Genomic DNA, 72,089 nt, shown 5'->3' with positions numbered 1-72,089 from the left:
TGTTTTAAATCGATGTTTGCCCATGATAAAATTAAGATTTCAGGAGAAAAATTCAAAATTTTGGAAACTACTTCTGTGAGGCTAACAAGTGTTTTAGTATTAGGAACTAAATTGGGAAATGGGAGGCATTATTTTATAACATATATATTATTCATTAGAAAAATGAATAATATTTCAAAATAATAATATTTGCATGAAGTATAAAGGTCTTTCTCCTGTTGATACATTTTATTAAAAACTGTGGTTAGTATCATCACTGACCTCTTCAGACAAGTATTTTAATATGGGCAACTTGTTGATCTCACAGGAGCAGGTTCAGGTTTTCAAAACTTCTAGTTTTTTTTTTCCTCTGAAAGCTTAAATTTTATTATAATATAAAAATACTGTAAGGCTTTCTCCTTGAAGTGACAGTTGCTTCATTTATTATAGAGAAATACCCATATCCAAATAACTTTAATTTTTCTCTCTGCTGTTCTTCAAGTAAAAATAGCGTTCTGTCAATAAGCAGCTAATTCATCTCACAATACAGACAATTGCACAAATGTTTTGCTTCAACATAACCATCTTATCTTGTATGCAGTGAAAGTACTTTGTACATTTTTCTGATTTGATCACACAGGATATTTTAAAGGCATGCATTTATAAATTGGGGCTTAATAAATTTAGTAACTGTTCCAGTTCATCGAGAACATTCTTAAGTTAAAGTGGTCTCTTTTTAACTGCAAGTATATGGCGATGACATATATAATGACTAGTAATACAGTTTACTGTCCCTGCATTCATTTGTGTAAAGGCACCAGCTGTTTACCCATCATCAGTTTTGCACCATCTGTACAAATGTCCACACTGTGAAAAAGGCAAGAAATACATTCCCATTATTATAAAAATAGCTTTGCACTTATGGACTCCTTGAGTCTAAAAGTCACAGGGACCTTCACACTTTCCAAGGTCAATTAACGTTACTTTCAGAACCACTGACTTAGCTAATAATTGAGGAGGAAAATGAGAAAGGAAGCAGCTGAAAAGCTTTCTGTAGTTTTGAAGGAAAAAATATAGGGTTTTCATTCAACATGGAAATGTAAAGAAATGAACAGTTCAGGATATATTTTGGAAATAAAACCCACAGAACTTGTTAGATCTTTCAAGAGGCACGAAGGAGATAAAGAGAGGAGAGGAATCAAAAATAAATCCAAGATGTTACCATCAGTAAATGGATTCCAAAGGCTTTTTTTTGAGATGAAAAACATGAGCAGAGCAGATTGGTGTGAAAAGTTAAAAGCTTAATTATAAGAGTTCCACAGAATTCCTTTCCATAATCTTTAAAATTTGGTCTTTGCACTCATGATCTAAAAAGTCTGGCATCTAATTTAAAACCTAAAACTGAACAAAGACATTTTAGTTCTAGACAGTTTATTCTATCCCATGTATCTTTCCTGTTTGCTTGGTTGTAATGGTGAATAAATAAAACACCCTCTAACTTCCCAAACCCCCCTCCCCAAAAAAGAAAAACTTAATGAAAAAATATGACATATGGGAATAATCTTTAAACAGCCCTCACTGCTGATATCAACTGCAAGTTCAAAGTTGCCCAAACCATGCTCACTTCTGATACCAATTGTCCTGAGGTATGATAATCCACTAGAGAGTCTCACATAACTTACTGAAAGCTGTTATACCCACAGTTATGGTTTCTTAAAGTGAAAAAATAAAGATTAAAATCAACCTAAAGAAGAAATACCTGGGACAGGGCCCAGGAAATTCCAAGCAAGGAATTCTTCTCCTAGTGAAGTCACAGACATTACTAACCTTTTCAGTAATATGTGACAGTATGCATAGAATGTTGTCAACCAAGGAAGTTCATCTGAGTCTTAGTGTCCAAAGTCTTTGCTGAGACTTAGTTATGTAGACATGGTCAACTGTTTATGTAGCTAACCTTAGTCTCTAGGCCAGGAGTATCCAACCTTTTGGCTTCTCTGAGCCATATTGGAAGAAGAAGACTCTTGTGACACACATTAAACACAAATACTAACAAAAGCTGACAAGCAAAAAATAAAATAAAATAAAATAAAATAAAATAAAAAAGAGGGGGATGTCTATGAATAATTTTCTTGACATCTGCCACTATGGATAAGCAGAAACATCATCAGATAATAATCCTAATTATGCAGCAGTCCATTCAGAGGGTCTTTTAAAATCATCAAGCAGAACCCAAGTTTGTGATCACTAATATAGAAAATGTACATAGCTAAGTAATAAAATGTCTTTGGGGTTTTATTTATTAATTTATTATAAAAGTAAAAGTGGGCAACATAAAACTAGTGGGACATTTGACAACATATTTGAGAAACCAATGCATCAATATCTGGTTCAATGTAAGTAGCTTTAATTCTGAGTTCTCAAGGTGCCCATCAGATTATTTTGGTTCTTGATGCACTTCATTCTTAAAAATAGTTGCTCACAAATGTAAATCCTGCCAAAAAGTGATGACATGAATAAGGCATAATTGTGAAGTGAGGGATATTTATCTCTGGGAAGACAGGACCTAGAAAATTTCAGTAAAGAGACATAATCAACTTTTCTTTAAGTTAAATATCAGATTGTGGGTCAATACATTCCATTTGAAAATTGGAAGGCAACAACTCTAAAAATAGAGTTGTAAATGCAACAAAATATTGATTAATTTCCTGGAAATCTTAAAATCTGTTTTCAAATTCTTGTATCAAATAAAAAAGCAAGGAAGCATGTTTTTTGCTGTTCACAGAACTATGTTTAGCCAACATGTCAAAATGTATAAAATTGTTTTCCTTAATTTCAGCTTGCTGTAATTTCAGTTTCACTTGGGTGAAATTTCATAGCATTTTCTATCATATTTGTGTAATATATTTTGAGAATTTTCTGTTTGGGGTACTGTAATTTTAATTCTCACAACAATCTTAGAAGTTAAGTAATAAATTTGTGTTCTCATTTTATAGGTGAGAAAACTAAGGCTCAGAGAGGTTAAGCAATTTGTCAAGAGTCATATTCAGATAGTATGTGTCAGAGCTAATGTACAGATCTTGTACAAGGTATAGTGTGACCCCAGAGAGCCTTTTCCTGACTGCTAAATTATAAATTTCACTAAATATGAGGTATTATTTCTCTGACAATTAAATTCACAAACTTGCCACCATGTGCATACATTGGCAGCACTGTACAAACAACTCTGTACCCTTTTATGACACTAGTATATCAATGTCTCACAGATGTGTTCATATCAACATGTGGCAATGTCTTGCTAGGTGGCATTTATTATCATTGTGTGTTTTTGTGTGTCACTGTGAGAATGTTGGAGCTTGAATTAGAACAACAAACAAACATTAAAATTCTTGTTAAACTTGACAAGAGTGGAAATGGAATCAGGGACATGTTAGTTAATGTTCATGGGGATAATATATGAAGAAAATGGGGCAGTGTAAAAATGAGTTAAATGTTTTTCTGAGAGAAGAGAAATTATCATAGATGAAGAGAGATCAGGGCAGCCAGTAATAACCAGAACTGATGAAAACATCACAAAAATTCAATGAATTGTGTGTCAAACTTATTAGCTGACTATCAACATGGCAGAACAAATAAATAGGAAACTTAACTGAAACTCTTGACATGAGAAAGGTGGGTGCAAAATGTGTCCAAAGGAGCTCACCGATGAATAAAAGCAAAGGAGAGTCAAAGATTGTAAAGGTCTTTTGGAGAGGTAAGACAATGTTTTGGGCTATGTTATCACTGATGATGAAACATTGCATGTATGAAGACAACCCTGAAACCGTGTCAAAGTACACAATGGAAGTCAGCTAATTCTCTGTAACCAAATATGTTCTGTCAGTCCAAATGAGGAGTCAAAATGATGTTGCTAACTTGTTTGATATCAGAGGGATTATTCACTATGAATTTGTACTAATTTGACAAATAGTTCACCATGTTTAGCATTTGGAAGAGCTAAAAGGCTGCATGAAAAAGTTAGACAATAACTGACCGAACTTTTTGCCAACAATTCATGGCTCTTGCATCATGACAATGCACCAGCTCACACAGCACTCTGCAAGAGTTTTTAGCCAGTTAACAAATAACTGTATTGGAACATCCTCCCTACTCACATGCTTTGGCCCAGGAAGACTTTTTTTCTTCATCTGAAGAAAAAGTAAATATTGAATGGAAGACATTTGATGTCAAGAATAAATAACACAACAGTTCTGGTGACCATTCCAGAAAGAGTGCCAAAATTGCTCTGAAGTGTGTACTAGGTACTGGTGTCAGTCAGTGCATAGCTTTCTGAGAATACTTCAGAGGTGACTATAGTGATGTTTTGAAATAATACAGGTATCACTTTTTCTAGGATGAGCTCATGAAGTAGTTGTCAGACCTCATAAGCAGTTCTATTATAATCATTCTTGTTCTTTTCTCTTACACTAAATTTATTCTTATCATTCATTTGGGTAACATTTACTCAAAGATTTCTATTTCAATACTTGACTTTCTTAGTGGTGCTTGTCTCTATTTTATAGCATCATTGTCTTTAACAATTTGCATACCTACGAGAGTGTCTTTCCTGAAAAAATAAAAGGTTGCACACCATTACTCCTTCCTTAAGTACAAAAGCTAAAGTACTCCTGATTCTTATCTTCCTTGCTTAGGATACTCTACCCAACTTCAAATGTGTATTATACTCAATTTGTGGAGACTTCCATAATATATCTGTAGTTATTTCCTATGTCAACAATAGTTTCTCTCCCTAAATAAAAAGCACTTTTTAAACAGTTATTGTCATTTCCCTTTGTCACAATATTTAACCTGCTACATGTCCCTAGCCAAATGTCTGTGGCTTTCATGGAAATCATGAAAGTAATCACAGAATTCTATGAAGGAATTCCATCAACCTTCTCTCTCCCCATAGTTATAGTCAAAGAGAACTAATATTTAACATCACCCTCCAGACACACTATTAAATAATTTTATAATTATGCTCTCCTCCACCTTTTTAAATTAATATAGTTTCCAAAATAAATTCATTTTTTAATATACTTTAAGTGTTCACAGAATTTCTTATTTGTGATTTCAAACATCAGTCATGGTAATTGATTCTATAATTAATGAAGCAGTAAGTAGAAAGAACAGTCTAGCAGTTTGTCTTCACAATAAATTTCCCTCAAAAAGTCTATACAATTGACCATGCATGGTGGCTCATGCCTGTAATCCTAACACTCTTGGAGGCCTAGGCAGGAAGATTGCCAGAGCTCATGAGTTTTAGACCAGCCTAAACTAGAGCAAGGCCCCCATCTCTAAAAATAGTCAGGTACTGTCGTGGGCACTTATAATCCCAGCCGTGCAGGAGGCTGAGGAAAGAGAGTTGCCTAAGCCCAAGAATCTGAAGTTTCTGTGAGCTATGATATCACAGCACTCTACTGGGGCTTACAAAGGTAGATTCTGTCTCAAAAAATTAATAAATAAATAAATAAACAAAACTTTTTTTAAAAGGTCTATAAAATTATTTAAGTGGGAGCCTCCCCTGTCTCCTGCTCAACTGCGTTCTCTTCTTTGCCCATTCTTTGTTTTATTTTTTTCTTTGTCATTAACATTCTGTCACATTTCTCCACATTTCCACATTGTATCTAACTCAAGATTGTATTTATTTACTTCTAATTCTTTCTTGTTTCCAAATGTATCTGAGAAGAGAATGTCACTGTGTTCCAATATGCACCTGGAGTATCTATTAGCATGCAGGTATCCCAATTATGGTGGAACTACTTTGATGCTGTCACTTTACATGTATTTTTTTACCTGTAATTACCATATTTTTTACCTGTGATTACTTTCATGATTATTTTCACCTGCTCTACTTCATTCAGGAAACCAGTCATTATGATCCCTTATCACAGAATCCATTTCTTTGAATAAATGTAACATCTAGTTTAACTGGTTATTCTTCCCCCCCCTTAACAAATGCTCCTTACACATGTAAGTAAAAATTGTATACAATTTATCACATTCCCATAATTTATTATGTCCATTTACAATGTTTTTTAAAAAAAGAAAAAGGTTAAATCGCCTTTTCAAGGTCATTAAGTCAGAGAATGACTGACAGGTCTACCAAATAAGGTGTCTTCTTCATAGAACTTCCTAGTTTCTGGGTTATAATATAATAAATGTTATAGTTTTAAAATGGAATACATTTGTAAAGAAATGAAATTGATAAGATTAGACCTTTATAAGGAATTAACTAAGATGCTGTACTTTGCAAAAAGACTTTTATTTCAACTCTACTTTGATCTTTCCTTCGTGTAGATGTTCTAAAAATAATTTTTGCCCTGAAACTTCTCGATGATATAAAAATAAGTTTATACTGGTGACAAATAAAATGATGCTCTGTTGGTTGCTCAGCACAATCATATCATCATAACAGTGTTGGCACAATTAGTTTTTAGTAAAAGTAAACTTGCAATGAATATTCATGTGATTTTTTATAAATTGCTGAAATATTTCTATAAATTGTGCACTTAATTTATAGAAAAATTCATTCAAAACATATGCATTTAACTTTCAGTACTTCTATTTACATCATCACAGTTAAACTAGAATATTTAAGCTAATCTTCCTTAACAATAAAAATAGAATCACTTACACCAACAGGCAGTTTCTATATCAATTCTGGCAATACCAACTTTGCCTTCATTTAAAAGTAGCAATATTTAAGAGCTATGTCACTATAGAACTTTAACAAAGTGATAAGAATGTCCCGTGAAAACACATTTTTAAAAAAATATTAAACTATTACCTTGAACATCAACTTTTGAAAGAGTTTCAAATACCATGTTAGATACCCTGATAGCTTTCCATGTAAGATATCTTTGGTGCAGTAATTGACACTTCCTTTATTGTCAGTCAGAATATGAAAAGTTATATTAAGGTAACCAGTAACTCTCAAATCTCAGTGATTGAAATCTGAAATGCAGCAGTTCTTATCTAGTACTGTTTGTCTAGCGAGAAACATGATATGGGTCTTAGCTCATCATAGTCGACCCAGGTCCCATATAAATAGAGCCAATCAGTCACAATTGTTCTCAGTATCTGAGAATATTACCTGACCACTGTTCACCTATCTGTCCTCTCTCCCAAGTGCATTCTATTATATTTCAAATTTTATAGGTCTTTTTCTTCATTATTCCAAATTCTTCTTCATACTTCTAATCCAGTACTTTCATCACACCTGATTTGGAATTTGTTGAGTTATTATCTCTGCTTTTGAAAGTTTCCAACTGTTATTGAGAATCGGAGGACATTATATTTCTATCTACATCTGGGAAGATACAGTGAATTCTGAAGTGTGTTAAATTGTCACACAATGGCCAGCCCTAGATGACCCATCACTTCTGCCTGCAGCTCGTTGGCTATAAAAAGTCACATGACTACACCTAACAAGGGTGACCTAGGAAATACAGTCCTGCTTACATCTAGAATGTAGAGATAGACATTCAGTGAATAGCATGCATAGATAGAATGCTAGAACTGTCTATTTGCTTCCTTTTACTTTCTAAGGCAAAAGATACCTCTCAAAAGGAGAGAGTGCAAAAGTCCCATAAAGTTCAGGCCCAAATCTCAAAGTCTATGTTCTCTAATTAATAAGTAGTATTCTCTTCATTGGATCTAGATATATGACTGTCCAAACTTGATTCAGAAATGCATCATGAAACCATATCCTTCTCCCAAGCAAGTCTATAATAATTGAAAAAAAAAGTACAATCAAATAAGCAATCTCATTCATAAATGGGAAAAATTAGGAAAATACACAAATGGTATTGGTCTACAGCAATTCTGAAATCCAAAGAATTAAAACCACTACAAGACCCTATATCTGTTTTTGTCAGTTGGGCTCCAGTTTTCACTCTTGGGAAGTTAGGGTCTTTTGGTCTTTTTGATTTTTGGCTGCTCTTCCTCCAAATATATCTTTTTCTTTATTTAATTTCATTTTATTTTACCACAGGTGAAATTGGCATTAAGGAATATGGCTTACTTAGTAGCTAATCAGTTTTCTCAATCTAAGGTCTGTAGAAATGTGCAGATTCTAGAATTAAATTCCAAATACTAGGTTTTAGTCCATTATCATAGTTTTCTTGGCAGAATAATGCTCTCAAAAAAGTTAGTTTCATTGAAATTATATATTGCTTTGGGTAGTATGGACATTTTAACAATGTTGATTCTTCCCAGCCATGAGCATGGTATGTTTTTCCATTTGTTAACATTTTCAGCTATTTCTTTTCTTAGAGTTTCATAGTTCTCTTTATAGAGATCTTTCACATCCTTTGTTAGATAAATTCCCAAATATTACATCTTCTTTGGCACTACTGTGAATGGGATAGAGTCCTTAACTATTTTTTCAACTTGACTATTGTTGATATATATAAAGGCTACCGATTTATGAATGTTGATTTTGTAACCTGAGACACTGCTGTATTCCTTAATCACTTCTAAGAGTTTTGTAGTAGACTCCCTAGTGTTTTCCAGAAATACAAGCATATTATCTACAAAGAGCAAAAGTTTGATCTCTTCTGACCCTATATGGATACCCTTGATCTCCTTTTCTTCCCTAATTGCAGTGGCTAAAACTTCCACTACAATGTTAAAAAGCAATGGAGACAATGGGCAGCCTTATCTAGTTCCTGATCTGAGTGGAAATGATTCCAATTTAACTCCATTCAATATGATATTGGCTGTGGGTTTGCTGTAGATGGTCTCTATCAGTTTAAGAAATGTCCCTTCTATACCAATTTTCTTAAGTGTTCTGATCATGAAGGGATGCTGGATATTATGAAAAGCTTTTTCTGCATCGATTGAGAGAACCATATGGTCTTTGTTTTTTAACTTGTTTATGTGCTGGATTACATTAACAGATTTACCTATATTGAACCAGCCTTGAGACCCTGATAAAACCGACTTGGTCATGATGTATTATTTGTTTGATGTGTTGCTAGATTCTGTTTGTTAGGATCGTGTTGAATATTTTTGCATCTATATTCATTACTGATATTGGTCTATAATTTTCTTTTCTTGTTGGGTCTTTTCCCTTCAACGCAATCCCTATTAAAGCTCCACTGTCATACTTTAAAGATCTTGAAAAAACAATACTTCATTTTATATGGAATCAGAAAAAAATCTCTAATAGCCAAGACATTACTCAGAAATAAAAACAAAGGAGGAGGAATCACGCTACCAGACCTCAGACTATACAACAAATCGATAGTGATCAAAACAGCATGGTATTGGCACAAAAACAGAGAAGTAGATGTCTGGAACAGAATAGAGAACCAAGAGATGAATCCAGCTACTTACCATTATTTAATCTTTGACAAGCCAATTAAAATAATTCAGTAGGGAAAAGATTCTCTATTTAACTAATGGTGCTGGGTGAACTGGCTGGCAACCTGCAGAAGACTGAAACTGGACCCACACCTCTCACCATTAACTAAGATAGACTCTCACTGGATTAAAGATTTAAACTTAAGACATGAAACTATAAAAATACTAGAGGAGAATGCAGGGAAAACCCTTGAAGAAATCGGTCTGGGTGAGTATTTTATGAGGAGGACCCCCCCCCCCACGCGGGAAATTGAAGCAGCTTCAAAAATACACTACTGGGACTTGATCAAATTAAAAAGCTTCTGCACAGCCAAGAACACAGTAAGTAAAGCAAGCATACAACCCTCAGAATGGGAGAAGATATTTGCAGGTTATGTCTCCGACAAAGGTTTAATAACCAGAATCCACAGAGAACTCAAACGCATTAGCAAGAATAGAACAAGGGATCCCATCGCAGGCTGGGCAAGGGATTTGAAGAGAAACTTCTCTGTAGAACACAGGTGCATGGCCTTCAGACATATGAAAAAATGCTCATCATCTTTAATCATCAGAGAAATGCAAATCAAAACTACTTTCAGATATCATCTAACTCCAGTGAGACTAGCCTATATCACAAAATCCCAAACCAGAGATGTTGGCGTGGATGTGGAGAAAAGGGAACACTTTTGCACTGTTGGTGGGAATGCAAATGAATACATTCCTTTTGGAAAGAGATATGGAGAACACTTAGAGATCTAAAAATAGATCTGCCATTCAATCCTGTAATCCCTCTACTGGGCATATACCCAGAAGACCAAAAATCACATTATAACAAAGATATTTGTACCAGAATGTTTATTGCAGCCCTATTCATAATTGCTAAGTCATGGAAAAAGCCCAAGTGCCCATCGATCCACTAATGATTAATAAATTGTGGTATATACACCATGGAATATTATGCAGCCTTAAAGAAAGATGGAGACTTTACCTCTTTCATGTTTACATGGATGGAGCTGGAACATATTCTTCTTAGTAAAGTATCTCAAGAATGGAAGAAAAAGTACCCAATGTACTCAGCCCTACTATGAAACTAATTTAGGGTTTTCACATGAAATCCATAACCCAGTTACAACCTAACAATAGGGGGAAGTGGGAGAGGGAGGGGAGGGAGGAGGAGGTGGGTAGAAGGAAGGGGATTGGTGGGATTACACCAGCGGTGCATCTTACAAGGGTATATGTGAAACTTGGTAAATGTGGAATGTAAGTGTCTTGGCACAGTAACTGAGAGAATGCCAGGAAGGCTATGTTAACCAGTGTGATGAAAGTGTGTCAAACGGTCTGTGAGGCTAGTGAATGATGCCCTATGATCATATCAATGTACACAGCTATGGTTTAATAAAAAAAAAATAAAAATAAAAATATTACAACTTGAAAAAAAAAGTTAGCTTCAAATATATTTGATTATAGCCAAATCCATGGACCAGGAGCTATACCCCAAATTGATTTTGAATATGCCTTTCTTTTGCTTTAACTACAGGTACACTGTCATGTGAAATGTCAGAGTATTGGAAATAATTAGTGGAGATCTTTTAAACTTGATAACTAATAATCATTGTCATTTGTTCATTGATTCGTTTATTCATAAGCAGGTATTGATTACCCATGTTTCAGGTGTTAGCATTGAAGTAGACACAAAACAGCACCAGGACACAAACCAGCACTTTAATTTTTTCCATCACATTTAATGATAAATGTGTACAAGGCACTTCTGAAGTTTCATACTTAGTAGTAAAGACAATAAGAAGAGGAATTCTCATCACCTCCCTAACATCTGTTCTCCCTTCACTCTTAATAAGAGATTGCATTCTCTACTATAGCAACTACTATATTCTGCATGTGAGATGTAAATTGAAGCCTCTGGATCTCTGGTTTAGCAACAAAATCTAATTCTGCTATGTCATCTCTCCAACAATGTCCTTGTCATTATTCCTGGAGACTTCAGTACCCATGAAGATGATTTGCCTCAAATCCCAGTTTCTTAATGTCTTAGCTCCAAACATCTGCATTTTTTACTTGACCTTATATAGTCATTTACATTCCTGTCTTGATTCATAGCAGGAATTTGTTTCTCAAAATTTCCCCTCACTGACTGTTAAAACATCACTTTACTCCCTCCCAACAGATGACCTGGTGTGCTCTGCTCACTGGGCTTTTGCACCTGTCCTTCCCTCTGTTTTTCTCCAGATACATGCACAGTTGCTTTCTTCTAAGCTCAGACATTACCCCTTAAGAAAAGCATTCCCTCACCATTTAAGGTGAAGTGTCCCATTTCCCTGATTCAATTTCTGTTTTTCTTTTTTCTTTTTTTTTTTTTTCCAGTTTTTGGCTGGGGTCGGGTTTGAACCCACCACCTTGGGTATATGGGGCTGGTGCCCTACTCCTTTGAGCACAGGCACTGCCCTGATTAAATTTCTTAACAAAGTTCTTATTATCTAAAATTACTTATGTTTTATACTTGTCTTCTATAAAGTAAAGAAGTTTTTATTTCTGTCTTACTTTTTTCCATTGAGCTATGCCAAGGTCAGAGAATAGTACCTTCTAAGTAGAAACTAAATAAAAACTTGTCTAACAAATGCATTGTTATGTGGCTTATTTACGTATCCATAGAAAAACTGCCTAGTATATTTTTCAATGAATTAATAATAAAATTATTTGGACAAAAGAGGTTAAGAACAGGGAGGCACTGCTTTTTGACATGTTAGAGCAAAATTTCATAAACATTTGATGATAAAATTCTTAATTATTGTTAACTTTAAAAAAAAACGGAATCATTACTTGAAGTGTACGTATGTATTTACTTAGTGAAAAAAACTTTATCAATGTGGATGTTTTGTTTCTATCACAAAAAAAAAAATCTTTCCATTTGGATTTTCATGCTGAAGATTATAATTTATGAGGCATAGACAAAATTTATTTTGTATAGATGTAAGGACTCTGATCCGTGTGACAGAAAATTGATAGGCAGTTCTGACACATCAACACACCACAGGATGGATTTTCACCAAATGAGGACATGGTAGAATAGAACAGCATGAAATCGGGGCCACATATCACACCTGCAAGTCACTGTGTGGGTTACTGCAGGCACTACAGAGGCAAAGATGAGGCAGAGATCATCTCGAGCAGCTCAGAGCCATGGAGACTCATGACTGCTGGTTGGGAAGGATGGGTTGTGCATATTCTGAAGTTGTAGACAAAGAAAACAAACACTGATTTCAATTAAAAGCTCCAAGTCTAAGAATACAGAAGGAGATTTCCCCAAATGCGGATGCCAACACATATTTAACTCTCCTACATTTGCAATCTATGTAGAGCTCCAGAGCCAAGCAGAAGCAGGGAGTTATGTAATGACGACCAGTATTTGGCATAGAGGAACAAAAGGGAAGGTAACACTAAATTATTATAAGATAGTGTGCTTAAAGTTGCCCAAAAATGCTAATGTCGTGTAAAGCAATGTGACCTCTCCTTATTTAACAAGGTCCCTCTCCTCAAGTCTGCATACACTAGCTTGAGACTTTCCCAAGGGACCAGTGAAGAGGGTACGGGTCCAGGCAGGACTGAGTTGTGATCGAGTGAAATCTGCCTAAGAGCCAAGGGGGAAATGGAATTATTTTTTTTTTTTTAAATGTGAAGTTCAAAAAAAAAAAGAAAGAAACAATGCAATGGCTTTTGAGAAAACAAAGTGATGTTCGAAAAAGCAAAGTTGGAGCTGAAAGATAAGATGTAAGATTCCCTTGGTCAGAGAGACTGTAGAAAAGTGGACTGGAAAGTGCCTGAGTGTCTAGCAACAGAAGGCGAGTTGAGTAAATTCATGACTGCTGTAAAACAGACTTAAATGCAAGTATAAAAATTACATAAAACTATATTGATTTAGAAAGATGTCCTTGATGTATTGTTAATAGAAAAAGCTTTATACTTCTCTCTTACAGGCTGGAGAAAAAATAGAGGGTCATATCCAAGTATTAAAACTGGATAACTCACAGTGGGAATATCTGGAAAATGTTGTCTTTTTTCATGCTTGAATTTTGTATTTTTCTTGAGGCTAAAAATACTTAACATGTAATAAGAAGTAATCACATACCAAGAACTACCAGTTTGGAATAAATCATTCTAGTGATTCCCATGCCTCCTGGCATATGAAAAATATACCCTGAGACACAGCAGATGAGCAGAAGGAATGAAGATAAGGAGTTGTAATGTTTGCTGCATGTGTCAGATATCATCTGATGGAAAATAACATCCATGTGATCAGTCTGCTATAGAAGAAAACAATTTCATTTTGTCGAGTATCCTGGAAAGATTTGCTAGCATAATGACAAAACAAAAAAAGGCATTTTCTTAGGGGTATTCAGTGCAAGTCAACTTTTTAAGTATTGAAACTCAGAACAAATTTGATAATTCATAGTATTGCTTTTGATTCTTCATACTACAAAGTCTAAAAGAAAGAACATTTACTTACTAGATGGTATTATGTATTTCAGGGATTCCCTCAAAATCATATACACACACAATAGGCAGAATTAATATAGACATATTCTTAGAGGATACCTGGAAAAGACATTATTAGCAAGAAAGAGTGTGATAACAAATCAAGTGGCTGAAATTTATAGCCAGGGCTAGCTTCCCGAACACGGGGCTCAGGTAGCTACACAAAGCCAGTGCTTAGAAGTTACCAGCATTTGCCTTAATGGTCTGATACTGTCATCTTTAAATTGTTATTAATTTTTGAACAAGAACTCTTGCATTTTCATTTTTCCCTGCGCTCCGCAAATCATACAGCTGACTCTGCTTTTAGCTATTGTAACTTGTGATCTACATTGTTCTAGGATGACATGAGAAAGGTCACATAAACAAACCCAAAAGATTAATTAATTAAATGTCAAATACACAGACTTTAGAAATAGAGCTAAATGCTTATCTGGGTATTGACTAAAGTAGTTATTATTTCAAAAGATAATGAGAAATGTAGTGGTTAAAAAGTTATACAGAAAGTGTTATTTCTTAAGATTTGTATGCAGCTGGATAGCAAAACAGGACTTATTTCTATTAACTTCCAAGGCATTCTAAAGAATGCTTCAATAATTCCCTAATACAAAAGAAGTCTATTGTGAAAGACTAAAGTTAGCAAAATCAGGAAATAAAGTAGAATTTTTAAAATGGGATCAGTTATTTGAGTAGACTTTGAGTATGTCAGGATTTGCGACCATCCCAAACTGGTATTACAGTCAGCCTTTGGATCTTAGGAGAGTAGTAAGAAGCAACTGAACAATTTTACATGTATTCATTATACGCAGGATTTATCCAGGTATTGGTTCTCTTTATTCAGCATTTTTTTAAAAACCTCTGGAAATGCAGGATGTGGGCTGACTATGGTAGTCTTTAAGGAGAGCATTTTTTTTTTTTTCATTTAAGAGAAAGGTATGAGAAAAGAGATTTTGTTTTGCTAATAAAAACAGAGCCTAGCTTGGTAAATATGATACCCTCTCACAAATCCATAAAGAACTGAAAGTTTATGCAATTTTAAAATACCTCAGGAAATGCTCATGAATATCTTTTAATTCCAAGTCATTTAACTTGCATTTAAACATGCTAGCTTAGCAAAATCATATTGGTAATTTCATTGGTACAAATGAAATAGAATGGAATGGTGTGGGATTTGGGGAAAAGAAAGAAAATTAAAATTATTGCCTTTAGGAAAATATACTTTGCAGCATAAGAAATTTTGTTTAATAAACTTTGTAATAAAAGTTTTAAAAGGTAGATTGCTTCTTCCAAAAAATTGTTCCTGAAGAATTTGGATTCAAGCAGTTATTGGCGAGCCCAGCGTGGCCTTCCTTTTACTTCTTTACTTAGTACCTGACTGAGATCAGGTTTCATAACCTCTCTCAGCTTTACAGTCCTCATCTGCAAACTGGGGCTTTTCTGACAATGTCACTTGAAGATTGAATGTAAAAATACGTGTAAAATGAGGGGCATGCTGTAGATGCACAGTAGATGCTAATTCTCCTCCTTGACCTTTATTTTTATTTATAAAATAATATTATCACATGTGTAAATATTTGCCTGTCAGTTTATTATATGTCTTTTCCATCGGCATGAAAGAGGAAAGAGAACCTCCCTCCTTTCTCTCTGTTCTTCTGAAGATATGTTAAATCTTTTAACTCCTGCAAACTTCCCCCAGGATCTTTTTTTTTTTTTTCTTTTTTGTTTTTCCAGCCTCCAGTTTAGGTCAGCTTTAGAAATTTCAGGTGGCTTTCATGTGAAGGTCCTAAATTATTTTCATAGTAGGGGTGAGTACATTGGATAAATTTTCTTTCATTCTCGAGATACTTTACTGAGTGCATTGAAAGGATCACACCTGTGGTGCATCTTACAAGGGTATATGTGAGGCTTGGTAAATGTGGAATGTAAATGTCTTAGCAAAGTAACTAAGAAAATGCCAGGAGGGCTATGTCAACTAATGTGATGAAAATGTGTCAAATGGTCTATGAACCAAGTGTATGGTACCCCATGATCATATTGATGTACACAGCTATGATTTAATAAAAAAAAAAAGAAAGAAAGAAAGAAATTTCAGGTGGGAAGAAGAAAATAAATCTCATTCCAGTCCTACCTTCAACTGAAACAACTATAAGGCAAACCTATCCCACCATGACTACAATTGCCTACACTGTGGAGCATTAACTATGTTTGACATGCTCTAAAGAGTTCCTGTTTTCCTCTTTCAACCACATCAGAAGTTCCCTTTCTGTTCTCCCTGTTTGATAGGTCATTGCTAGTAGGGAAGGTTATAGTGCCTTACTCTGAGAAAAGGACAATGCTAAGGTCAGGTATCCTAGAAAAATGAACATATTGATTAAGCTGCATTTATATAAATATACAGTTTATTTCATATAACCAAGTAGGTGGTAAGTGAGATGCATCATGAAGATTGAATGAATAAATTGACTCTTCTGAGGGGTTCAGATGGCTGTAGAAAGATGAAAAAATCACACCAAGCTCTATAAATATCCATCTCAATGAAAGTAGACACATGTTCCACACTAGTTAAATCTTCAGAGGGTCCCAATTTTCCACTAAAAGCAGAAATTACCTGTATTATAATATTAGACCAAACATAGTAGTTTCTTACAAAAAAGATTCAGGAAGTCTGAGGGAATAAAGAAAGTGGCAGTGGAGGGCAGCGCCTGTGGCTCAAAGGAGTGGGGCGCTGGCCCCATATGTGGGAGGTGGTGGGTTCAAACCTAGCCCCGGACAAAAACTGCAAAAAAAAAAAAAAAAAGCAGTGGAAAAGAATCACAGTAGTTCTCCTCTTTGAAGCTAAGCATATAAACACTAAGAGATGTATTATAGAACAACACTGTTCATATGAAATTTTAATTTACTCACCAATGGCAAAGAAAAATAATGAATAATATTGTTTTTAAAAATTATTTGAACGGTTTAAGGCAGCCCAGTTCTGATGATAAATAATATACCTGGAAAATGCTATAGTTTGGGGAGATTGTTTTTAATGTCATGCAAATCACTGCCATTGCATTCTGCACCAGAGTTTCCATACTATTTGTATAGCAGAAGGCTTCGTGTCATTTTATATGTGCTTTATATAAGGAAACTTTAGTTCAATTTTGCTTGTGGGGTTAATTTTCATGAGATGCCTGAAAGGAGAATCATTATGAGGAAGCTCCTTTTCTTTTTCAAGGAAGCTACTTCAAGGACCACGGGAAGCTACCTGAGTCCCAACATTTTGACAGCTTTCCACTTTACATCTTAGGCACACACAGTGCCACTGAGAGGCTGGCAGACTCAGGCAATAGCTTCCTCTTAACCATATGGGAATTTAGGAATTGTATGTCTTTCCTGGTCAATGTCTAGCATTTACACAGCTCTTGATAGTTAATCAATGAAAATAAATAGAATTTTAAAAAATTCTATGAGATATAGCCAAAAGTGAAGTTTCTTATAAAGTAATAATAGTGTATCTCTCTGTATAAATACATATATAACATGTAACTAACATATGCTCTACTACACATGTACAAAATACGTACATGCACATTTAAAGAAAACAAAATTTTCTAGGAAGTCAACAGCAACTATTTTAGAATTCAAATGTAATATAAACAAATATGTAACTGATAAAACTATATATATTTTAATGAATGCATGATGTGTGTATAAATTCTCCATTTTAATTATCTCCACCCTATGAAACGATTCAACATGGGTAACATACATATTTAAAGATACCAATCGGTGGAGATGGAACACAGTTATAAGAGGGACTTTACCTAACAAATGCAATTGGTGTAACCTGGTTTTTTGTATCCTCAATGAATCCCCAACAATAAAATAAAGAAAGAAAGAAAGAAAAATGGCAATCAGAAAGGCAGGGAGAAAGTGATTAATTCCACCCTCAAAGGATTTGCACTAATGATTAGAAAAAAATAAACAGAACTTTTATGAAACATGAAATGTACAGTACTATTGAAGGGATTGTCAACAGAAGTTCAAAATTACTGAATCTAAGTAACTATGTCATACTCATTATAAATCATTAGTTCTTCTTTTAAAAATCATTTTAAAGGAATTACTCTTTCATTTAATCTACAAAATTGTTGAAATAAAATCAAAATTAAATCCAATAACTGATGCTGGCCTGCCTAGAAAAAAAGTAATTTATGTTTTCTCTCTCACTGATTTCTCTGGAGTGCCTCCATGGAAGACTAATAGGAATACACCTACAATGAATATTCTGTACTGTCTTATCCTCATGTGTGTATCCAAAAGAGTATGTGGTTATAATAAAAGTTTAAACAGGTAGATTGATTGTATTCAGATGTTATGCATATCACATGGCCCTAACTGCACTCATTCATTAATATACGCTGTGTGTCTTTGCATTTTTATTCAGCGTGTGACATCATGATCAAGACTGGTAATATTCTGTAATATATAAATTTTACTCTATGCTTTAAGATATCTGTTGTGTACTTTGTCTTTAAACCTTTACTTAGCCTTTGAAAAGTAGGGTTAGCTCAATATAAGTTACAATACAGTTTCCAATTCTTTTTCTTTTGCTAAATCTAGATCTCCAAGTGTGGGCCAAGATCCAATTTTAAATCATGTTCAACCGAATGACTAAATTTATGTCATATTCTAATTAAGGATGATGTTTGCAATCTAAAAACATCTAAAATGCAAATTGAAACATTTTACATACTTTTGAAGCCATTTTCATGGTGTATGAGATGCACAATAATCTTTTCTCTCTCTAATTCTGCATCCTTATCTCAAATCTCCAGTCTGTTCCTACCTCATTTCCCATAAAAAGACAGTGAATCAAATGTCTTTGGGTGACTGAGAGCTCACTGAAATATGGGCCCCAGCAGGTCCCTACCAGACTATCTTCTAATTATACCTCTGAGTTCACCTGCAGCTGTAGAAAACCATTTTGAGCATGCTAAGAGCACTCTTCTCTAAATACTGATCCTATCCCTCTCCTTCTCTACATGGGAGAAAATTACAACCCCATGAAAGCTCGCTGGCTCAGGGCAGGTGCAAATGAAGTTCAGGGCAATGATTATTTCAGGCAAAATAATGTGTGTGTCAGGAGAGTTTGGGGGGTAGGGTTAGGAATTGGCGAATAAAAACACAAGTCTCAGCCAAAGTCAACACAAACAAACAAACAAACAAAAAAAAAGAAACCTAGAAAGGAAAACACATCAGGCAAACCACAGAGTTCTTACCAGAGATCTTATAAACCAGAAGGGATTGGGATTCCATCTTCACATAGCCCAGGGCCTGGTTTGTACTAGTTACTTAGAGCAGATGAGTTCATCCTTCTTTTCAAAAAACATTTATAAGATGTCAAGCAGTGCTTTACGTATATTAACTCATTCAATCCTCATGACAATCTTTTGAATACAGTACTATTATTATCAACATGTAACAAAAGAGGAAATTGGAATGAAGCTAAGTGACCTGCAATTCACACAGCAAGCAATTTATGAGCCAAGATAGGGTGAAGATGGAATGTATTCTGTTTATAGCTACATGCTATTGCTTGTCTTGAATTAAATATGAAACAATAACATCTAACCAACATAAAACATGACCTCTTATCATTTTAGCATTTAGTCTGTTCAGTATCTCCATCATTTTCCAAGGAAGGAACTAAAATTCTCTCTCAACTCACATGATATTATTGATAAAAGCATTTGTAATGAAGTATTTTTTAATCACAGCATCCTTAAACATTATAAAACTTGTAAGTTACTTATGTCAATGTCCTACTGCACCAGAAATTTACCTAAAAAGTGTAATATTCCATGAAAAACAAGATGCTCTGGATAGGTATAACAGATTTTTAGAGATTAGCACACTTTTTTGGAAAAAATTCAATGATTATTTATGAAAGGTGCATAGTAAATGATTAATTGTCATTACATTGTTTAGCTATGTAAATAAAACCAAAATGAGACCTTCCTAGTCCTCTAGCTGTTAGTCACAGTATACTTGGTACATTTCAGAGAATAATCCTTCAGTGGTGCTGCAAGCCATGGTTCATACTGCATGCATCCGGCTTTTTGTCGGCAGTGGCTATAATAGGCACATAAACCAAAATTTATGCACTATTTAATCTGTAAATGTTCTGTATCTTTAGCCCTTAGCAATGGAAATAACGCCAGTATCTTTCTCTTATGTAATCCCTCTTTTTCATCAGATCTGAGGAAATTTTAACTATTATGGAATCATAAATTGTTAATGTTATCTTCATTGTTAGACTCATAATAATTTAAATTCAAAAATAAAAAGTTATTTCAAAATAAACCATATCACAGTCACTTGATCAAAAAACATATCCAAGACATATTTAAGTAAAAAAACAAAACTTTCAATGCATTAGCTGAATAAACTTGGGGAACTATTTTAAAAATCAAGGATCTCCCAGCCAAATCTTAACAGCGGGATAAAGATTTTAAAAGTGTTATCTAAATAAAATGAATAAGACAGGTGAAGGGATTTATTTTTATAACCAAACCACGTAATATATGGTAATATTGAACTCTACTTTTCATTGTCCTAAATTTTTAGCCATCTCAAATTTTAGTTACATGACTTACTGTGCACATTATTCTGTTGTAACTCTCAATAAGCAAATGCAATATTTTATTATTTAAATTTTAACTTCCTTTATTTATTCTAACAAATATTCCAGTAAATACGAATTTTACGAAAAAAAATGAAAAGCCAAAAAAAGGGGAGTGGGAACTAAATGAATAGTTCTGATAATCCACAGAGAACAAAAGGGGTAGGGAACCTTTTCTTGTAAGTAGGCCACATTAATTTAGCTGTAATCAAATAAGGCCATATTCAAGAAACTTCGATCAGATATACTTAAAAATGTACTTAATAATTTCAAAAAACGAAAACTGTAAATTTTAAAGTTACATAACCTTTTGATGACTTTGTTGTGTCTGCTCGTCATTGGAAAGCATTTGAATATTGGGTTGCAGCATAGAGGACAGCAGTTTCAGCTGATCCTCTAGAGGAGTAACAGTCATTTGTAACTTTAAGGATCTCTTGATTTGGGTTAGGAGCATTTGGGGGGCATGTTGCCAAAGGGGTGAATATTCTACTGTATTTTTCCACATTGCACTTGGATTTTTGTTAGCATCAATGAATGAATTAATTTATGCTTTCCCACCCACTTTTTTTTTTTTTTTTTTTTTAGGCATTCTCCTTTTGTTGCTCAGTTGCCCAGGCTAGAGTGCTATGGAGTCAGCTTAGCTTAAGGCAAGTTCAAACTTCTGGATTGAAGCAATAGTCCTGCCTCAGCCCCCTAAGTACCTGGGACTACAAGCCCCTGCTCAAACAAAGTCTATAAAATGTCATCTACCAAGAGCTCAATTCTGTCTGCAGTTCTGTAGGTCTCTTAGTGATATAAATATGAGGCTGAAATGCTTATGTGAGTGTGATTTCATGACTCTCAAAGTCAGTGAACCTTTCATTGTATTCTACAAATAACAGAAGTGTATTCTGCAAATGATTCACATCTCACCCTGCTCATCAGTGACTTTTGCTATCTGACGAAAATGTTTATCTAAAATATCCTTTTAAAGAAGTGTTTTGAAAAAAGGTAGGTTTGTTTCTAATGCTTGGATTTGGGGCCACATATCATAGACTTAGTTTTACCTTGTAGAGATTTATTCAAGTCATTTTGATTTGACATGATTATTACACAGAAATGCTGCATTCCTATACAAATCTTCTTTCAATAGTTCACATTGCTGATTATGTTCTTCATAAAACTTAGCTAATTCTTGTGCAGATAAAATTTTGACTGACACCTGTTCCTGTGATAGCCAGCACATTTAGAGTGATATAGCATACCCATTCTGAAAACCTCCTTATTCGATTTTAACATGTTACAAACTGACCATGACATTTTGCATTTGCATGAATATAGTTAACAACACTTATAACTTGTTACAAAGTGTCACTTAAAATAGTAGCTGGAGCACAGAGACTTTGCTGCAAGATACAATGAAAAGAGAAAATGAGAGCCTCTGGATCTGTTAATACTTACCTATGTAATTATTCCTTCATGTTTTCCTGTCTTGGAAAAAGCACTGTCTGTACACACTCACTAAAGGTACCAAATTCAGTCCAACTTCATGATGTTCGTCTTGAAAGTTGTTAAAGATATCTATTCCTCATGTTCGATTTGCAAGAGTGCCCAAAGCAAGTAACTCTTCATAGCAAAGAAAATCTATTGTTATGACTCAAATAAAGTATAAAAATGGTGTCAAGTTAATAATATTGGTTGATGCAACCAAAGCAATTGAATAATAATATATCTTCCTTTGGAAGTATTGCATGAAATTGTTCTGTTAAGCTGAAGGTAATGCATGCTACCAATTAGTTATGGTTCTCCTTGAAAGAGGCAACTGTTTCTACTTGGAAAAGTTATTGCGGTCAAAGCATCCTACAACTTCGATAATGCGTTCTTTCATAATGTCTACATCACTGAATGGCTCCTCTTTTACCTCCATTATTTCCAGGTCTTATTGCTGCTTGAAAGAATCATTTTTGCATGACTTTTTAACTTTTAATTTCTGCAATACAGTTCTTTATGCATCTACCTCTAACTTAAAATATTTGTGGTCCTTATGAGGGTTATAGAGCTGATGAGCACATAATTTCTTTAATGATGATAATGCAGTATCACCAAGCAAGCAAATCATCTTATCTTCAGCAGAAAAAAGTATATAAATATATATAATATTACTAATCCTCATTAAAAAAATCTGTTTTCTTTCTTCAGTGTTATCTCGGTCTTCCTTGACATGATGGGCTAATAAGAAGACAGCATTTAAAAATAATGTTGAGCTGTGCAACTATTTAAAAATTCCACTTCAGACAGAAGCACGGGAAACCACTGTCAATGCTGATAGCAGACTGGCAGACTTGACCCTGTAAACTTTATTTATTTATTTATTTATTTATTTTTTATTGTTGGGGATTCATTGAGGGTACAATAAGCCAGGTTACATTGATTGCAATTGTTAGGCAAAGTCCCTCTTTCAATCATGTCTTGCCCCCACAAAGTGTGACACACACCAAGGCCCCATCCCCCTCCCTCCGTCCCTCTTTCTGCTTTTCCTCCCCACCCCCCGCATAACCTTAATTGTCATTAATTGTCCTCATATCAAAATTGAGTACATAGGATTCATGCTTCTCCATTCTTGTGATGCTTTACTAAAAATAATGTCTTCCACTTCCATCCAGGTTAATACGAAGGATGTAAAGTCTCCATTTTTTTTAATAGCAGATGCTGGCATGGATGTGGAGAGAAGGGAACACTTTTAAACTGCTGGTGGGACCTCGTAAACTTTTGTCAACCAGCCTCCAGAGATAGTGTTGCCGGTCGGGTGGGGCAGTTAGAACTACATCATGAGCATAGCACCTGCCGATCTGTGCTAATTGTGTTGGTCAATTTGAGAGGATTATTTCATTGAAAATTTTTTTTTTTGTATTTTAAATACATTCATTTAAAAATGAAATAAAAATACAAAGTCATGCAAATGAAATAAAAATACAAATAAAAATAAAAAAACAAAATGTATTAATAATAATAAAAAGAAATTGCTCTGTACAATTTGGATTCAGTCAGAAGACCACTTAAGGACCTAGAAGGCCACATATGGCCTTAGGATCTCAGGTTACCCACCCCTAGACTACAAGTACAATTGTGCCAGGTGCGGTGGCTCATGCCTGTAATCCTAGCACTCTGGGAAACAAAGGCAGGTAAATCGCTCAAGCTTAGGAGTTCAAGACCAACCTGAGTAAGAGTAAGACAAAAAAAGGGAGGTAAGAGGATCACTTCAGCCCAAGACATGAAGTTGCTGTGAGCTAGGACAGCACAGCACTCTACTGGGGGTGACAAAGTAAGACTCTGTCTCAAGAAAAAGGCAAACGAGTTTATGTTTCTCATCATACATTCTTTTTTAAAGTGATTTTTCAATTATGTCTCCATCAACCATACCCATCTCTTTAGCATAGAGAAATTAATGAAATAGTGTACTTCAGATTTTAAGTGGAAAGTTTAATAGTGTTACAAATTACCTATAAAATATCCTTCATTTATATAGAAGTTGGGTTTGTTGTAAGAAGACATCCTATTTTTTGAAGGCTTAAAGTAGAAGTAACATTTAAATATATATTTGGTTCAACCATTTTTAAGAATTTGTTCTGAAAGCTGTGGGTTAAAATATTAAGTACTTTTTAATGGTTATATCTTACTTAATTCTATAAATTAAATTAATTTTAAACTGCGCCTTTGTTTTATATTAGACAATTACAGAGATTGGGATGAAAATTCAATTTACTTGCACATTTATTTAGAATTTTCAACACTTTCATGAAGATTTTAGGTTCTTGCTTCTTACTATTTAAGTATCAAGTATGAGGCAATACCATTTTTGGACAAAATATTGGTGGTGAGGATCAGAGAAATAGATTTGAAACGTTTTTGAATTTCAGGAAATAGTTTATAATCTAGTTTGCCATGGATCTGAAGTACATAATGATTAGAAAGGGCCTCCTACTCTGAATATTTTTGTGTAAAAGCTAGGTATGTTAAATGAACACATAGTATTGTATCATGCACAGACATATTCCATTGTCTAAAACATAGGTATATGTTGTGGTGAATAATGTGCATTCTTATTTAAAAGCTTTAGTAAAATCACTGTAGCTTTGGTCATGGTGTATTTCTCAGTTGACAGATGCTGAAAGCATCACAATAAGCATGCTGTGAAATTATGTTGGTACTATAAAACATATTTGTGTTCCAAATACTTGGGAAATACTGCTCTGGAAGGTTTGCCACTGACAGGCAAATTAGTCATCTTTTCCATTTCATAGTACTCATCACTCATTTGTGATTAGAGAATAACTTTAATATATCAGAATGTTAAAAAAAAAAAAACTTTGCACTTGGAATGAGGAGGCAAAGGACATGTAAATTGTGAAGACAAAATAATCTTCTTCTTTCTATAGTTAGACTTTTAAATAGTGATTTGAATTCAAAACATAGACACCAGTCAGACAGACCATAGCAGAAATCTATCTGAACAACAAAATACATGTTAATTCAAAATGACTCTTACCTTCTCCATGACACATTGTCATTGAACCAAGCTCTCAACTATCAGGTTGATCGAATGTTACCCCTATGCTGTTCTCTGGATTTTTCTTGTTATGAGTATATGCACAGTAGGAAGAATGAACTTCCAAAGACATGCAGGCCCCAACCCAGAATTTGTGGATATATTACATGGCAAGGGGAAATTAACATAAAGAATGGTATTAAACTTCGTAGTCAACTGACCTTAAAATAGGGAGTTGAGCATGGGTTATTCAGGTGGGATCAATGCAATCATAAGGGACTTTAAATATCAAAGAGAGACACAAAAGTCATTGCTAAAGTAATGCCATGGAGAAAAACTAAGCAGCCATATCAGGATTTGGGAAGAGGGTATGAGCCAAAGGGCTCAAGCAGCTCCTAAAAACTGGAAAAAGCAAGAAAACAGATTCTCCTTCAGAGCCTCCAGAAAGGAACACAACCGATGTCACTTATTTTAGCCGAGTAGGCACATCTCCTACTTCTGACCCCTAGAATTGTAATAGAATAAATTTGTGTGGCTTTAAGATAGTAAGTTTATAGTGAGTTGTTATGGCACCAATGACATACTTACACAGTGTGCTAAGGTATATACTTTTGATAAATATGTTCATCATCATGAACATGGAATGAAATAATCATAAATGAAGTTAGCTTCTCTCCACATAATTACTGAACATAATATCTTCTGATAGAGCTAAACACAATATAATGAGTACAGATTTTCTGCTTCTCCTCAGGGAGAAAAATTATTTTAGTGAAATTATTTTAAATTTCACTAAATGTTTAGTGAAATAACTTTAATAATAAATAATTTTTAATTATTTAGTGAGATAATTTTTAAAAATTAATTAAAGACACTGTAGAAATGAGGCAGAAATCTGCAACCATGTACGCAGTTGGTGGTGGGCCATCTCAGGAGCACCTGGCCTTGACTTTGTCACCACAATATTGATTCCACACAGAGGTGAGTACAGCAATTCATGAGAGCATGTGAGTCACTGGCAAGCATGAGGAATCTATGGTAATTTAGCACTTTTTGCAGCAGAATAAATCCTTGGGGCTAAGGGTGAAGTTAGAAAGGAAATTGTGAATTATGTTGGAAAGTCAATATAAGTTCTAACTATAATTTTGTTTCTAAAAAAGACCCATATACTAAAATGTACTTGACTTACATTTGCATTTGTCTCTCTTAATCGATTCATGATTAATCTATAGGGATAAAAATAAGAGAAACCTGTATTTTATAAAAAGAGAGATGGCATACAGGGAGATTACCTGGTATCTCTAACAGAGCCAGTCCAGGCCTCAAGAAACAGTCAATCCCAGGGTCTGTCACCCATTTTATCCAGAATCAAATATTGACAGTACACTCCAAGTTAATTAGACTTTAGAAGATGGACTTCTGTAATCAAACTTAAAACTTACAAGGGTACATGTGAAACTTAGTAAATGTAGAATATAATTGTCTTAATACCATAACTAAGAAAATGCCAGGAAGGCTATGTTAACCAGTGTGATGAAAATGTGTCAAACTCTTTATAAAACCAGTGTATGGTGCCCCATGATCACATTAATGTACACAGCTATTATTTAGTATTAATAAAAAAAAGAGAGAGAGAGACTGATAAAAACCAAAATTCTAATTCCTATGTTCAAATTAGGGTTCCCAGGGTCTTTTGTTGAGAGCACATCCTTCTCAATGTAAAGGCAACTGAGGTTGTTCAATGGGCTGAGAATAAGAGCAAAGGATGCAGAAGGTCTTTACCTTAGTCCATTGTGCTGCTGTAACAAAATACCACAGACTGGGTAATTTATAAACTATTAACATTTACTTCTCATAGTTCTGGAGGCACTGAATTCCAAGATCACATCACTGGCGAGTGGTGCCATCTAGGTGTTTTCACATGATGCAAGGAGTGGAAGGGCACAAAGAAGGCCTTAGTTCCTTCCAGCCCTTGTGTAAGGTACCAACGTGTTCATAAGGGCAGAGCCTTGTAACTTAATCACTTCCCAAAGGACTCTGCCTCTTAGTATCACCACAATGGGCATTAAGTTTCAATACATGAGTTTTGAGGGTCATTCTTAGACCTTAGCAGCCTCAAAGAATATTTTATCCATGTCATGAAAACACTTGATGAACTATCCTTGCTCAAAATCTAAATCTAACTTTCCAGTGAGCTGAACACTAATGTCACTTGAAATATTATTTCTCTCAACTTTTTAGCCTAAGCTGAAGGGAAAATGCCAAATTTTAGTATTTAAGTCATTCTTATGGACTTCATCTGAAACATTTAAATATAAAGTTATAAAAAAGACTTAAAATATTAAAAATGCAATTTATTTGCCATATACATATATATTATTTTCAGTTTTATTACTGTCCTGAGGAAAAATTCAAGTCACCTGGAATGTGAAGGTCTTCTTTCTTCATTATTAATCCATGTATAAGCAATAGTTTTAAGTTGAGATGTTTATAAAACTAATCTATCTTTCTCCTGTATACAGATACAGGTACACATTTTGATGACTGGTTTTCTTAATTTTAGTACCAATACTATAAACTAAAATAAAATGTCTCATTTTAGTTCTGTGTCATCTAACATTTTTTAAAAAACAACAAACAAAATCTTTCTTTTACTATGGCTTAAGAAATATAAGTATGAAATTTGTCAGGTTCAAAGAACTGAGGAAATATTATGACCAAAGAAAGTTTTCTCTAAAACTTTTCTCAAAGTTCATCTTTCAGACACTTCCGAAGAGTAATCAGATATCACCACAGAAGGAAACTTGGAGTCATACTTAATTGCTGATAAACGTCAGCCTGTTCAATCAAGACCGCAAAGGAAATGTAAAAACATCAACAAAGCAGCATCCATCTGTGAACCTTTATCAAAAGAATGGTGTGACTGAACGCGTGTATGTGAAGCTGGGAGGGAATATCATCATAAAACATGCAAGGACTCTGCATGAAATGTTTGTAAAATTAAAAGTAACAACCATTATGCAAAAATTTCCAACAGAGATGCCTACAACTACAATATACACCCAGTCATTTTTGGCCCCCTCTGATTTATCCACTCATCTATAGTAAATGTGAACCATGTGTATAGAAAGAAAAATCAACATTTATCAGTGGATATTTTGGATGAAATAATAAATGTACTACAATCATGATTTTAAATCTCTGGATCCTCTGTCATTCCTGTACAAATTCCCATAATATGAAATCATGCGTGTTTTATTTACCCACATCCTCCCTCAAAAAAGCTTTGCTAACAGCCTATTCTTCTAGAACAGAACATGCCAAGATGAGAAAATATGATCTCTGCCCACGAAGTACTTTTATTCTGTAGGGAAGAAAGTCATAGTCACATGTTGAGACAATGTGACGGATTCTAAATTCAAGTTTTTATAGTGTTCTTCCTTTTGGCTCCTCACTTGACTTTGGGCTCTCCTAAATACTCTTGTTCATAAAGAGCCTGGATCTTGTAGGTCTTTCAGCTGTGATCCACATGTATTATGCTTTTATTCTTCTGTAATACCTTGTTGATTTGGTGGTAAGGGGGCCTGTGCTGTGGGGTTGTAACCTTCACAAGGGTTTCCTTGTATTGATAATTTTACTTTGAGTGTTTGAAATTTAAGTTTAGGGATAATTAGGTGAAAGTCAGCTTTATTATGTTCGTAACTTCTCTATAGGTCTAGAATTATCTCCAAATAAAATGTTAATTAAAAAATCAAGTTGAAAACACTAAAACAAACCAAAACAAAACAGAATATTCTGTCTTTCACAGATGAAGCTTAAATCTGTCCTCTTCCCCCTTGAGGGTCTACAAAATACAGTGACTTGCCTCCTAGGAATAGAATATGGAAAGGTCCAAAGGTTTAGGAGAAGGATGTGACAGAAGTGCGGTGCCCATCACATCATACTGGGAGTACAAGCTATCAACATGACTTATTTTTGATGCTAACCTGTATCACCTGGATGAGATGGTAACTTTTCTTACCATCTCAGGGGACTAGAACCCAGGTGAGAGGCAGACTCCTAGAATCCACAGGCAAATGAGAGTCCGGGGGACAAAGGAAAAAGAAACGTGTAGGTTGTAGAGGTCAGCAGAGTCACAGGCAAAGACAGGATGTGGAACCTGAGATACCAGTAAAACGTTTTCTCAGCCAAAAGCTTTTAGCCCCTTGCAGATGAGCGCAGGGAAACTTTGGAGTTAGGGAAATCTTCTAGTTTCCTCTCTGCCACCTGACAGTGAGCCAGTCATTTCATTTTTCTCATCCTTAACTCTCTCAACTGTGCATTGAAGTTCAGCCCCGGCTTTAATTATATGAATTTACAAAGGTAAGTTTTCAATACATTTGGATATGTAATATGAAGTTTCAATATTAACAACTACATAAAGAATTAAAATATTTTATAAGATGAAAAGGAAGTAACAATAGTTTGGGGTATGAAATATGCTTTTCATTCTCATTTTGGGAAATTAATGGATGTGGTAGGAAAAAAATTATCGTAAATGACCAGAGATAGTTATTCCTTTAATTCCTGGAGTATTGATCATACTTGATAAAATAGTACCTGCAAATATCATTGAGAAGCAGAGGACCATGTCAAACTGTACTATGAACGTGCAATTAACAAGATCTAGATTGAAGGGTAAACTACACCCCAATTTTTCTCCAGTTAAATTGTAGGGAAAAGAAAGGAATTGATAGGGAACCTCTTAAAAGAGACTTAAAAGGCATATAATGTTTAAAAGTGTGGAAAGTATAAATATCATGTTAAAAGATACATATCTGTACTACAAAACTAAAAATGGACTTTGGGACAATAGTTATCCATGGAGAGCTGGAGGATTTGTCATTAACCTGGATCACATGGGTAGGGCTACTTGGTGGTTAGCAAAGCGTTGTTATTCACCAGATTACAAAGGAGTTAGCCTTAGTAATCCTATATGGCATACATTTGTTTATCTGGTTTTCAACATTTTTTATTACGTTTTGTAATAAAATCTTCATGTGTTGCTGCACAGTGCTGTGTGCTCCATTTACAAAAGTGAATAAGAAAAATTTTCCTATATTCTGAGATTAGAATAAAGGGGGAAAGAGCACAGGTGATAAAATTATTGCAACATGATCTGGCTATTATTTCAATAAAATTACACTGGGTGCAGTGAAACCCAGTGGATGAAGTGGTCAGTTTTACCTAACCAGGTTATGAACCACTCTAAAAAAAAATAGCGCAATGGTTAAACTTAATACTTAAGTTTTTTGCTGTTTCCAAATGGACAATAAGGTGGAGCAATCTACAAAGAAAGGGCTATTATTTGGTTAAAGTGTACGTTTAAGGTAATTATGATTATCCTGGAAATATAAAATAAAATTATATCTGAAATTCGATTGAACTCCCTATTTAACAAGATAGTTGTTATGGGTGATTCAAAGAGAATCTAAACACATGCCTTGGTCATCAAGAACATTGAGATGAATTCAGAAACAGACCCAAAATTCATAGGGTCATAAGAAAACGCATCCGTAATGGACTAATCTGCCTTTCCATGAACAAGAAGCATGGGCGTGACTATCACGCTCAACAACTTAGAGAACTGTAAAAAACTTCAAAGCCTGTGAAAGGGGAAAAATCACTCAGAAGGGTACACTGGACAGAGCGCTCAGTAATCTTTTCCTCATTTCAAAGCTTTGACTATTTTTCCTGGAATCATAAAGACCAGGTGTTGCAAAGCAGTGTGACCCATAGTAACAAAGGCAAGAATTCTATGTAAGTGGAGTTCAAAGGCTAGAAGAGGTGAGGTGAGCAATGAGTTTGAAAAGATGGGTAGGAGTCATCATGAAGCTAAGTGAGGGCTTTTGTTTTGTTTGTCATTAGGGAATGAGCAGAGAGAGACAAACCTACATGGTTCTGCCAGTTTTTTCTCTTCTTTTTCTGTTGCTTGGGAAGAGTGTTGCATAACAGATGTCAATTAGGTCAGTAGAAGAATGTAGTGAGCTCTGGAGGTTTGCCCTTTCTAAGATGGCAGTTCCTCGACCAGAACACTCCCATGGCTGCACAGAGGCTATTTCTCCTTCCCTTATATTTTGAGGAGACTGAGTGAAGTCTCTTCCCTAGAGACCTTTCATGATGTGTCTCCTATGCCCGTGACAAACAGAATTTTATGTAGAAAAACACAAGTGTGGAAGATCATATGTGCTTTGCTGCTTCTCTGTAAGTTTCCTCACTAAACAATATTTAGTATTTTCATTGTGTGATGTTAAGGATTTGTGGGTCTTTCACCATTGCATTATAGAGTCAAGCATTTTTTTTGTTTGACTTCACTACTATATGATTAGTATTAGTAGTAGTAATAGTTTCATTTTCAAATTAACATAATCAGATTTGTATTTCAGAAAAAAATATCTCTTCTTGACTAAATTACTTAGGGGTATTATAAATTTTTGAAGACCAAGTGTGATGTAGTATTTGCATTGTGATAGATAAAAAAATAACCAAATTTCTAAGACTGAGAGTAGTTTTGGGATAACTGCAGGAAGGGAGACTTGGTTGGTTTTTTGGTATGTTACCTTCTTCTCAAGTTCCCTTACCTCATGCTGTTTTTACAGTTTGCTCTCAAAATAGCTAGTAAAACTCTACACTGATTTTGGCAACTTAATAAATAACAGAGCATGGTGCTTCCTAGATAAAATCAAACATTCATACTTTCAGGCAGAAGTCATTAGGCAATTAGTCCTTTATTTATGTACACATATTGGTTTACTAAATCTACAGACACATTTCTATTTCCCTCCTATTAAATCCCCTTATTTTCCCAACCATTCACATGGTTTTTTTATTTGTTTGTTTGTTTGTTTGTTTGCATTTTTTGGCCAGGGCTGGGTTTGAACCCACCACCTCTGGCATGTGGGGCCGGCACCCTACTCTTTGAGCCAATGGCACCGTCCCAACCATTTACATGTTGAAGAACTTTTGTTAACTGGTAGCTAGGTCCAAAGAACGAAACAGACTTAAGTTATATTTCTTTAGAAAACTATAAGCAAGGTATGTAATGTCTCCTTGTCTTTCTGTGATTTTAGCAACCATTAAAGCACAATGCCTAAATGTAATCATTAAAAAATGATATTCTAATGACATTATTCTATTTTTGTTTGTAGAAAATTTTCATAAAGAAACATTTCCTCTCATCTGGTGTTTTCTTGCCTATGACAGAATTAATAGGAAACGCAGGATAAATTCTTATTTTTCCCCTTTATTAGCAATGTTTTCATAACAATGGATTCACTTCTATTAATAATCTGAAAGTGGACATCTTTTTCTTAGTATAATTATACACCTATAAATAAATTTAATCTGCTCAATTCATTATAATTTTTAAAATTTTTGAAGTTCCAACAGTCTCATTTTGGTTAGTGGAAGACTCACAAATTTGGCTCTTTTCTTTTTTCATTTTTTTTATTAAATCATAACTGTGTACAATAATGCAATCATGAGGTACAATGTGCTGGTTCCATATACAGTCTGAAATATTTTCACCGAACTGGTTAGCATAGCCTTCATGGCATTTTCTTAATTATTGTGTTCAAACCCTTATACTCTACACTTAGTAAACTTCACCTGCACCCTTCCAAGATGCGCCCTAGGTGGACAAATTTGCCTCTTGAATAGTCTTCAATTTAATTCATTAGCCTTTGATACCTTACTTGATGACTAATATGATAATATTTGCTAAGCTCATCTTGTATATTTCCTGTCTGAGCCTGGAATCAGTGATGTTTCTACTAAAACCTAGTTTGCTTGTAGTTAGAAGTGCTGTTTCAAGATCACAATCTAGGTCTCATTGCCACTGCATTAGTCATTCTTGCAAGTCTTTATAGTGAGAGAAGTAGGACATGTGTACAGGTAGGAAATCTAAACCTCTGCTGTAGCTTCTATAAAAGACAAGAAAGAATGATCAATCCAGTAGGCACTTACTAAATATATTGATACATGCATTCAAACTTCAAGACTAAACATTAGTTTCATAATAAGGGTGAGTACAGCATCTTACAAGGGTATATGTGAATCCTAGTAAATGTGGAATGTAAAGGTCTTAGCAAAATAACTAAGAAAATGCTACGAAAGCTATGTTAACTAGTGTGATGAAAATGTGTCAAACGATCTATGAACCAAGTGTATGGTGCCCCATGATCATACTAATGTACACAGCTATGATTTAATAAAAATTAAAAAAAAGACTAAACAGCTTTTAATTAAACTATTCTTTACTGCATACGCCTGTCCCTTACCCCACACTAAAAGTTCTACTTCTACAGGACACAAGGAATGATTAATGAGAATAGCTACTAATTATTCATGCTTGTATTAATTTTAGAATACTAATACTATGACCATCATGATTACTAAAATTAAATAAGCTGAACCTTAAAAAGCTTTTTGAATCCTGCCTCTTATTCTGAATAATAAGCAAACTAGTTTAATATAATAACAGAAATTTATCATAGTCAAACTCCATACAAAGTTATAAGAAAAGAATAAGGAATGTAATTTTTTAAATATACACACATACACACAAAATAAGACTGAACCCAGACTTTAATTTCTTCTAATGACAAAGAAAAGAAGACAATGAATCCAACAAGTAACTGACTATACTAAATTGTAAACCAATGATATGAGTCTGGAAAATAAATTAGAGTTATAACAACTGCTAACGGACTGTGAAAACGAATAGCATTTATAAAAAACCTAATTATCTATTATGAAATCTAAGAAAATTAATGGAAACATTATGAGTGAGTTTCTGAATAATAACAGTAATACAGAATTTATAAGGTAACAGGTTATAATGTTAATATACAAAAATTATGTAGCTACCTGTAAGTTAAAAGATGACCATGATCAGACAGATTAACGGATATAATACTTCTCTTCCTGATATAAACAGGTGGAGAACAGGAAAAATAGCCAAAACAATTGTTTTCGGACACTGAAAATGGGTAGTATAGAACTGTGATCTCTAAGATAAGGGAGACAGATAAAGTGATCCATGCAGCTTCCACAGCTTTCATTAAAGACTGAAGTTCAGGGAAGGAACACAAATTTCATTCAGACACTGAGTTTACAATGGTACTCCTTGATAGAACAAAAAGTACTATTCTGAATTGAGGAAATAGTGATCTGAGTTCAATGACACTGAGAGGGCTTAAATCTACAAGAAAAAGTACCAGAAAAAAATACAAAAACATGATACAAGAATACCTTAAAATCTGGCTGAATACCAAGCAGTTCAGATACAGGATAAAAGGACGTGAGTACCGGTAAAGGATATTGACCAGGGTGTGTAATTTAATTTACAGAGCTCACACAGAGTTGAGGGACTTGCACGTCCTTATCATCCAGACGAGAGAAGCCTCATTGAACAGTTTATGAGTTCATTACAGATTTAAGAATTATCATATGTAAGTAATGAAACTTTAGATTCACTGTACAAAATGTAAATACAAGTCTTTAAAGACAAAGCTAATACACAGATGATTACTTGCCAAGACCAACTTTATCATCATTCAATGAAGACTAAAAAAGCCTAATGTTTAACATCATAAAATTCAAAATACTTGGCATCCAGGAAAAAATGACTGGATATCTGAAGAACCGGGAAAATACGCCATCATCAGGAATATAGTCAGTCAATAAGAGCTAACTCTGAATCACAGAGATGTATTTTTAGAAAAATAATTCAAAACAAGTATTATAAATATGTTCAGATACTTTAATAGAATAGAAAGGAGCACACAATGAGGGAAGAAAGGCAAACTAAAAAACATAACATTTCTGGAGCTGTAATGAAAAATTTACTAGATGAGCTTAATAGCTGTTCAGGCATTGGAGAAGAAAAAATAGTGATCTTTAAGAGATACCGATAGAAAAAAGGCTGCAAAAATGCAATAGTTTCTAAGTGACTAGTGGGACATGGTTAAGGGGTTGAATACACATGTAATTGGAGTCTCTAAAGGTAGGAGAAAGAGACACAACAAAATGGATAACTTATGCCAAAGAGTTTCCAAATGTGATAAAAACTACAAATTTAGATGTCCAAGAAGCTCAACAAATCTTAAGTAGAACAAATATCATTTATATCTCAATTCAATTTTTAAGAAACAGTGTTCTTTTTTTTTTTAAAAAAAAAAAAAGCTACAAAATAGCCAAAAGGAGGGAAAAAAAGACATTAGAGCATAGGAACTAGTATAAAAATTGGCCTTGACTTCTCAATCATGAATGTGAAATTCTATCCTGTGAAAACATTCTGCTACTGAAGATGGGGGCAAAGACATTTTCTTTTTGTTGTATGTTATACAAGGTCAGTCAAGTTTGTGAACTCATCCTGGAAAAAGTGCCACACACCTCATTGCTTGATAACAACTACAGTTATCAGATGAACAAGGGGAGTACTTTGAAGGTGACCATAAAGATAGTCAGCAATGAGGTATGCAGTACATTTTCTAAATTGAGTTCGTGAACTTAAGTTGTTAAGACTTCATACAATGATAGCTTTTATGGCCTTTCCAGTAAAAAAGTTCCAAAGTTGCCCTGAAGTGTGCACTAGGGGCTGGCATCAGCGCTTGGCTTTCCATGGAGAGTACCTTGAAGTTGACCATTGTGATATTTAGCATTGAGGTATGTAGCACTCTTTCTAGGATGAGTTCGTGAACTTAATCATCCGACCCCATGTATTTGAAAATTAAGAGGATAACATATTTTAAGTATTCTTGCCACAAAACATTAATAAATATGTGAGATAATAAATATGTAAAATAGCTCGATTTAGCCATTTCACAATGTATACCAAAAAAAGGATTTTCAGAAAATCCGAAACTGAGCAAATTTTTGGTCAGCAGGTCTTCTCTACAGAAAATGTTAAAGAAAGGTCTTTATACTCAAGGAAAATAATAACAGACGGAAACTCAGACCTACACAAAGCAGTGGAGAGAGCTGGAAAGGAAAGATTTGGGTAATTATAAAAGATGATTACTTGCTGCTTAAAATATTTAAAAGATAATTGTGCCAAAGAGAATGCTCTTTAGCTGAAGTCACTTTTTAATATCCACCTTTTTCTTATACTCCGGCTCCAGCTCCCATCTATCCACATATACAGAGAGTAGATTCATACTTCTCTTTTCAAATTTGTTTAAGAACTTTACATAGTTGTTTACGTGTGCAAACATTTTCACCATTTTTTTTTTCTCCATAGTCCCGCGGATTGTGGAGAGCACACCTTACACACTGTTTCAATAGATCTGATGAACAATGGTTTAGGAAGTTTGTGCGTCTCACTCCTCTGATTATCATAGTTCAATTATAGTTTGGGGACTGGCTAATGCTCCTGTCGCCATGATTTTCCTCTGCCCTCATTTACCTTTACCGCGTTAAAGCTCATGTAACTATAGTAGATACTAATACTAGGAACCATCAGGAGGGAGAGTAATCTACATTATCAGCATCCAGTTCTAGCCATAAAAGGCCATCACATATAGTATTTTTAATAATTTTCAGCCAAGGCGAGGAGGTCAAAATATGTTCAAAGTCAGTTATAGAATCAGGCAGTTCAAATACATACTAAACATTCTTTAATTTCAGATCAGTGAATGTTTTGAGCTCCTACATGGTATCTCTGATAGCTGTTGTCTTGGCAAATCAATAATTCAAAAAGACTTAAAGTAAAATAAATTTTCCTTTGGATTTGTATAACCTGGCTTTTAATTCATACCATTTTAGATTAATTAAAACCTTCCCTACTGTGGAAAGATTAAAGCTCATACTACTGGTGATCAAAGGCTCTGAGAATTCCAGATCTCCCACTGACCTCTCTCTGGGACTTTGCAATAGCCATGCTTCTTGATTTATTTTTCTATAAAATGTGAGTTATTTGCTAGATCAGTATTTCTTATACTTTTAGATTTCATAAAATAGTGAAAGAAGTGTGGGCTAACCCAAGTTGGAGTTGTCAACATTTCTTTTTGAGTAAGTACACAAAATAAATATTCAAACTGCCATCTCTGATTAAAACATTTCATTAAAAAGAACATTTTTAAGAACAAAAGTATCAGGAAGGCAAATTCAAAATAGCAAAGTTTTTATATTAAAGCAAGAAAATATAGATTTAAGCAACAACACTTTCCATATTATTTTATATTCCATTTTATATCTGACTGATAAAAATTTCAAAAAGATCTAAGGTTATTCAATGAACCTGTGGTTGAAAGTTATGAACTAAATTCTTTCTACTATCCCTTTCAACCATAAGAACTCTGATCCATAATCTTACTTTCATACAATATGTCAATCAATTGTGATTAATATTCATAGCATTATGCCAATTAAATGTAATTTGCCTAAGTCATAAGAAAAAATACTTTTTTAAGAACAGGGAAAATATTTCCTAATATTTGGTGTAATAATTCACCACAACACGTTTTACCACACACTTCACACATTAAAAAACCTTTTTAAAAAGTTCCTGTGGGAAATGACAGTGTCATCTCGGACTAGTAAAGCATCATTCTGGTTGCAGAAACTTGAAGGAGAAGTTGCACTGTTGTAATACTAGCCTTTATCTTGGAGAACATGGGGCATTTTGCAAATTTGTAGTATCATTTCCTTAAACACGTCAGTACCAAACCGTATTTCAGTTCCCCAGTTCTACATTTTTGCAGAGGCAGAAGCTTGGCCTATGACTTTTGTTTTGTAAGCATCGCTGGAAGAGTTGAGATAACTTTTTATTCTACCATGTATAACTTTAGAATAGTATGAACAAGTGAATTATAAAAGGATGTAATAAATTAGATATCTCTTCATTTTGGAGAGAGAAGATGGAAACATCACTGGTTTTCCCTTCTCAATTAAACATGTGTGAATCAAGAGAAAAAACTTTTTTCAAGTTAATACATGGTTCAGGAAAAGAAGAGGCAAGCAAAGAAGCCCAAATCAGGTAAGGTTAAAAAATTTGGTGTCGGCTTTGAACTTCTACAAACATGATTGAATTTGACTACTTGTTAACAGTTATTTTTTAAGTATTTGGTTGAAAATATATTTGTTGTACTGCTGCAATTGAAAAAAGTCTTTTTATTTATGAGGAGTACGTAACTGTTATATGTAAAGTGTTCTCATTAAAAGAAAATGTAACAATTATAGTCACTAAAAAGAACTAGCACAATCTTTGTTAAAATGCATGACTTTCACTGAGGAAGAAGAGAAATGTATTTCACATATGCTATCCTAATACTTTGACAAATATATTATTTAAATGGGATTTATGAGTGTACATGTGTGTTTGTGTGTGTGTTGGGGGGTGTTTACCAAGGCCAACCTTGTCTTGTGGTCAGCAGGAGAGATTTTAAGGGTTATCTGACTTGTCCTGAAACTAATGCCTTTTCATCATAGAGCAAAAGAAAAAAGAAATAGGCTAAGTCTTCTTGTGCAGAAACTTGAGTTTCATGAAGAGACCCACTCCGGTAGATCTGGGAAATTCGCCAAAGAAACAAGGTGAATAACTTTTCATTCTTTTAAAGGAGATTTGGCTGATTCTGTCATTGAAGATTTAAGAAAAAGGAAATTAGGAATTTCTGTATTTTATTGGAAAATATGCAGTAATATAAAGAACATTTTAAGAAACTAGAAATATTTCATAAAATTAAACCACCTTGAGAGTTAGAATTAAATAATCATATGAATCCTTGGAAGTACTCTGTTAAAGTTTTATACCTGTCAATTTTAAATGATATATTTTACTCCTCGTAACCTGATAAAATACTCATTAATATAAGAGTTTTCACAACGCAATGTTGTCACAGTGAAGAGCTGTTCATCTCTTTCCTCAGTAGTTTGAAAAAATGCCCAAGATACAGCAGCAAGTGAAGCACAAATAGAAGATATTTTGTAATTTTTATCATTTCTTTAATTCCAAAAGAAACTGAAATTGCTTTAATACTAATTTAATACAAATTCTTCCAAATTTGAATATGACCTATGAAAGATCCAGGAAAACATATTCAACTTTCTACCTTATCAACATCTCTAAAATATTTCTTATATTAAAAATGTCTTGTATTTCTAATCCCTTTGAAACTTCATTAGTCAAACTTCCTGTATCTGTTTAAAAAAAAAAAAAAATTGCAGCATGCTGTGGTTAGTGCTTCAAGGAAATTGCAGTGAAAAAAAAATATTTTTTTTGACTGAAAGTTACTGTCAGTTTAGGTTAATGAATTTAAAAAGATAGTTGACCTGATTTCTTCATGTTTTTTGTGATTTTTAATCTAAAAAATGATTAATTTTTAATCCAAAAATAAAACAATTGACACACTCATAAGAAAATAATGCTATTTTAACATCTCATTCAATAGGCAAAATCCAAAACAAAATCAAACAATGGTTTTGACATTTCTAATGTAATTATAACTTTCATTATATTATAATCAAAGCAGAAACCCTTTAAAATAGATTTAAAAAGAGCAATAATACAACATGTGTTAGAACAGATTAATAAACAGACTTTCTGCATACTGTATTATAAAACATTTTGTTTCTTGAACAGAGTCTCCCCTGAAGAAGCAGTGAAATGGGGTGAATCATTTGACAAACTGCTTTCCCATAGAGGTTAGTGGTATTTTCACCAAATACTTTATCCCTTAACAGAAAACTACACAAACTATGTCTGCAATTATGCAAAACAAGCTGTCATAAAAATCTTGCCTGATCATTACTTTCTAGTAATTTGGATTTTTGATAGACAGAAGTAACTAAACAATAGAATGCTCAACTAATGGCAAACATTTTTAAATATGTCTCATTTTGTTAAGAGGTACTCATTATGGATGAAAGAGTAATTGTTTCTTTATACCCTAGTTAACAGTTTCAAATTTTTAAGTTTTCTGATTTTTTTAATAAGACCCTAGGTTTTATTAAATCCATGATTAACAGAGTAACTACATTATTATTTTAAAATAATTTTAATGCAATTTTTAAGTAACTTTTTTGCTTGGATATCCAGAACGCTCTCATGACAATAATTTTTAAAAATTATAAATTCTTCACTCTGTGACTTTCTGTCAATCTACTATTTTTAAAGCAGAATCTTGTAGAAAAGTTGAAAATTGGTGTATCTGAGATGGAGGGTAAGGACAGGTATTGACTCTGCAACACTACTGTAAAACATGGGTTGGAAGGCTGGCTACCTGGATTGCTACTATTTAGGGTTGATTTATGTAAGGTAGCAGGTCAGTGAACTTCCTCTTTATTCAGTTCATGATTCCTTTCAGATAGCAAAACTGACCAGTTGAACGGTGTAGGGGATGAGGCTGGGCAACCACAGGGTTTATAATTTCTACACTGGACCTGGTGAAGTCTGCTGAAAAATGCAACATTATCATTACCAAACGTTCACATACTTCCTCAAGTCCACAGCTTTATTTGCACTTCGAACTTTTTCTGCACTTTACCTTAGTCTTTGTCTACAAGATTCACACATCCTAGCGCTTTCCCAAAACATTCTAAGGTGAAACTAGCCCCACTGTTCTCCTTACTGTTTATAGCACTGCCAGTGGGTTTCTCATGCTAAGGTCTCTACTGGAAGAAGGGGTTCCTATAAGGAAAGCAGCTGCATATGGAGCATCTGTAATTCGCTCTCAAATACTTCAACGGATATAACAGCAGATTTTCTTGTCTGGCCTCATCTTCTGTTTTCTCTCTCCTCCCTAATTGTTTAAGCTTTCTACAAGGTTTTGATGACCTGTTCATGAGTCCCTGAATTTGCTGACATGAGAATTCTGTTTCCTCAGATTATCCCTGAACACTTTCCCTCTTCTGGTGAAAATAGATGTCTGCTTCTTAATTGTAATACTGACTCATAGAAAGAAAATGTAAGTGAAGAAATCAAGGTTTCAATTTAGACAAGGATGTAATCAATGAGAATGAAGAGTAGTAAGGAGTTTGTGCTGACCAAAATAGAACTTGTCACTTCTTTCTCCTATGTTCCTTAATCCTACTATCCCTCTCTATTTTGGGATCACTCTCTCTATTGTACAGAGTTTTCCTAATTTCCAGTATCCAATAATTTATTAACTACTGTTAAAATTCTTTCCAAGTATATGTCAGAGGTATCCTGCCCTCATTGTCATACTACACTGTCTTGGTCCAGATAGAATATTTTATTTGTTGTTAATTAACAGATTAATTACAACAATCTGTGTAAAACTTTCCTCCATAGTTTGTGTTCCCCAATTTATCTTTAATTTCTTCTTACTTCCAACATTTTTATACATCACCACTCTTTAGTCTCTTCTCCAGGCAGAGCAAGGAAAAAAAGACAAAGAAGTGGAATTCATTTTTATACAATTTAACTATTTATTAGAAAGAACAAGATGTCTTCTGTGGATTCCCAAACCTGGCATGTCACCTTGAAAATATTAAATGCTTATTATTCTTAGTAAAGTATCACAAGAAGGGAGGAGAAAGAATCCAATGTACTCTATACTAACATTAAGTCAGTAGATGATCTAATACATGCCCACATTAGAGCATCATAACAGAAAAACTCAAATCAATTCAAGGTGGGGGATGATGGGGGAGGAAGGGGGAGGAGGGAGGAGGATGGCTGTGCTCCTACTTAATGGGCACAACGTTTGCATTACATGGCACATCGGCACATCCTTTGGGAACAGGACACAAGTATAAGAGGGATTCTACGTAACAAATGCAAACATTGTACTCTCAAGTTAACCTGAAACGATACAAAAGTATAAAATGCTCAAATAATATAACTCAATTTGTTGCTAGGAAAAAGTTAGAGCAGAGGAGATTTGAGATTTGGTTTTCTCCTGCAACATAAATGGCTAGGCAATCTCAGTTAAGCTCCCTAATCACTCTTTCAGCCTCTTCAATGGTAGGTGGAGATGATGTTTTATCTCCAATAGAAATAGATTTCTGGGCAGTGCCTGTGGCTTAGTGGTTAGGGTGCCAGCCCCATATACCGAGGGTGGTGGGTTTGAGCCTGGCCCTGGCCAAACTGCAACAAAAAAATAGCCGGGCATTGTGGCGGGCGCCTGTGGTGCCAGCTGCTCAGGAGGCTGAGGCAGGAGAATTGCCTAAGCCCAGGAGTTGGAGGTTGCTGTGAGCTAACTCTACGGAGGGCATTAAAGTGAGAATCTATCTCTAAAGAAAAAAAAAAAAGAAAGAAATAGATTTCTGTCAGGATTATATGAGATACCAATAAATCTTAGACACTGTACAAATGTCAATGATTACTGGTTTTGTGAAAAATAATAATTACCAAGTTTAATAGTATTTTTCTGTTTCTAGTCTACTCCCAATTGGGTAGCATCAGTTAGTGTGCTAAAATTCTAATTGGTAGTAGATTGGATTTATTTCTTTAACTTAAAAAATTAGTATATAATAATTTCTTTTTTATTAATATTAAATCATAGCTGTGTACATTAATGCGATCATGGGGCACCATACACTGGTTTTATAAACAGTTTGACACATTTTCATCACACTGGTTAACATAGCCTTCCTGGCATTTTCTTAGTTACTGTGTTAAGACATTTATATTCTACATTTACTAAGTTTCACATGCTTAGAGATCTAAAAATAGATCTGCCATTCAATCCTATAATTCCTGTACTAGGTATATACCCAGAAGACCAAAAATCACATTATAACAAAGATATTTGTACCAGAATGTTTATTGCAGCCCAATTCACAATTGCTAAGTCATGGAAAAAGCCCAAGTGCCCATAGATCCACGAATGGATTAATAAATTGTGGTATATGTATGCCATGGAATATTATGCAGCCTTAAAGAAAGATGGAGACTACCTCTTTCATGTTTACATGGATGGAGTTGGTGGGATTACACCTGCAGTGCATAATAATTTCATTAACTCTCATTACCCATTCAAAGTGAAGAAAGGCTGAGCTAATAAATTAGTTCTACAGAAAATCCTCACCCCCAGAATTCATTCTTTAGCAGTAGTCCAGACCAAGTGGGCCAACTTAAATCTGCTGCTGCCTCTTTTCACAGTTTTCTCAGTTGACAGAAAGATTGACGAGCTGTCAACTGTCAGCAATTTAAACCAAGAGGAGATAACATGAATAAAAGACAAGTAGCATGGGTCCATTGGGACATTTTTATCATCTTACATGATCAAAGTGCTAAGTAGATTGTATTGAATTCATAAAAAATTATTTTCTTAATATTAATTTATTCAATTAAAAAACATTGAATATTTGTCATTACAATGTCTATTGTAATATTAAATTATAAATATCTTTTAATCATAAATCTTAAAATGATTACCTAAAAGAAGTCTCTTGGCTTCAGTGGTTAAATTCAGCTCACTTTTATTGACTTGACTCTTGGGAAATACATATACTTATATACAGTACATATATATATATATATATATATATATCTGTTTAAGAGAAATATCCTACACATACAAGCACTCCAAAGACCTTGCTCTATCAAATGTTATACATTTTCCATTTGGTTAAATGTGTAATTTTCTCAAATACCGTATGTCATGTCTGTAAAAAGGAAATGGAAAAAGTATTAAATTTAGTCAAATGAGAAATGAAGTGACAAACCAAACAAAATACCTTGAAATCTGAGGTTTCAGTTTGACAAAAACAGCTGATATTGAAATTATTGTAGAATGATTTTAATCAGCTTTAGGAAGGGAACCACAGAATGATGGCTTCTACCCCGGGTTTTAGAAGATTCATCAAAATTCACTAGTTGGACAGGGAAAAATAAGGACCATCCCAGAAAAGAGCCAACATACGCATGGGGCATTAAATGGTGCTATTTACTTGGGGAAATTTTTTTAAAAGTAATCCTTTCTTGAGAAATATAATTTGAAAAAGAGAGGGTGGCTTAGGTGACAGACTGTGGACTGATGAGCATAAAACAGAACGGTCACCAGTTTTTGCTGTGTTCCACAGAAACCAGAGGAGTCAGGGAGGTGTTTTGATATTCTTTTTTATTCATCTAGTTTATCTCCTTTGTAATTAAAAAAAAAAAAAAAAAACAGAAAATAAAAATCTCAGGAAACCTGAACAAAGGATGGACTTCAGTTAATAAGGATATATCAATATTAGTTCACTAAGGATAACAAATGTACCAACCAATGTAACATGTTAATATTATAGTAGGTGAAATTGAAATTGGAGTGTATTGGAACTCTGAACTATATCTGAAACCTTCTGTAAACCTAAACCTATTCTAAAATAACTTTTTAAAAGATGAACTCAGGGCGGCGCCTGTGGCTCAGTGAGTAGGGCGCTGGTCCCATATGCCGGAGGTGGCGGGTTCAAACCCAGCCCCAGCCAAAAACCATAAAAAAAAAGATGAACTCAAACATGTTATATAGTAAATTTTAATACAATGAAGTTCCCTAATAATTTCACTCTGTTCCTCCTCTGTTTCTAGGCTTTTGTTAGGCTAATTATTTTTTGCCATTCCTATTTTTTGGCAAATTTTTCTGAATTTTCAAAATGAATAACTAAAGTCTATAATTCAAAACTGTACGCATATATATTTACCAGTAATTTCTGAAAGCTATTTAATAAAAACAAAAAGTACTAATAAATCAAAACCAGTATCAGAGTATATCTGTCATAACCATAAATTTAAAAGATAGCCTTCATCTGTTTTTTTCATTGACTGAATTTGTAAAGGTAAATTCTATTAATTTGAACTGATAAAACCAATTAAAGCCAATAAAATATTATATACATACAGTATACACATATATGTGTGTTTATTTGTATACATATATTTACGTGGTTCTATGTAAGGCATTTGAAAGCAAGATGATACTGATGAATAACACATAGTTGAAAATAATTGGCTAGTTTTTTTTTTTTTTTTTTTGTAGAGACAGAGTCTCACTGTACCGCCCTCGGGCAGAGTGCCGTGGCGTCACACGGCTCACAGCAACCTCCAACTCCTGGGCTGAAGCGATTCTCTTGCCTCAGCCTCCCGAGTAGCTGGGACCACAGGCGCCAGCCACAACGCCCGGCCATTTTTTGGTTGCAGTTTGGCCGGGGCTGGGTTTGAACTCGCCACCCTCGGCATATGGGGCCGGCGCCCTACTCACTGAGCCACAGGCGCCGCCCAATTGGCTAGTTTTTAAAATGCTATAGAGTTTGCAAAATATCATATAGATTCTAGAAAGTCCTTCAAACAGGTGAAACATATGCATGCAAGAATTCAACAGGTAATTCAAAAGGTAATTTCTGAGCAGAGAAAAAGGCATGAAAATAGTTAGAGAAATAATAAGTTTTGACATAATCTAAAAAAGCAAGCAGTTTATTTTCACCGAGGTCATGTAATAAACACATTGGAAAATCATGCTGGGGACAAATTCTGCAAGAATTTATGTGTTAGAAAGCTATCTCTGATGGATATAAAGGTTAAATTTTTCTGCATATAATATGAACTACCCATGTGTTTGCTGTAGATATAAAAGCTGATCTCAAGGTAGAGACTATTTTGGAAAGAAAATGGATGAACTTGGTGACTTATTGATTGAAAGTGTATGTACGCTGTAGAGTGAGAAAATAAAGGAAGAGAACAAAGAAAAAGGGTGAATCGATGATCCCTAGATTTTATTTCTATAATAAGAGAAAGATAGCAATGGATAAATGGAGGTGGATAAATAAGACTTAAACAATTTGTAGAAAGGTAACAAGTAGAGTTTAAACATGTTTAGTTGGTGGTAAACCTTATCAGAAGTTTTGCAGGGTTTATAGGTTCATACCTAGAATATAGAAGAGTGACTGATTTATAGATATGTTCTAATCATCTCACAGATTTCATAACTGAGGGTTGAAATGAGAACGTCATTTCTTATGAGGGGAGCCCCTATCAATAAAAAAAACCTTCCCATTACTACATAACTGTTCATTTTCTCTGTGCACCTGGTCATTACAAATTATTACAGCATTTTTAATGTTCTTATTAGTGAGTGAGTGTACTTGGACTTTTTAACTCTCTAAATTATGATTCTACTAAGTATATGTCTGAGGACAGCCACAGTAGGATATGTAAGTCATTGCATTCCTTTGATTTAAAAATATGAACTGAATATACTATGTGAAGTACTTATTAAGAAAGGGCTGCAGGAAATGTGTACTTTGTTTTTTGAGGAAGGAAATGAGTACTTCTTACACTTTCACCTTATGGCTTTTCAAATAACTCTTCCCAATTTTCGGTTACCAATTTACTGCAAGATAAGGGATTCCAGTGTTCTTCTATAAAATTAAATTTCTGACTCGAGTTGACCCATAACAAACACTCAATTCCTTAATCTATCTAAGGAATAAAAATAAATAAAATTCAGTGCAAATTATAATGGATCGGATAAATAAGTCATTATTTCAAAAGAAACCACAACATTCTACGGCAGGCCAGAGTTATAAAGCCAGATATTAAGGAAGAAACAACACAATTTAGTACATAGGCTATTAAACAGTATTTGGGTTTCCAACTTCAGAGTTTCTTGACTTTGTTTCATTTGGTTTCTTGGCATCAGAAAAATACTCCAACAGATGCCAGAGTTTCAATTTAGAAACATGCAATTACAAGCATTTCATATTTGTATGACACATTGAGCCAGCTTCTTCCAGTGTGAATTCTAATCCCAGGTTCTATCAAGCCCTTTTGGCAGCTGCATTCACCACTGCTGCCTCCTAAAGGACTGTTTAGTAAGTTCCTGCCTCTGTGTGAGGGACGGTTCCCTCGTAACCTGACTTAATGCAGCTGCCCAAAGAGAGTAAGAGAAACGGGAAGTAACTAATATGTCGGGATGATCTTGCACAACATAGCATATTTCTTTTTAAAAAGTAATTTACTTAAATTTTATATAAATGAACTCTTCTCTCATTTATCATTCATGCATTCTTTTCTTGAATTAGTATTTGTTTTTCCACTATTATATTCATATTACACCAACAACCCATTCATTTTGGTTAAGGCATCCTGAGCTCTCACAGCACACACAGCAGTTTTCTTGGTATTAGTGCTGTGACTTCATTTTGAAGGTCTGTATCAAGCTCAAGACTAACCATGGTAACGAACGGCTTGTGCATAATATTCCAGAGCACAGCAGCTGGCACAGCATTGACACTCATGCTGTGTGAATTAGTTAAAGGACTACATTTGAAATAATGTTTGTATTATGTTCTGGAAGACTTCTATTTGAATTTCATGCAGGATGATTTTTCTCTTCGGCTTCAAATAGAATTAAGTTCATTCTTGCAATTGCCCTTCCTCAGTCCTTGGTTCATACAGAGCTATCTTGCCCATTAATTTCCATATTTCTCAACAGTAGAAACTTTGCTTTATAGCTGTTCAGTTGTAAAATTTCTAATTTTAAACAAGATGAACCTGGGTTCCATCACCTGTGCTATCTTTTGCCAGCTGTAAGATTTAGGGCGACTTACATTTCTGAATATCAACTTCATCTATAAACATGAGTATAACAAGACTTACTCCACAGGCTTATATAAAAATTAGATTGAATTGTGCCAATAAAAGGCATAGAGCAACGTGCTAAAACCTCAGACACTTAATACTTCTAACTATTGTAAATAATAGTCTTTCAAATATATAACACAGTCCCTGGGTTCATACTGTTTGATAAATATAATTAAGAGATAGGTAAGAAAGTTATTTCTAAGAAATAACAATTTCAGTTGTCTGTTATAGGGACAAGTCCTTTTAGCTGTCAGTACAAAACATTTTATTATAATTGAGATATATTAATAAGAAAAGTAATGACTGTATCCATCTGTAATCATGACAATTATTTAATACATCATTTTAGGAATAATTTGTTAATTAAAAACAAATATATTCCTATTTTTGCATGACATACAGCTAGAACACAGTAAATTGAAATTTAAAAAGTTCATCCCGTAACTGGGGCCAGTACAACTTAATTTTTAAACCAAAAGAAATAGAAACTTCTTTCTAGACTAGATCTGACCTGGAACAGACTGTTCTCTCATTTTAATGTAGCAAGCATTGTATTTTGCCAACTTAGCTTTTTCAATTTAAATAGTAACAGAGGATCAAGTAAGGACAAGCTAAAATTCCTCTTATTGTGAAAAGAGAGAAGGCAGTCCCTATATCATAGACAAAATAATAACACCCAACAGTACAATTTTTAATATCAGCCTAGGGCACATTTCCACATAACTACTTTTTTAAAAATTAGGGTTCCCTAAAAATGTTCTCACCATCACTTTGTTGTCTTGCTTCCAATTGTTTCATAATATCTAGCCAAGACATTTTCTTCAGAAACCTGCTTTATAGCAACTACCAAGCAAAGCATACCGAGATACTGACCCTGCAGTAACAAATAAGAAACTTTAGAATTTCATTAGAAAATTTAAAATTTTATCAGTTCTAAAGATAGTTATTACAGATAAATCAAGAGAATATAATTTTTTAAGAATTTAATCCAGTAAAAATGGATAGTAATTTTGAGGAAAAAGGACAAATCTTTGAAAAATGAAAGAGGAAGGAAGTATGGGTGTTAAGCAGCTGATTTCTTTTACACTAAATATTCATCAAGGGGGAAAGTTCTCAAGAAGAAAATTTTTTTACGGGTCTAGCTAAGGATGGAGATAACTACCTAAACTTTAGCTTAAGCCAGTTCGTGTACTGATGATTGTTTTCATTTTTATTTTGCTTTGAGAGAACTAACATTGCCCCACATTTCAATATTCTACTTCAATGATGATTTGCAGGGGTCCTCAAACTGCGGCCCACGGGCCACATGAAGCCGTGTGATTGTATTTGCTTCCATAAGATATGTGCAGTGTGCATAGGAATTTGTTCATAGTTTTTTTTTAAACTATAATCCAGCCCTCCAACAGTCTGAGGGACAGTGAACTGGCCCCCTGTTTAAAAAGTTTGAGGGCACCTGAATTTTAGGGTTTGAAAGACATGTTGTGTCTTAGTCTCCTTATTTCCTTCCAGGACCATTACAGGAGAAGACAGAGGGGAGAAAGAAGACAAGAAGGAAAGTTAAGTCAGAGACTAGGCAATACAACCATTTTTTAAGTTACATAAATGGAAAAGAAAGACATTTTCAAGCTGCTGTCAATTAGTAGTCAGTTTTCTTTTTTATTGTTGGGGATTCATTGAGGGTACAATAAGCCAGGTTACACTGATTGCAATTGTTAGGTAAAGTCCCTCTTGCAATCATGTCTTGCCCCCATAAAGTGTGACACACACCAAGGCCCCACCCCCCTCCCTCCATCCCTCTTTCTGCTTCCCCCCCCCTCATTAGCCTAAGGCTTCAGTTTCACCCCTAGTCTTGAGGATACTGCAATTTAGTTTTCAGAAAGTAAAGGAAGGTAGTCTTCGACAATAGTAATGGCACAAACTGTTTTTTTTAACAAGCCCAAGTACTGAGATGCAGATGGTAAAAGGAGTTTTGGGAAAGAAAACCAAGAGGGGACACACTACAGGGCAGAAATCTGAGTGGCACTTATGTGCTAATAAGCCCTGGTGCAGCAGCACATCTCACTACCTGCTGTTCACTTTGGCAGTTACTTTGGTAGAGAGAGAATTTTACCTGAAAACCTATAGTATATTGTCAGGTATTTGGGGGACATATACTATGTGTCAAATGCTTCAAAGAACAATTGTCCATTTATATTTCTTTTTTACATTCTGAGAAAAGCACACTGTTCAGTGTGAGAAATAAGCCTTGACAATAATACACTAACCGAGTCAGAGAAATGAGAAGGGTGATTAAATATCCCTCCCATTGATCACTCTTGCTTCTTATCAGCGGTCAGAGTGTGCTGACTCACTTGGGAGCCCCTCAGCACGAAGGCCTTCATCATATACTTGTGTTTGAGAATTATCTTCCGAGCATCTGAAGACAGTAGACAGCTTCTAAAATTTGGGTCAGTCTTGCAATGCCCTCTCTATTGAGCCTAACCTACTAAGGATTACTTAGGCTCCCTAGTTTCTTCACTAACATCTAACTACTGACATCTGGTGGTCAGGGTCGATATACTGAGGAGAAGGAACAGCAGAACCTTTTTAACACCCCAGTAAAAACTGCAATGGAAGAAGCTGTGGTGTAGAAGAAAAATATGTCATCAGGTCATTATGGCAGCAGTCAGATTTAGTCTATATTATAAGGTTTAGAAGTGGCTGTAAGTTGTCGTGTCCTTTTGCGACTACTGTTTTCTTAAACGTTAAGTTCCTAGAAGTCTAATATATTAAAAAGACTCCTAGTAACATGATGCTTCATGACAATGGGGACAAATTCTATATAGAGAAGAAATGAATGGTGACATATAAAGTATACTTTGAGAACTATATCAGTTTCCTTTCGCTGCTGTCACAATTTACCAAAAGTTTAATAATCAAAACAGCATGATTTTATTCTCTTGTAGTTCTGTAAGTCAGAAATCTAGGATGGGTCTCATTAGAATAGAATTTAGGCTTCCCCAGGCTGTTGTCCTTTTTTGGAAGGTCTGAGAAAGAATCCTTTCCTGCTCTTTTGGGTTGTTGGCAAGTTAAACTTTTTGCAGTTTTAAACTAAGGTCTTTGTACTCTTGCTGTCTACAAACTGAGGGCCATTCCCACTGCGGTGGTCAGGAGACAGTTTGTCCCCACCTAATAGCATCCTGAAATTTGATCCCCAGCGTGTTGGTGTAGGGGGATTGGGCCTGGGGGAGGTGTTGAGCTCATGAGTCAAATCCCTCAGTGACTTGGTGACTTTGTCAGTGGTGAGTGAGTTCTTACTGTCTGACTGGGTTGGTCCTCAGAGGGATGGATTAGTTCTTGGACAGTGAGTTTTTACAAAGCCTGGTTGTCTCTTGGGTTTGATTCATTTTTGCATAGCAATTTTCCCCTTTCACTGTTTCCACCACATTTTCATACAGCACAGAAGCCCTCCCTGGAAGATGGGCAGATGCCAGTGCCTGGTGAAGAACTGTGACCCAAATGAACCTCTTTGCTTTATCAATTACCCAGCCTTGGGTATACAAAATAAATGAAGATACCCGCCTTCTAAAATTGACCACATTCCTTGGCTCATGACCTTTTTCTTCCTTCTTCAAAGCCAACAACCAGAATTCAAGTCCTCCTCACTCCTCTGCTTTTCTCTTGTACTTTTTTCTAACATAGGGTCAGCCTGGCCTTGAACTCCTAGGTTATAGTGAACCTCCTGCCTCGTTCTCCTGAGTATCTGGGATAACTGGCTCACACTACCAAATTCAGCGTTCTATTTTTAAGAATTCACGGGATTCAATTGGGTCCACCTTGATAATCTTCTCATCTCAAGGTCCTTAACCATATTCACAATTGCAAAGTTTTTTTTTTTTTTTTTTTTCCATGTAAGGTAGCAAATTCATAGGTTCTGGGGATTAGGAAATGGACAATTTTGGAGATGTTATTTTTCTGCCTACCGCATAGCCTTCCTGAGAGAGATAGCATTCAATTATTTTTGTCTTTTTTTGGAAAGTGAAATTTGGGGCAATTAAACGTATTTGAACATTAGTTTCCTCATCTATGAAAATGAATATAGGAGATATTTCAGGCATCTGAATGAAAATTAAATGAGGTAATGCATATGAACAGCTAGTAACCTTCAAAACCTCTAAACATGCATTAATGCAAAAAAACCCTTTTAGTTAATACCATAATTCTGCAACAGAGCTTCATTCATCCTGCTTCATTCTATATAGAACTTTTTATATTAGAAATAGTCACTGACCATGAAAGCAGTGAGTATAAGAAATGGAAATATAAGTGCAAATGAACTGAGCAGACTAAGAAAGCTGTAAGTTTGTCATTTCACAATTTTCCAGCCATAATGCCAGAATGTTAGCTTCCTCTTTACAAATGCTACATTTAATTTTTTTATGTTATTCAGAATCTTTGCATCTATGATCATGAGAGATATTGGTGTGTGATTTTCTTTCTCTTTTATTTCTTTTCTTTTCTTTTTTTTAATTTTTTTGTGTTGTTGATGGAGAGATATATTTGTCAGGTTTTGATGTTAGAGTTAGTCTAGCCTTATGTGATGAGATAGAAAGTATTTATCCCTTCTCTGTTTTCTAGAAGAAATTGCATAAGAATAACAAAATTGGAACATTTTCTTATGTTTGATGCAGTTCACCAGATAAGTGCCCAAAGGTTTTTTTGTTTGTTTGTTTTGTTTGTTTTGGAAGGAGAGATATTTTATTACGAAACTATTTATTAATTGAATTAGGGATATCAGATTTTCCACTTTTTCAGTGTCAGCTTGGATAGGTTTTATTGTTCTTTTAGTCTATTTGCCCATTTCATATAAATTCTATTTACTGGCATAAAGTCAGGCATAATATTCACATAATTTTTTATAATAGCAGTATAATCCATGGTAACATCTCCGATTTGCTTCCTAATATGAAACAGTCTTGCGAGGGGTTCTGCACTTTGTTTTGACTTTGTTAATCTTCTCTTCATTTTGCTTTCTATTATATAAACTTTTGCTCTTGTTTTTAATTTTTTTTCCTTTCTACTTTTGGTGGGTTTAATTTCCTATTGTTTTTCAGGCTTATTAAAGTGGAAACTTAGAACTTGGTTTTTATATCCTTTTTTTAATACCAGCACACCAGTTCATGGCATGAATTTCCATCTTAACTACTGTTTAAGCGGGTTCTCACAAATTTTGATATGCTATACTTTAACTATGATTTAATTATAGCAATTTTTCAATTTCCTTTGCGATTTCACGTTTGACATATGGACTATTTATAAGTGTCTTATTTTGTTTCCAAATAATTGGACCTTCTTTAGCTATGTTACTAGTGTTGATTTTTTTTTTAATTTTTAGAAATTAGGATTTTTTTTTTTTTATTAAATCATAGCTGTGTACATTAATGCGATCATGGGGCACCATACACTGGTTTTATAGACCGTTTGACACATTTTCATCACACTGGTGAACATAGCATTCCTGGCATTTTCTTAGTTATTGTGTTAAGACATTTACATTCTACATTTACTAAGTTTCACATATACCCTGGTAAGATGCACCGCAGGTGTAATCCCAGCAATCACCCTCCCTCTGCCCTTCTCCCTCCCCTCCCTTTCCCTCTTCCCCCTAGTCTTAGGTTATAACTGGGTTATAGTTTTCATGTGAAAGCCATACATTAGTTTCATAGTAGGGCTGAGTACATTGGATACTTTTTCTTGAGTTCTTGAGATACTTTACTAAGAAGACACCATGGAATATTATGCAGCCTTAAAGAAAGATGGAGACTTTACCTCTTTCATGTTTACATGGATGGAACTGGAACATATTCTTACTAGTGTTGATTTTTAATTTACAGCTCTTGTGGGAGAAATGACACATTTGTAAGATATTCAGCTTTTGAAATTTATTTGGATTCATTTAGTCTAAATAAATGAGTCCTACCATATAGTCTATCTTATATGATCTTCCTTGTGCATTTAAAAGTTATGTTGTGTATAGAGTTATGTAATTGTCAATTAGGTCATTTTAGGTAACAGTGTTGTTTATACTTTATATAGTATCATTGACTTCTGTCTGTTTTTCTATCAATTAATTAATGATCAGAATTTAAATCTACAACTATAATATGAATTGTCCTTTCTGTTCATTAATTTTGCCTCATGTATTTCAAAGCTCTGAATTGTTTATATATATTTAAGGTTGTAATTTACTAGTAATGATTGGCCATTTGATAATTCTGAAATAGAAATACTCCTGATTTTGAAGTCACTTTCTCAGGCCACATGAGAATTTTTGATAAAGACGTTTATTGTTTGTTTTTGGTAAGACAGAGTCTCACTCTGTTGCACAGGCTAGAGTGCTATGGTATTGGCCTAGCTTGCAGCAGCGTCAAACTCCTGGGTTCAAGAGATGTTTTTGCCTCAGCCTTGCATGTAGTTGAGACTACAGGCTCCCCCTACCACTTATGGCTATTTTTTCTATTTTTAGTAGAAACAGGGTCTTGGTCTTGCTCAGGCTGGTCTCTTACTCCTGAGCTCAAGTGATCCTCCTGCTTCAGCCTTCCAGAATACCAGGATTATAGGCATGAGCCCCCACACCCAGCTGGGATTTCTTATTTTTAACCCCTTATCATTTTCAGTCTTTTTCTTAATCTTTCTGACATTTTGTATTTAACATGTCTCTTGTAGCCAATATATAGTGTGGTGTTCATTTTTAATCCAGTTTAATAATCTCTGATTTTTAACCTTAGTGTTCGTTCCATTAAAAGCAACGCGAGCATTGAGATAGATGTTGTTAAACTTGCCATCTTACTATTTATTTTCTATTTGTCCCCCATTTTCTTATTGTTCTTCCTACTTTAGATTAAATAATTTTTATCTGATTATCTTCTAGTATATGCCCCCCTTCTTCTACAGTCTTTAATCTGTTGTCAGGCTCACCAATGAAATTTTCAGTTTTAAATATGTTGCATTTCAGTTATAGAATTTCAACAGGATTTTTTTTATAATTTCTATTTCTTTGTTGAGTTTTTGCAACTACTCACTCACTTTTTTAAAAAACACTTTGTGGTTTTCAAGGTATTTATAACAGCTCTTCTAATGTTTTTGTTATTTCTAACGTTTTGGATAATTTGTGATCAGTTTTTGTTGATGTTTTCTTATCAATGAACAAAATATTGATAATAGATCATAATTTAATAAGACAGTTCATCAAAGTTAGGAATATATTACAGAATTAAGAATATGCTTGAATAACTCATAGTGATATCCGAGAAGGAGAAGTGTATCTCTGGAAGAGTTTGTCAGCTAGTCTGAAGTCGTATAAACTGACATCTACCACAAACTTCAGCCAGGCAAGTTCTCAAAATTTATATTGTCTTCTTGTTAGCATGCCAAGTAGGACTCAAATCTCAGTAGAAGGTTCACATTGGCAAAACTCATAAAGCTGAGCTCCAACCTAATAGCATAGATTCAGAAATAAAACTGTCACCAGTAGCCATTTCTCTACTTCTTCATATGCCCAAAGAAGCCAAATCCTAATTATAAAAATTGATTGCCAAGGAAGAAATTAGAACTTTAATTAAATGTTTAATAGCATCTGGCTAAGATAAGGATCTACTTGTTAAAAGAATTGGTAGAATTTTTATTACATATACTTGTCGATGTTAAAAATAAGACAAGATTTTTTAAGTTTTTGTGTTATTTTAAGTTTGCTCACTTTGTCAGTTTTTTTTAAGCTAGTACTCTACACATGGGTCTGACGTTTCACTTAAAACACAAAGCATTTTATAAAATCAATTTATGTTTTTAATAAAATTAAATATGTTGTATGAATTCAACTATTTATCAATTGTTTATTTAAAAAAATAATTTTGAATGATTTCTTTCTGCTGGCAAATTAGACAATGGTCTTTATCTCATGACTTTCACAGTGTAACATGGGACACGAAAGTCAAGAGACAACTGTAATGTGATGTTTTGATTGTTACTAAGCATACTAGGAAGCTATATATAAAGGACACCTAATTTATTCTTGAGAGATTAGCGAAGTCTTTGTAGACAAGAGGACTTTTAATTTAAACCTCCAACGGACATGGGCAATACAAATTAGATTAATTACTTTGATGAGATTAGGAAGGGAAAAGTATAGCCAATAGTAGCTAAAGCTCAGAGATGCAGGATTATGGCATATGTATGCAAGTATATGTATTTCTCTTTGATTAGAGCTTATAGTGAGAAAAAGATGGTGAGTCATTGTTGGAAAATTTAAGTAGTAAATAACCATAATGAAATATGCTCTAAGGAAAGATATTAGTGACTAAAGAGGGGATAATAAACCAGGAGGATAGAGGAAGAGGCAAGGGAAACCTAAAGTCACAGCCATCATTTAGAAGGTTCTTACAATAATCTACATGAGAGATAATTCTGAAGAAATTACAGATCACATAAAAATAAAAATATAGATGTAGCATTTATGAAAGAGGCAAAATTGACAACATTGATAATCAGCTATGTGAAAGGTAAGAGGAAAATTGGGAATTCCTGAGGATAAATGCCAAGGTGCTTGTTTAAGTCCCTGAGGAGATGGTGGCATAGAATCATAGAATAGGAAACATATGTAGGTTAAGGTCTTAGATGAAGATGATAAATGCAGCTGGGACAGGACTATTTTGATGGGAAGTTCAATGAAGATGTTTCCCACATGTTGGTTGATATGAACTTGTAGGAAAGAGGCTGGGGATGAGTCCTTAGAACCATCAGCATATTGAGTGTATTTGAGTGTTGAAGTGATTTTCCAAGACATGGAATTTAAGGGAAAGATGAAGAAGAATAAGCTTAGAATTGGAGATGCCATAGTCATAAGGTATAAAAGGAAACCCAGGAGTTTAGATGTCATTAAAGAGCATTTCAGGCAAGTCTCTACCCTGCTGGCTGTTATGAAGAGACAAAGTAACATACGGACTGATATAAAAGGTCTCTGAATATAACATTTAGTCAATCTGGGAAAAAATAGTTTAAGTGAAATGTTGAATAAAACCATATTTAGTGTTTTGGGGAATAAGTCAGAGGAGATTAAGAGATCAAGAGTAGGAAATTTAAAACTTTACATTTATAAGAAGAAGAGAGAAGCCAGAAGCTAGAGGAATATTTGAAGTGAAGGGAATATTTTTTTATAATGATTACTTTTAATAGAATTAAGGTCTTTTAATGTTAGCAATGTTTAGCTCAGAAAACTTTTATTGTTTTCTCAAATTGTTTGCTATGCATCATTTTGTCTGAAGATGTCAACAAAATGTATAAAGTAAATGAGACTAATGAGATTTCCTGTGTAAGGACCTACCAGCGACAGCAGAAAGAAAAATAGTCCATAACTAGAAAGTGAGACATGATTTAAAGATAGATTGCTGGAAGTTATTTAAATCCAACAAAAGGGTGATTTTCTCTGAGGAAATTTATTTGAAAGATTTGTTAGAAACATATTACTCTTCCCTCAATACATCTACAATGTAACTACCATATAACCAAGCAATTTCACCTCTTGAGACTTCATCCAGAGAAATGAAGACTTACATTTATATTTAAAAAAAAAAAAAACCTCTAATCAGGGGTCCTCAAACTTTTTAAACAGGGGGCCAGTTTACTGTCCCTCAGACTGTTGGAGGTCTGGACTATAGTTAAAAAAAAAAAAAAAACTATGAACAAATTCTTATGTACACTGCACATATTTTATTTTAAAGTAAAAAAATAAAACTGGAACAAATACAATCATACCGTTGCATGTGGCCCTCGGGTCGTAGTTTGAGGACCGCTGCTAGCAGCTGTATTTGTAATGACCAAATAATAATAATAATAAAAGCCTAGAAATAACCCATATGTATTTCAATGTCTTTGTGTGGTTAAAAGATGGCATTATATCCATATCATTACCATGGAATAGAATACAGCAATGAAAAGAAACAAATTATTGATTCATGCCTCAACATGAATGAATCTCCAGAGAATTATGCTGAGTGAAAAATCATCCCAAACAAAACATACCATGTGATTTCATTTATATAACATTTTGACTTGACAAAATTATACCAAATGAAGGGAAAATTAGTGGTTCTTAAGATGAAGGAGGAGTTGAGTATGGGAGAGATCTGAGTGTGGTTATAAAATAGCAACGTGAGTTTTATTATTCTAAATCATAATTTATCAACTAATGTCATTTCCAAGTTGTGATACTTTAATATCGTTTCATAAATTTTTCATTGGTTGAAAGTGGAAAAAAGGGTATATGGGATCTCTCTATTTAATTTCCTAGAAGTACATGTGAATCTATAATTTTATCAAAATGAAGAATATTTCTTTTAAAAATTCCTATAAGCCATAGCCAGAAAATTAGAATGTCAAAAGTAGTTGGTGGAGCATTAGTATTGAAATCAGATAATCTTAGGGTTGATCCAAAGTCTGCCACTTTGTTAGCTATGTAAACTTTCTTATAGATGAGCCTTAAACAACTGAAAATCATGAAGATTATCATCACCATCATGACCTTCACAACCACCACCACCAAAATTCTTATGGAGTTCTTACGATTTGCCAGTCACTCTTCTAAACTCTTGGCATATTTTAACACATTTAATGCTCTAAGCAGTTCTACCACATAGGTATTCATTATTATTTTAATTTTAGGTATTGAGAAACCGAGGCATGCAAAGGAAATATCATTCACTCAGGACCGCATAATAACTAAATGAACATGAATTTGAGTCCCACTAATCTTCCTGAAGACTTGATACCTGCTCCTACCATTTAATGGGGCTCAGGATAGAAACAAAAAAAAAAAAAAAAGAAAGAAAAGAAAAGAAAAAGGCCATATGCTAAATATCTAAATGCTCAGGAATTATAGATCAAGCTAACAACTGCTTAAAAATATATATTTCATCATTGTACTTTGACAAATATATTTGAAAACTACTTGGAAGATTGCATTTGAATTTAAAATCTTCACTGTTTTGCACACTATGAATATGGACTCCCTTCTTTCTCTTTCCATCTGTGGTTTGTTTCCACACTGAGAGGCTTCTTCTCACAGTTGAGTAGACACTCCAGCCTGAAAATTAAAGCCCCATCTACACTCAAGCCTAAGGATACACATAGCAGTGAGTCAGTGCTCTTTTGGGGAATGGATTTGGGAAAGAGGTCTGTGTGAACCCCCCAAACATGAAGCTTTTGGACACAGACTATCAGGATCCAGAGCACCAGAAGCACAGTCTGGAAGTAGATTGGATAAGTAACAGTGGGAATGGCTTCCTGGCTGTGTACAATAATCCCTCACACTCTACAAGGAGCATGGATAAAAGAGACATAAAGGAAGGCCCACAGTAGGGGTCTTCTTACTCTTAGGTCAAAGTGTGATAATGGCCTTATTTCAACAGAATAATACTTAGCCTTCACAGTTGTAGAAACCATATGAAGTTGGTCATGTATATAGTGCAAGATCTGGGTTGCTGCACTGCATTAGATGGAAGGCATAGTTTATCTGTAACTATTTTCAGTGATACTGTAATATCAAGTAGTACATTTTCCTGGAAAATTACATTAATATTTTACAATTCTATTATTTATTTTCATGGTAGATGGACTGGAGGCTTTTACCAGATTTCTTAAAACTGAATTCAGTGACGAAAACATTGAGTTTTGGAAAGCCTGCGAAGATTTCAAGAAAAGCAAGGAACCTCAACAAATCATTTTTAAAGCAAAAGCAATATATGAAAAATTTATAGAGAATGATGCTCCACAGGAGGTACAATAAAGATAATTGTAAGAATGTATAAGTGCTTGAAATATTTTTAAGATAAGATTTTTATTTTTAGGTATGTGAATTTTTTTTCAAACTTATTTTATAAATTGTGTTTATAATTGACAAAATAATTATGCATGTTTCTTGAGGTACAGTGTCTATTTTTATGGGGTACATTGGATAATGATCAAATCAGAGTAGTTTGCATATTTATCACTCAAGAAGCTATTCTTCCTTTGTAGTGATAAAATTCAATATCGACTTTTCTAGCTATATTAAAATATATAATATATTATTATTAGCTGTATTCACTTAACCATGTTATATAAGACCAAATCTTATTCTTCCAAATTATAATTTTGCATCCATTGACCAAACTTTCCTCCATCTGACCATCCACCCACCCAAACCCCCCCACCCTTCCAGCTTCTGATAACCACTATTCTACTCTCTGCTTCTATAAGATCAACCTTTTTATAATTCATCTTTGATGGATTTCACACAGTATTCATTTTTTCATGCCTGGCTTATTTCATTTAACATAATGTCCTCCAGGTTTATCCATGTTATTGCAAATGATAACATTTTGTTTTTTTAATAGCTAGATAGTATTACATTGTGTATACATACAATCACATGTTTTTTAATCTATTCATCCTTTGAGGAGTATTGAGGTTGATTCAATTTCTTGGCTACTTTTGAATAGTACTGCAATAAACATTGGGTGTGTAGATAGCTCTTTGACATGCTGTTTAGCTAAATACTCAGTAGTAGAATTATTAACATCATATTTTGGTTCTATTTTTAGTTTTTCTGGAGCCTCCATACTATTTCCCTTAATGGCTGTACTAATTTACATTCCTACCAACAGTGTATAAGAACTCTGCTTTCTCCACATTCTTGCCAGCATTTGTTGTTCTTTGTCTTTTTGATAACAGCCATTCTGACTGGAGGATATCTCACTGTGGTATTAATTTTCATTTTCCTGATGGTTACTGATGTTGAGCATTTTCTCAAAATGCTATTTTGCCATAAATACATCTTCTTTTGAGAAATACCTATTCAGGTCTACATTTTTAGAAAATCTACCTACATCAGAGTAATACGTTCTATACATTCAACCAGAAAGTTTGCAATTTAGCTGATGCAAAAATGGTTATTTATATAGATTTCTACATGTATGTAAATAATGCATTATAACATGTTAGAATGAAAGAAAAAGGTTTCACTGAAGTCACACCTTAGAGTTATTTTCATCCTGATTAAGATGAATACAATGAATTGTAAAGTACAAATTCATTCACTTTTCTATATTAATCACCTTAGCCCAAGCAACCTCACATACAAACTAAAGATTTCTATCTATGATAAAAGGCAAGAGATATCAAGAAATTTGTACTGTGTACCATTTATATTTTAGTTCATCTACCTATACAAAGTTTTGCTTGCACAAAAGGGTATTCATCTAATTTAATATAAGTTAAAAGAAAATCTAATAATAAAGAGATGAGGTAAACCTTCTTGGGCAAAAAGAGAAAAAGAAATTGGTTTTCTTTGACCCCAAATTCAATATGATTGAACTGTGTGATACAATTGCTGAAATGGTTACAACATTAGCAAATATTACTTGACTACCCTCATATATGAATCAAATAGAGTGCCTATGTTCCTATTATGCTATCTAAAAATAGAGCTTCTTCACTGAGGTAGTAGAAGTGGCAGTCTGTCACTATTCAGAGTTTTATTTGACTAGTACTGTCTATGGGGTAGGATTGTCTATGTGGATATCTTTTCACAAAAAAAAGGATGATTTTTTTTCTTGTTTTAATATGATTCGATCTGTTTTTTTCCCCAATGTATTTTTCTGTCTTCTCCATGGCCAACCTTATATGTAGGATTAAGGAAAAAAAAAAAAGGAAGCAAGTTGTACGGTGTTTCCATAAGGGGAAAGATAAGGCCCTTATGTGAAAAATCTGCCCTCACCAAAACTAGGCATTTTGGAAGTGATATAATACAAAGCATTACAGAATTTTATATCTGTAAAACACATTCCTATTCTAGCACATGGTTGCATAGAGGAAAGCATCACAACATAATGAAATAAGCATTTGGGATAAATAGAAGCCCCATTCTGAAATCCTACATATGCTCCAAGTCCCCTGTTCCCCATAACTCAAATAACTTAACATCTGTAAAGTTTAGTTCCCCATTTTGAAAATGGGTAAATTAACCTAATGATCTCTGTAATATGACCATTGCAATATTTCATTATTCTAAATTAGCAAAGAGTAAGAAGCACTAGGAACATAGGGAGAGAAGAAAAAGCCAGATGAAAGGCTGATCCAGAATAGATCATTGAATCCCTAGACCCATAAGAGGAAAAACACTCAAGCATCCAGTACCCCTCCAACATTGTATCGGTCCTGGACTGACAATAATGACACCATTTTTTTCTGTTTATACAGGTTAACCTTGATTTTCACACCAAAGAAAGCATTGCTCAGAGCATCACCCAACCCACTCTCCAAAGTTTTGATGCTGCACAAAGCAGAGTGTATCAGCTCATGGAACAAGACAGTTACACACGTTTCCTGAAATCTGACATCTATTTAGATTTGATAGAAGGAAGACCTCAGAGACCAACAAATCTTAGGAGACGATCACGCTCATTTACTTGCAATGAATTCCAAAATGTAAATTCAGATGTTGCCATTTGGTTATAAAGAAAATTGATTTTTCTCATTTTGATGACAAACTTGTATATCTGCTTCTAATATTTAGCACATATATGATAAGGAATAGCTACAACTTTTAAAATATACTACATCACCCAAAAGAATTTTGAAAGTGTAAATCAAAATTTATCGCTAACAAAATGCATACTGCATCTGCCAATATATCATGTAAAACCTTTCTTTTGACATCATTCCATTTACAGTCAGGGAAATGTATTCCTTAATTAGGCATAGAGAAGTAATAGTAATGTCTTTTAAGATTGTGGAGTTATATAAAGGTTAAAATTTTGCAAAATTGTCAACAATTTGATCAAATATTTATTTCATTTTTTTCTAGAGTAAACAGCATTAATACTCAAATATCCACATGTTCAGACATCATTTTCCATAACAATGACAGAGAACTTTCTCCAGTATAAACAGTTCAGGAATGATCCAGGTCTTACAATGGAGAAAGATTAACATGTGTTCTAATCCTGGCTCAAGAAGAGCAATGTATCATGTTTAGCTATAAGCCACCAACAGAAACTTTTGTGAAGACATGTTCATCCCTCCAGAGCTTCCAGGTTAAACATAACCTAGGTTAGTGGGTGAAAAAGAGATCCACATTGGACTCATTCCTGAGTCTGCCTGAATTTACCCAGTTATAAGGAGCATCATTCCTGGCCACAAAAACATGACTAGATTATACATAGCTACTTCTTAGTATTGAATAGATCCCAACTGCATGCCTGCTAAGAAACTTGCTGCTAAAATACTAGGCAATCAGTGATTTGAATGATAATCAGAGGAGGTTTTTCCCAGGAGTAATTGGGTCTCATGCTTAGACTTTTAGAGTTGATGCAGAAATTAGAAAAGAGAGGAGGTGAAGAAGCAAGCAGTTCAAAGCCCTGGTAATTTGGGTATCTGCCACAACACATTCGCAATCAGAAAATGTTCTCCCATTGATATAGTCTTATTACAATCTCATTTAATACTATATTATTCAAATAAAATCATACTAATAAATACATATGTCTCTATTTTAGGGAACTATTTAATTTTAAATATATGTTATATGCTCTGTAAATATCTGTATTTAAAGATATTATAAATTTGACTGGGGGGACTGTTATAATTTTAGTTGGAATATAAAATATAATAACTTTAGTTTTTCTATAGTAATAAATATTTTTATTTCTTCATAGAGAAAAGTTCATTCAACCAACAAAAGCTCCTACTATTGATTACCCTTCCTATTGTTAAATAAGAAATAAACACATTTTCTTATTTTAGAATGATATTAGGATAGAAAGTATTAATTAAGATATTGTGTCCCTGATCTAAATGTTGTTTATAATGCTGTGGATGTGAAAACAAAGCATCATGCACTTCAAAAAATGATTTTTAATTTTTCCTTGGCTAATTTCTATCCTCTTATTCTGTGAAAGTCTCTTTTCATAGAATTCGTTTCATACACAGAGTTAAGACTTGATGCAAGTTTTCTGATTTCACCAGAAAATCATGTGCTGATTTTAGTAGCATTGGTCTAGAATCACGAATGCACATTACATAGCTTTTCCATTTGTAGTACTTTTCAAAAGCAACTAATCTCTTGATTACATTGATTTATTCAATGAGACACCTGAAAAATCATACCAGGACTTCTTGATAAAGCTAATCCCTGACTTCAGACAGCTTGCACTTTGTGGAGAAAATAACATGAACAAATATAGAAAACAAAAAATAATTGGAAAACTAAAAGAAGCCAAGTAAAAATGCATAGGCAGCAAGTGTGTTGGCTGAAAGAATGACAAAATTCACAAATACAGACTTGACTGGAGAGCCCAATGCCTGGATCACTAACTAGATGGCTAATTCTAGGAAATTTACATAACCCTTAAGGACCCTTACCCTCCACTTTTTTTTTTAGACATAAGGACTCAGGTTACTCATTTCTGGTGCTCTTCCTGGTCCCCAAATTCACTGGTTCTAAGTAAATTACCTGATATTCATCAAAGCACCTCCTGATTGGTGCACAAGCAAAGAAAAGATGCAAACTAAATAGAATTAATGAAGGAAAGGAAACTTCAAATTAACTTAGTATGGGATGTTGGTCTAAGAACAAGGAATAATTTTATTGGACATTTAGAAATAAATGAAAGGAAAGAATTCAGAGAAAATATAGCTTGAATTATTTTTTAAGTATGACCAGCCAAATATATGATAATAATGTTTTTTGAAGTATTGGAGGGTTGAATTGGGTAATTTAGGGCATCTTGAAACTTATAAGTAGTAGTCAGTACCTAGGCTGTTTTATACAGAATAAAAGCTCAATAAGTGATTGTGAAGTCAAATGAAATCAAAAGGAAGCCTTATAAGGATCTCTATGTAGCATTTTTCCAAAGAGTAAAAGCTTTAAAATGTGGTGGATTTTTACTGAATCATTGGCTGTGCTCCTGTTCAAGTGTACCATGTTAGAAAAGTTATCTAAATATGCTGAATTTCAATTTTTCATTTGTAATATTGCAATAAAGTTTTTACAGTGTTTTTACAATAATTAAATTATAAATATTAAGTACCAAGTATAGATTGACTTTAGTGGGTGGATGGAATTGTGGAAATTATTCCCTGTGTTTAAGTATCACTTTTAATTATAAGTTTTTCTAATAATGTTTTGGTTACAAATCAAACAAATGTCCTTTGTGATTTTCTTGTACAAAATAGGAGACAGATATTGCTCTTATCAAATATTTCATAATTTCCCACTGCATAGAGAAATAAATGATATTGTACCTAAATAAAAAATAAGGAAACATAAGCTTAAACATTATTCTAAAAGTAAAGCTAAAAAAGGTTAACTTAATAGTTATATTCAGTGCAGCCCCCTTTTTAGGAGGAAAAAAAAAAAAGAAAGACAAAGCATATTGAAGACATATACTCCTTCTTCCCCACAATGCTCAAATGTAGAGATGGCATTAACTAAATTTAACATATTAAATTTGTTTTCATTGTACCTCATTAACTAACGATTATATTTGGTTTCCTTGTTCAATTATCATCTGCCTAAAAAAGAAGGCAATTATCATCTGCCTAAAAAACATCTTCAGAATTTAACCACAAGTTTGTTCAGCTATGTCATCTGAAAATAAAAGATAATGTGTAACATGTTGAATGAATGACAAATATTTATTGAACACTCTTATTTGATTAACACTATTAGCTGTTGGACATTCAGAAGTAAACCTAACAAAGAGTGACAGGAAGAGAGAGAAAAAGAAAGAAAAAGAAACCCTTCAGGGTTCATTTTCTGATAAAGTTTCTATTCCAAAATATGCAGCTGAAAGCCATGCCTTTACAGGACTCTCCTTAGCATTTATTCTAAATAAGAAAACCCATCTGTTACTGTTGGTGTAGATGACCATTTGTCTTTTGAACTTAGGGGTTAAGTAGTGAATTTCTTCATTTGTTGGAGAAAAACACAGAAGATATTTTAACTTGAATAATTTGGGGAATATTTGACCATCTTTTATAAAATGAAAGCAGAACTAAACTAATATGAATAATATTTATGAAACCACCCTTACAAATTGATGAAACTGTGCAAGGTGAGAGCTAGAGGAAGGGCTCCCAAAACTCTGCCAAGGAGAAGGCTAGCTAAAACAATGATCATAATCAGTTGTTGCCCCCTCGTTTATTTAATAATAATCAATGTTTCTTCTGTTTGCTTCTTTAACCTGAAATAGTTTTTGAGAAATCTTCCAGGTCCCTCATTCCAGTAATGGACACACCCAGAAAAAGGAACTGACTCAACTAGTCTTGGACCCTCTGTCCAAGGTCCTGAATTCCACCTAGACAGCAGCGCATCCGAAGGGACTGATGGTTTTGCCTTGAAACTGGTCAATTAGCAGACCCTGACTGCCTAATCTTCTGTCCATAAAACTGTATTTAAAAATTAAACTGAACAGCTTCTGTACAGCTAAGAAGACAACAAGCAGAGAAAACAGACAACCTACACAATGGGAAAGGATATTTGTATATTATGAATAGGACAAATGATTGATAACTAGGATCTCCAGAGAACTCAAATTAATCAACAGAAGAAGAGTGAACAAACACATCACTGGGCAAGAGAGATGAATACAACATTCTCTAAAGAAGATAAATGAATGGCTAACAAACATATGAAAAATACTCATCGTCCCTAATTATTAGAGAAATGCAAATCAAAACCACCCTAAGATATCACCTAAATTAACCCCAGTGAGAATGGCCCACATCACAAAATCTCAAAGTTTAAGATGCTGGCATGGATAGGCAGAGAAGGGAACACTTTCACACTGCTGGCGGGAATGCAAGCTACTGCAGCCTTTTTGGAAGGAAGTACGGAGAATCCTCACATAACTCAAATTAGATATACCATTTGATTCTGCAATCACATTACTAGGCATCTACCTAGAAGAAAAAAATTATTTTATCGTAAGGAAATTTTCACTAGACTGTTTATCGCAGCTCAATTTACAATTGCCAAGATGTGAAAACAGCCTAAATGTTCACCAATCCAGGAATGGATTAACAAGTTGTGGTATATGTATATCATGGAATACTATTCAGCCATTAAAAAGATGGAGACTTTACATCTGTTGTATTAACCTGGATGGAATTGGAATACATTCTTCTTAGTAAAGCATTACAAGTTTGGAAAACTAAGAATCCAATGTACTCAATTCTTATGTTAAGGCAGTAGATCTAATGTAAGGAGGAAGTAGGAGAGTAGGAATGAGGGATTAGGGAGAGGGGATGAACAAGAGGAGTGGGGTCATGTTGTATGATACACCTCTTGGGGGAAGGACATAGTTATAAGAGGGACTTTATTTAACACATGCAATCAGTGTAACCTAATTCTTTTTACCCTCCATGAATCTCAAACAATAAAAATACATAAGTAAATAAATAAATATAAATAAAAATCAGAAAAAGTGTTCTACAATTTCTTCATAATTTTATTTATTTCCCTAAAGTTCAAAAAATATTCTATGGTTTCCCAGCCCTTTATAATAATATACCATCATGCTTAGTGAATTCTGACCTCTGATATTCCTTTCAACCTATGTAACAGAACTTCTGTAAAAATTTTCTAAATCAATGATCAATAATATCAGAGACTGCAGTTTGGATGGCCTTTCTCCCCTATCATAAATGCCGCCATTAATATTCCTTGTACCACTGTGTTGGTCATTTCATCTTCTTCCAATATATATCTAAAATAATAGATAACTAGGATCTACAGAAAACTCAAATTAATCAACATGAAAAAAGCCAGCAATAGGAAAACTTTTATTTTTCAAAAGCTTCAAAAGTCTCTGTTCATAAACAAAACCACTAGATTAAAAAACTTTTTACTCTTTTAAGAGTTTGAATGTATTGCTCAATTCTTCTGTTAACCATATTTTCTTCCTTCCTTAGTGCCTGATATTACCCTACATATACCCTTCCTTTCACAGAAAAATATTATGAAAAAATTATGCTCAGCTTCATTTTTACCATTGCAGTGACTATATACTGGACCAGCCATCCTAATGAAAACAACCACAAAAACTAAAGTATAAAAAATAACATTTTTAAAGGTACAATCTGAAAAGTAAAATGATTACTGGGGCCAAAAACTATGTGAAGTCAGGAACGCAGAGAGCTAAGCAAAGTATTAAATTCAGTTTTCATCATAAAAACAAAATAAGTCTACAGGGCTAAGCACGTTCCTTTAGTAATCTAGTATGGTATCTGCTTGATTGCTACCAGGGCAGATTATTTTGTTGGAATCCTGACACTGATAATCACAAACCTCCTTACTGTCCATGGTGCTGAAACATCTTAATCTGCCAGTCCTCTGCCCCGACTCCATTTTCTTTCATCTTGTTAATTTCTTCCATCCTGTTAATTTTCTTAGCTATTTGGGTATCATATGTAGATCCCGAAATTCTCAGCTGTTTTTTCTTTATACGTTTTAATCAGGTTCAGGATTCCTTGGGTCCAATTATCTTCCTCAGTACTTTTGTTTATGAACAAAGTAACAGTACCTTGCTACTGTTAATTCTTTGCCATTTTAAACTCAGAACTATGTCAAACATTAGAATTTTCTAAGAAGCCCAGAAAGAAAGAAAGAGAAAGAAAGGAATAAAGAAAAGGAGGACAAAAAAGTGAAAATTGTTCACAGAATATTAATTTTAGTCTGCTTAAATATATATATATATATATTTCATAGTTCTACTCTGACAAATATAACTGAAACTACTTGGAAAATTGCATTTGAATTTATCATAAGGATGTTTGCACTAGACTGTTTATCACAACTCAATTCACAATCGCCAAAATGTGGAAACAGCCTAAATGTCCACCAACCCAGGAATGGATTAAGGAGCTGGTATATGTATACCATGAAATATTATTTGGCCATTAAAAAGATGGAGACGTTATATCTTTTGTAGTAAAATGGATGGAAGTGGAACACATTCTTCTTGGTTAAGCAACACAAGAATGGAGAAGCAAGAATCGTATTTACTCAATTCCTATATGAGGACAATTGATGAGCTAGGACACGGTGGCAGGCGGGGGAAGGAGATGGCAGTGTAAGGGAAAGAGGGAGGGGTGGGGAGTCATGGGGTGTGTGTGACACACCTCTTGGGGATGGGACACAATTATAAGAGGGACTTTACCTAACGAATGTAATCAGTGTAACCCGGTTCTTTGCACCCTCAGTGAAACACAAACAATAAAAAAAGAAGAAAGAAAGAAAGAAAGGAAGGAAGGAAGGAAGGAAGGAAGGAAGGAAGGAAGGAAGGAAGGAAGGAAGGAAGGAAGGAAGGAAGGAAGGAAAGTTTAGGGTGAATCCTATGATTATAAATTTCTATTAAAATTTTACAAAAGCTCAAAAATTCTTTTTTGTTTCCCCAATTCTCACTGAGGCTGATTTGAGGAATTCCTTTCATCTCCCCACTTAGGTCTATGCAGAATAAACTCTTCCTCTGCTATAAATCCCACCATCTCCAGCTATCGGCTTTTTCTTGCCCAGTGAGCAGATGAACCGGCTGAGCAGCAACATGCACATATAAAATTATATTTTATTTCACATTTGGGTTTTTTGTTCTTTTAATTTTATTAGTTTTGCCTTATAAATCATAAATCAATCAATTGTAGCAGGATCCTTCAAAGAAAAAACAACTTTTAAAACATTTTTAAAATAATATAATGGGGCAGTGCCTGTGGCTTAAAGGAGTAGGGCACTGGCCCCATACACTGGAGGTGGTGGGTTCAGACCCAGCCCGGGCCAAAAACTGCAAAAATAAATAAATTAATTAATTAATTAATATAATGAAAAACCATAAAAAATTGAGAACATAAGTAGTAAAATACTACATTTGAAAAATAAAAGAATCGGTATGAACTATGATTTTAAAAGATATCATTTTATGGCAAATATATAATTTACTTGTAACCTTATGTACTAATCTATTTTGGAAGTAGAAATGAACTTTTTAAAAGGTGTGCTCCCACTTAATGGGTACAATGTTGGTGGGTTGGCACACCGCTTGGGGGCGGGACACAATTATAAGAGGGACTTTACCTAACAGATAAAAACATTGTAACCTGATTCTTTGTATCATCAAATTAACCTGAAACAATTAAAAAAAAAAAGACATGAACCTTATAAAAGTAATAAGGAAACAGTTTAAATAATAGTAATTTACTAAACACAACAGCTTTAACTTCAGATATTCTGTTCTCTGTCTCATCTCTAATTTATTTATTTGTATTAATAAGTAATAATTTGGGGGTAAATTAATATTGACTCATTCTTAAATTTTGACCATCTTAAAAATGTCAAAAATCCTTATGAGATTTGCACCCTTAATGAAACACAAAGAATGTGTGAAATGTTTACCACAGTCTCATAAGTTATATAAAAATATTTGAAAAATTGTCATCAACATGTAAAAACAAACAATAATTTTTTTAACATTTGAACTATTGTTTTTTTTAATTTATTTATTTTTATTGTTAAATCATAGCTGTGTACATTAGTGCAATCAAGGGGTACAATGTGCGGGTTTCATATACAATCTGAAATATTCTCATCAAACTGTTCAACGTAGCCTTCATGGCATTTTCTTAGTTACTGTATGAAGACATTTGTATTCTGCATTTAGTAAGTTTCGCCTGTACCCATTCTAAGATGCACCGTAGGTGTGGCCCCATTCATTACCCTCCCTCCACCATAATCCCCCCCCTCCAGAGATAAAAATATTTAAACATGAACTAAAGTTAAATCAAATAAGTATCAATTATATCAGGAATAAATTCATTTAATAACCAATAGTTTAGGATATGGTATATCTCATCTATTCTTATTTTATCATACAGAGTTCTTGTAGTTCAATAAACATTTGCCAAGATTCTCCATTGTTCCAGTCACTGTTTAGAATAATAGAAATGCAAAGATTAATAAAATAGTATAAAGTCTATTTTTTACAATATCGCACAAGATGATATTCCTATGCAGACAAACGCAAATCAGTCATTTCAATAGAACATGCAAAAGTTACATATATTTTGCCTTCCTGCCTCTAAAAATGGCATGACAGTTTCATACAATGTAGAAAAACAGCTATTGTGTCTTCACAGTGTGTCTGAGTTTATTTTCCAGTGTGGGATTAAGTATACAATTGTTATACTTCCACTGAAATTTACTTTAAAAAGTCAGTCTTTAGAAACTTAAACTGATCTCATAGAACATATAAATAGTATTATTCACCTTCTAATGTGATTCATTATAGCCTAACTTTAAGTAGGAGCTCCCTGAAAGGTATTTAGGTTTTATTCATTGAAAAATTATTTTAAATAGATGCTTTTGAATTAAAGAATGTCCAGAGACACTGATAAATAAATATCAACAAAAAATCAGATATACAATAAGGTGAAACAACAAAATAAAATCACTAGAAAAATCATGATTGGTCCTGTAAAATTCTATTTATTTATGTTTTTCATATATTTATCTCTTCTGAAATATAAAAAACACATGATCTTTAAGAAAACCAAATGATCGTGAAGGAAACCATAATCTTACAGGCTAGTCTTGCTTCATTTTTTCTTTTTCTTTTTTAATTTTTTTTATTTTTGTAATCAACTGGAGGCAGACTTTTGTTGGAAAATTTGATTTATAAATAGCTGATAATAGTAATTAGATAAAATCAATAATATAGTAATTGTTACTTTTTTATTTTCTTTCTTTCAAAATATTTATTGGGTTGTCCTATAGTCTCTCACAGTCTGGATTTTGCTAACTGTATTCCCACATTTAGCATAGTCTTCTTTTACTTGTATTTTCTATAATTTTTAGTTATATTTTAAACCTTCAACAGATTTAAGTTTTACTTTTTTGACAATGGCATCTAATTATTGTGTATTTCAATTAAGAAGCATAAAAAAATCTTTCTTTATGATTAGTAGTTACTCAATGACCCTTGCCTAGATTTATTAATAATTATGGGTTATAAATCATGACATATTAATTCTATACTAGTTTCTCCACTTATTAATTGGAATATTTCCATAAGGTGATGTTTCTCCACAATATTTGGTCACCCTTTGAAACAAAATTCTTATAAAGGCAGACAGGATAAATGCTGGATATTTTCATTTATTTAGCAATTGTCAAAATATTAAATGAGGAGCTTCCTAAAAAAAGTCAGGATGATTTGAATGTTGATAAAAATAAAAAAAATAGAACTGAAATACTTCACATGCCTATAAATCCATGTACTTATTGTATTTAAAAAAAAAAAAAGAAACCTCATCAGTTTTTTTAGAGGATGCTAGATTTCTAATTCTTTTAAAATTCATGT

General features: G+C 33.9%; 1 protein-coding gene across 1 annotated transcript; it reads left to right on the top strand.

Moving 5' to 3' along the window:
• The first annotated feature begins 37,819 nt into the window (after positions 1-37,819).
• Positions 37,820-67,070, top strand: RGS18 (regulator of G protein signaling 18). The gene is made up of 5 exons (XM_053607811.1): positions 37,820-38,118; positions 38,571-38,672; positions 39,721-39,782; positions 59,310-59,476; positions 61,939-67,070. The coding sequence occupies exons 1-5, from the start codon at positions 38,000-38,002 to the stop codon at positions 62,194-62,196; spliced, it is 708 nt and encodes a 235-aa protein (XP_053463786.1). The 5' UTR covers positions 37,820-37,999; the 3' UTR covers positions 62,197-67,070.
• Positions 67,071-72,089: the final 5,019 nt, after the last annotated feature.

This window comes from Nycticebus coucang, chromosome 10 (genome assembly GCF_027406575.1).
Source record: "Nycticebus coucang isolate mNycCou1 chromosome 10, mNycCou1.pri, whole genome shotgun sequence".
Classification (NCBI taxonomy): Eukaryota; Metazoa; Chordata; class Mammalia; order Primates; family Lorisidae; genus Nycticebus; species Nycticebus coucang.
This window is presented reverse-complemented; position numbering and strand designations above follow the sequence as displayed.

What these genes read in the sequence shown, in the direction of transcription:
- RGS18 (XM_053607811.1), top strand. Translation starts at nt 38,000, where the DNA reads ATGGAAACATCACTGGTTTTCCCTTCTCAATTAAACATGTGTGAATCA. An exon ending in CAAACTGCTTTCCCATAGAG is followed by an intron (nt 39,783 to 59,309) that starts GTTAGTGGTATT and finishes TTTTCATGGTAG; the next exon opens with ATGGACTGGAGGCTTTTACC. An exon ending in AGAATGATGCTCCACAGGAG is followed by an intron (nt 59,477 to 61,938) that starts GTACAATAAAGA and finishes CTGTTTATACAG; the next exon opens with GTTAACCTTGATTTTCACAC.